This window comes from Elaeis guineensis, chromosome 4, assembly GCF_000442705.2.
Source record: "Elaeis guineensis isolate ETL-2024a chromosome 4, EG11, whole genome shotgun sequence".
Classification (NCBI taxonomy): Eukaryota; Viridiplantae; Streptophyta; class Magnoliopsida; order Arecales; family Arecaceae; genus Elaeis; species Elaeis guineensis.
Genome location: NC_025996.2, coordinates 109,348,008 through 109,420,096, shown reverse-complemented (window position 1 = coordinate 109,420,096; position 72,089 = coordinate 109,348,008).

Sequence of the window (72,089 nt, the reverse complement as noted above, 5' to 3'; positions counted from 1 at the left end):
GATTGGAAGCTGGAGTCTGTGAACCCCACAAGTTTCAGATCTGACTCGCCATAAACCAACCATTGGTCCTTAGTATTTCTCAAATACTTAAGGATGGCTTTAACCACTTTCCAGTGGTTTTCTCCAGGATCAGATTGGTATCTACTCACTACTCCTAGTGAGTATGCCACATCTGGTCTTGTACATGTCATGGCGTACATGATAGATCCCATGGCTGAAGCATATGGGACTCTACTCATACGCTCTCTCTCTTCAGGAGTTGTCGGACAATCCTTCTTAGAGAGAGAAATTCCTTGGCCTATCGATAGATAGCCCTTCTTGAAATTCTCCATGCTGAACCTCTTCAGCACAGTGTCTATGTACATGGACTGGGATAACCCAAGCATCCTTTTAGATCTATCTCTATAGATCTTCATCCCTAGGATGTAGGATGCTTCACCCAAGTCCTTCATGGAGAACTGTGACGACAACCAAACTTTTATTCCCTGTCGTGCGGGGATGTCATTCCCGATTAAGAGAATGTCATCCACGTACAAGATAAGGAATACCACAACTAGACTATTTGCCCATTTATAGATGTAGGGCTCTTCTCCATTCTTAATGAAGCCATACGTTTCATCAAGAACGAGGAGGAACCATGTGTGTTCAAAAAGGTCAGTGGGAGCACGGTTGTCTTCCTCGTATTGTACGTAGATGACGTCCTCCTAATTGAGAATGACATTCCCATGTTGACCTCAGTCAAAGTATGGTTGTTTAAGGAGTTCTCTATGAAAGATCTAGGAGAGGCATCCTTTATACTGGGTATTAAGGTCTATAGAGATTGACCAAATAGGATGCTCGGACTTTCACAGAAGATGTACATAGAAGAGGTGCTAAAAAGGTTTAGCATGAAAAACTCCAAAAGAGATTTAGTACCTTTTAGACATAGCATTCATCTCTCCAAGAAGATGTGCCCTAGAACACCTGAGGAGATTGAACGCATGAGCAAAATCCCTTATGCTTCAGCAATAGGGAGCCTCATGTATGCCATGCTATGTACACGACCTGATATAGCCCATGCTGTGAGTGTCACAAGCAGATATCAGTCGAATCTAGGCGAAGAGCACTGGACTTTTTGTGAAATGTATCCTTAAGTACTTGAGAAGGACTAAGGATATATTTCTAGTCTTTGAGAATGGAGAACTCCAGATTCAGGGATATATAGACTCAACTTTATGTCTGATATAGATGATCAAAAGTCGATATCTGAAAGTCTGTTCATTTGCAATGGTGGTGCAGTCAGCTGGAAGAGTTCTAAGCAGACGATGATTGCTGATTCCATCATGGAGGCAGAGTATATTGCTACATCGGAAGCTGTGAAGGATGTATTCTGGTACAAGAAGTTTGCCGTAGAGCTTGGAGTGATGTCATCGAATGCCATACCTCTTTACTGCGATAATAATGATGCCATATGTTGGGAATAGTATCCCAAAGCCAATCGTCAGCCTGTTGACGGTTGTGCTCTTTTTGTATTAGTATATAAATTATAAATAAATAAAAGTTATTTTAGTATTTTTCATCACAAATTATTTCATCTTCTAATAAACTTCTGTATTGTGGTGAAGTCCTTAGGACTATTTAGACTCGACAAAGGAGGATTTATCGTTTAGTCCTTAAACCTATTCGCGACCAAATGATACGTTGTTACCAAGGACAACAATGTTTATCGAGCATAGGTCGTTGTGTGCCATATAGGTTGGTTGTCCTCTTAACCAAGAAGTATGGAGACACTGGTATGGCATACAGGTGAGATGTAAGGGTACATCTACACTAAACGTGACCAACTCTGGAGCTATCTCTGCTGTCAAGATTTGCTCCGATGGGATATGGGTATAAATGTCCCTCCGACCTGAGACCTCCATGATGACTTGCAAGCAACTCACTGCACTTAGGCACTGGACTACCTGAATTTCTAATTCAATGACGGAAGGCTACTGGTTGTAACCAAGTACTTGACTTCTCGGTGCGTGTGTCAAGATGAGATTGACCACTCCAGTTCAGGAGCTGTGTACAATCGTATTTTAATTTAGCAAAATCTTGGTCAGGGTAGTTCTAGTGAGGAGTCATAGGACTGATTGAGTTGAGCACGATTCGGATGATCTACTCAAGGTTGACAGTTTAACCCTGAGTCATCCTAAACACAGGGGTCAAAAGGGATGAATTATACAGTAACCATATTCACGTAGGTTCTGAGTGTTGAGATTGTGACAATTCAACCTATCTGGATGTCGGGTACCATTGCTAAATGGTCACTTCGATTAGTACAGGAATTGGTTCCGTGCTATCGGCTTGGGTTCGAACCTGCGGGGTCACACACATTAGAGGTTCCTATCTGATCTGATGGCTGATGAAGAGTCCTAATATTTGTACACTATGAGTCCTACGTATCTGAGACTCTGTGATCGAGAATCAGGATTCTCTGATCATGAGTCCCACACATTTTGGGTACCAGGGTCAAGAGTCCCACTGGTTTGGGATTTTTGATCAAAATTTCATATCGATGAATTCTGATATCCGATTGCCCATCGGATTTGGACTCAATATTTATAAGAGATTTAATTAGTAATTTGATCACTAATTAACTCAATTTAATTAAGTAATTATTTTTGGATCAAGTCCAATTGAATTGGATTCAGTTGGGTTTGACCCGATTAGGTTAAGAGTTGACCTAATCGTCGAGATGGTTTGGTCCCTGATTTGATCAGAGGTTGGGCTTAGTCAATTCTTGATATGATTAGGATTTTATTGAGCCTAATTAAGCCTAATTAAGTTGGGTTTAATTTAGTCTAATTATGCTTAACCTATTTTGATTAGGTTGGTTCAATTAAGATTAAACCACCATTTGAATTTGAATCCCTACACCACTTCATATCTCTGCACCCATTTGAATTCACGAGAAGGAACTTCTCATGAATTTTCTCTCATGCAAAGCCCTTCCCATGCCCCATATTTTTGTGCCATATAGGTGGATAAGGATGGTTGGTTGGCCATTCAAATTCAAAAGAAAGTTTGAATTTGAATGAGCAACCAATCCATGCGCCATGTTCTTATCTTCTTTAGCGCCCCATTTCTTACACGAGAAAGAGTTTCTCATGCAACCTTTCCATGCACAAAGCAGCCACACACCTTCTCTTCTCATACCCAAGTGGATAGTGATGAGTTGATTTGCATTTGAATTCAAATTTGACTTGAATTCAAGTGTGCAACCACTTATCTTTATCCTCTCACGCGGATAAGACATGTTTTGAACTATTTTAAAAGAGATAGGGAGGTGGGGCGTGCGTAAAAATTTTTTGAGAGAGAAAGTGGGGCATGAGGAACCCTTGTGCAAGAGTAGGAAGTCTAAAACTTCCAAGAGAAAAAAAAGAAAAGAAAAAAAATTGGGCGCAGGGTTTTCAGTGTGTTCCCTAGGATTTCAGCCTGGGGTTCGGAAAGTGAGAAGGTGAGCTACGAGTGTCGTGAGCCCACCAAATTTTAGGAAGAGATTCATCAATCTCTCAAGCACACTTGCTAATGATCCAGAGAATCTGAGGAGTCGACAGACATCGATCGAAGGAGTTCGATCAGCATCGGCTGTCGAAAGGGCTCTACATCGAGCTAGCACTCGTGAGGAGCTGATCAGATCGGAAGCTTCGTGTGGATGATCCACAGAGGCCAGACATACTGTGTGGCTATATTGTGATGATCAGATCCTTCCGGTGGTGATCAGATTGCGGAGATCGACTACCCGCATAAAGATATTGTGTTCTGAACACAGAACAGTAAATTATTTACTGTTCGAATTCGAATTTCAAATTTAAATACATGCATGCAATATATCATATTTAGATCCTAGTATAGGGTAAATACATGTTAATTAATTAGATTAATTAATAATTTTTACTGTAAAATAGTGATTTTAAAAAATTTTAAAATTACCATTTTACCCCTACACTGAAATTTCGCTTCAAATGGTATCAGAGCAGGTTCTAAGATATGATATATATATTTGCATGCATAGATTAAGTTATAATCTAAAAGTTTAAATTTGAAATTTGAAATTCAAAATTTAAATTTGAATTTTGAAAGTTGTTCAAAATTCAAAATTCAAAAATTTGAAATTCAAATTTTGAAATTTGAATTTTGAAATTTGAAATTCAAAATTCAAAAATTTAAAATTCAAATTTAAAATTTGAAATTTGAAATTTGATTAAAATTTCAAATTTGAAATTCAAAATTTAAATTTTAAAATTTGAAATTCAAAAATTTGAAATTTGAAATTTAAAATTTGAATTTTGTTTGAAATTTGAAATTCAAAATTTGAAATTTGAAATTTAAATTTTGAAATTGGTATATTTAGATATACTTGATCCAAGTAGCAAGTAATCTAATTGGGTTGGTTGCCATGGTCGTCCGATCATAGGAGAAAAGTAGGGTTTAAAGGCCCTCTCCTCCCATTCGATGGGGTCTCCCATGGTGGTAGGGGTGCCGCTATAATTATATCCCATGCAGATGAAGCAGCGAAAGGACTTAATTATAAAGATTCAATTATAAAATTTATCATGAATGTGTTAGATTAGATCTAAAGAAATATTCATGATTTATTTTGATTGAGTTATTTTCTGTTATAAAATTAGCAATAGAATTGCTATTTATGAATTGTGCTGATCTATTTGTGAAATGAGTCACCCTATTTAATGAACAGAAAATAAAACCTTTCAATTTTAAAAATTATTTTCGAAAAACCAAATCCTGACCCATCAGCCCAAACACTTAATTAAAAGAATTAAGTATTGTCAAGTTGGTCTAGAATTGTGAATTGAGACCTAAGACAATTGCATAAACTTGTAGGTCAATGGGTTAGATGGATTAGGTCCATAATTGGGTTAGACCTAAGATTAGCTTAAAGAAATTGACTAAATTAGAGTAATTGGTCAAATCTAATCAAAAATTGAATTAGATTAGGTCAAAGACACCTAGACTCAACTCCAATAGTTGTAGTTGAATGGGTCCATGTCTTTAACTAGACCAAGATGGACTTAATTCATGGCTATACGGTGGAACCCTATTTACTAAGTTGATCAAATTAAAACTAATGAACTGATTGATGTCTAAGGTAAGTTCGGCAGTTTGACCAGTGGTTCTTAAGTGGGAGCTACTCGCATTGATTCGATCTCTGACGAGTTAATGGCACATCCCACCACTGATCTCACTTACCTGGCCAAACTGATGAGTTAGATTTTGATTAGATCACTTGGTGATTAGGGCTCACCCATGTCATTTGGTAAATCAGTGTGACTGATTTAGGTGCTCCTAATGCCGGCTTTAATTAAATCTTTTTTAATATGACTGGATGAAATTAGTGGGAGGATTGAAATTGGTTGGTTAATTTCTTCTCTTCCTTCACTTAATAAAATCCTTAAAATTATTAGATCCCTAAAATGATTAAGTTATAGTGATAACTAAGTCATAGCCTCCCATTAAGTGAGTGATAATGAGTCCATTAGTTTAATAATCATTGGAGGCCCAAAGGTCTGGTGCTTATTGACTAATGAAATTATCATTCATAATATGATAATTTAGTTTGAGTCTTTCTGATGGTGGTCAGGTTGGCCGGCCAAAGTCGGGCCTGATCATTTATTGATCCGATTCACCAAATCAAGTCATGTTAATGGTTGGACCTAACCAGATCTTTTCAGTGGAGGCCAAAGCCTACTGATTAGGTTCTGGGGCAAAATTTATTATTAGAAGTTGTTTAGAGAAATAACTGGTTATAAACCTACCCATAGATGCACATGGGTTGACCAACTAAAGTTGGGCTCATATGTAGTTTGTGTGGATTCTAGTACCTACTAAGGAATTAAAGTAATTCTCGAATTGGAGGTTGAGGCTACCAATTCGTAAAAATATTGAGAAAAACATTAGACTAAAGTCCAAGTCTTTAGTATTAATAATTTATATACTAATAGAGGTTTGATTTTTCTTTATGCAGCTATAGCCACTACCCTGTCACTCCGATCATTATTAGATAATGACAAGCTCATGGGATCGAATTTGATAGCTGTATTAAAAATTAAAAATCATCCTTGAGCATGAGCAGATCCTTTATGTAGTAATGATCCTGTACTCGAGGAGCCAGCCCCGAATGCGAGAGGGACGGTCCGAGATACTTACCAGAAGTGGCTCAATGACCGCACCACCGTTCGATGCATAATGCTGGCGGCAATGAATGATGAGTTCAGCCACAGGTTTGAGAACGTCTAGCTGCAGGAGATGCTTCAAATGTTGAGCGACTCCTTTGGCACGCCTGACGATGTTGAGGATAGGGCCTCAATCACCGATCATGTACTGTACATGATCGAAATGATTGGCATCTAAATAAACTGGGCTTTTTCCTACACGAGCAGCTCGGTAAGGATGTGATCCTTAATTCATTGCCCAACTCCTTCCTCCCCTTTCTTACTCATTTTCAAATGACAAAGCCTGCAGTGAACTACCACAGCTTGTTAGGGTTGCTGCAGAACTTTGAGAAGGATCACCAGCTCCATAAGGAGTCGGTAAATATTGTGGGAGGGTCTTCTTCTGGTCGTCGACCCTTTGAGAAAGGAAAGAAGAACAAGAAGAAGAAGAATAAGAAGGTGCAGCCGCATGCTGGGACGTCTGCACAGGGTCAGACCAAGAAGTGCAAGCCCGACCAGAGCCAGGCGGAGTGCTTCTTTTGCAAGAAGAAGGGGCACTAGAAGAGGAACTGTCCTCTATACATTGCCTCTCTGGACCCGAACAGACCGAAGAAAAAGTAAGATAATTATATGATAATATCTTGCAACTTTTTCATTTGTGATACTATTGCCTGGGTATTGGATACCGAAAGTCCTTATCATATTTGTAATTCGATGCAGGGTCTGCAGGTCAGTAGGAGATTTGATGACGGCGAGAGGTTCCTGAACGTTGGAGATGGAAGCAAAGTTCCAGTTCTAGCTTTAGAAATCATGAATCTTGTAATCAATTCTCGTAATGTAATTCTGAGTGAATGTCACTATTGTCCAAGCTTTTTATTAAATATTATTTTTATAGGCCTTTTGGCCATGTACGGTTATGAATTTTTAATAAAAGGAAACGTTTACAATATCATTTTGAATGGTGTTACAATATTTGTTGGATAAATAAATAATAGAATTTACTTACTATCACAACCTGTTAATGTGGTTCAAACCTCGATAAATGCCCTAGAATAGATAATGTGTCAGAAGTCTACCTTTGGCACTGTAGCTAGGTCATATCAATAAGAACAAGATAAACAGGTTGGCTCAAGAAGGAATTCTTGAAGTTGGTGATTGTGAATCACTTCTAACCTGTGAGTCCTATTTTCTTGGAAAGATGATCAAGTCACCTTTTATTGAAAAAGGTGAGCGAGCCAGTGAACTCTTAGGTCTGGTACATTCTGATGTATGTGGACCCATGAGCTCAAGTGCAAGAGGTGGATATTTCTACTTCATAACCTTCACAGACGACCTAACGAGGTATGGGTATGTCTACTTAATGAAGCATATGTCAGAGTCGTTTGAAATATTCAAACTATTTCGAAATGAGGTAGAAAAATAAACTGAGAAGTATATTAAAACTCTTCGATCTGATCGAGGAGGTGAATACCTTTCCAATGATTTTCTGACATATCTTGGGGAGAATGGGATTCTCTCTCAGTGGACTCCTCCTGGAACACCACAGCATAATGGTGTGTCTGAAAGGAGGAATCGGATCTTGTTGGACATGGTTCGATCCATGATAGGGTTTGCTAGTCTGCCGATCTTCCTCTGGGGATATGCACTTTAATCGGCTTGTTACCTTCTAAATAGGGTTCCGAGTAAGTCTATAACTAAAACACTATATGAGATATGGATAGGATGTAAGCCAGTACTCTCGCACCTTAGGGTTTGGAGGTGTACGGCTTATGTTAAACGTTTAATTACGGACAAGCTTGGACCTAGGTCTGACAAGTGTAATTTCATAGGGTACCCAAAAGAGACCAAAGGGTATTATTTCTACCTAGCTAATGAGCTAAAGGTGTTTGTCAGCCTTAAGGCAATCTTTTTGGAAAAGGAGTTCCTTGGTGAAGGGACTGTTGCCTCTAAGGTCAAACTTGAGGAAGTTCGACAGGTGAAAAAATCGACACAAATAGCTGAACCTGAATCAGATTTGGTTAGATCAGATCCGGAGCCCATTATTCTTGCACCCTTAAGACGGTCTGATAAAGTACCACATCAACCAGACAAATACTATGGTTTCTTGGTCCAGGATGGAGATCCTATCGAACTTGATGAAAACGATGAGGATCCGATCACCTACATGGATGCAATGCAGAGATCTGACTCTGAGAAATGGCTAGAGGCCATGAAATCCGAAATGGAGTCCATGAAGGCCAACGATGTGTGGACATTGGTTGACCTACCCGAAGGAGTAAAATCCATAGGGTGTAAGTGGGTCTTCAAGAGGAAGAGGGACACAGATGGAAAGGTTGAAACCTATAAAGCCCATCTGGTTGTCAAGGGGTATCGTCAACGTTATGGTATAGACTATGACGAGATATTTTCTCCTGTGACAATGCTCAAATCCATTCAGATTATGCTTGCGATAGCTGCCCATCTGGACTATGAAATCTGGCAGATGGATGTGAAGACAGCTTTCCTAAACGGAGAGCTGGATGAAGAGGTGTATATGATACAACCTGAAGGATTCACATCCACAGATAAATCTAAGGTGTGCAGACTACAGAGGTCCATTTATGGACTTAAGCAGGCATCCCGGAGTTGGAACATACGTTTTGATAGGACAATCAAGACGTATGGCTTCGTTAAGAATGGAGAAGAGCCCTACATTTATAAGTGGGCTAATGGTCCAGTAGTAGTATTTCTTGTATTGTATGTGGATGATATTCTCTTAATCGAGAATGATGTCCCTGCATTACAGGGAATAAAGATTTGACTGTCGTCATAATTCTCCATGAAGGATCTGGGAGAAGCTTCCTACATCCTAGGGATGAGGATCTATAGGGATAGATCTAAAAGGCTGCTTGGCTTATCCCAGTCCACGTACATTGATACTATGCTGAAGAGATTCAATATGGAGAATTTCAAGAAAGGCTATCTACCGATAGGCCATGGAATTTTTCTCTCGAAGAGGGATTGTCCGACAACACCTCAAGAGAGACAGCGTATGGATAGAATTCCATATGCTTCGACAGTGGAATCTATCATGTACGCCATGACATGTACACGACCAGATGTGGCATACTCACTAGGGGTAGTGAGTAGATACCAATCTGATCCAGGGGAGAATTATTGGAAGGTTGTTAAAACATCCTAAAGTATTTAAGAAATACTAAGGATCAGTGACTTGTTTATGGAGAATCGGACTTGAGACTTATAGGGTTTACAGACTCTAGTTTTCAGTCTGATCATGATGACAGCAAGAGTGTGTCGGGATTTATTTTTACCCTTAATGGTGGGGCTGTCTGCTGGAAGAGTTCAAAGCAGCACATAGTGCTTGATTCAGTTTGCGAGCAGAGTATGTCGCTGCATCAGATGCTGCCAAAGAAGCGATGTGGCTGAGAAAATTCATCACCGAGCTTGGAGTGGCACCCTCCCTTGTTGGTCCAGTTCTGCTCTACTGTGACAACTCTGGAGCCATTGCTCAGGTGAAGGAACCGAAGGCACACCAACGGATGAAGCATATTCTGTGCCGCTACCATCTCATCCAGAAAATCATGGATCGAGGTGGCGTCGACCTTCAGAAGATCGATGGAAAGGAGAACCTGGCCGACCCATTCACTAAAGCCATTGCGGTGAAGGAGTTCGATGACTTCAAGTCGAAGATGGGTATTAGATACTGCATCGATTGGCTTTAGGCCAAGTGGAAGATTGTTAGGAATACTGTCTCAAAGCCAATCGTCAGCCTGTTGACGGTTGTGCTCCTTTTGTATTAGTATATAAATTATAAATAAATAAAAGTTATTTTGATATTTTTCATCCCAAATTGTTTCATCTTCTAATGAACTCCTGTGTTCTGGTGAAGTCCTTAGGACTATTTAGACTCGACAAAGGAGGATTTATCGTTTAGTCCTTAAACCTGTTCGCGACCAAATGATACGTTGTTACCAAGGACAACAATGTTTATCAGCATAGATCGTTGTGTGCCATATAGGTTGGTTGTCCTCTTAACCAAGGAGTGTGGAGACACTGGTATGGCATACAGGTGAGATGTAAGGGTACATCTGTACTGAACGTGACCAACTCTGGAGCTATCTCTGCTGTCAAGATTTGCTCCAATGGGATATGGGTATAAATATCCCTCCGACCTGAGACCGCCATGGTGACTTGCAAGCAACTCACTGCACTTAGGCACTAGACTACCTGAATTTTTAATTTAATGATGGAAGGCTGCTGGGTGTAGTCAAGTACTTGACTTGTCGGTGCGTGTGTCAAGATGGGATTGACCACTCCAGTTCAGGAGCTGTGTACAGTCATATTTCAATTTAGCAAAATCTTGGCCAGGGTAGTCCTAGTGAGGAGTCATAGGACTGATTGAGTTGAGCACGATTCGGATGATCTACTCAAGGTTGACAGTTTAACCCTGAGTCATCCTAAACACAGGGTCAAAAAGGATGAATTATACAGTAACCATATTCACGTAGGTTCTGAGTGTTGCGATTGTGACTATTCGACCTATTCGAATGTCGGGTACCATTGCTAGATGGTCACTTCGATTAGTACGAAATTGGTTCCTGTGCTACCGGCTTAGGTTCGAACCTGCGGGGTCACACACATTAGAGATTCCTATCTGATCTGATGGTTGATGAAGAGTCCTAATATTCATGGACTATGAGTCCTACGTGTCTGGGACTCTATGATCGAGAATCAAAATTCTCTGATCATGAGTCCCACACATTTTGGGTACCAACGTCAAGAGTCCCACTGGTTTGGGAATTTTCGATCAGAATTTTATATCGATGAATTCTGATGTCCGATTGCCCATCAGATTTGGACTCAATATTTATGAGAGGTTTAATTAGTGATTTGATCGCTAATTAACTCAATTTGATTAAGTAATTATTTTTGGATCAAGTCCAATTGAATTGGATTCAAGATTTGACCCGATTAGGTTAAGAGTTGACCTAATCGTCGAGATGGTTTGGTCCCTGATTTGATCAGGGTTGGGCTTAGTCAATTCCTGATTTGATTAGGATTTTATTGAGCCTAATTAAGCTTAATTAAGTTGGGTTTAATTTAGTCTAATTGTGCTTAACCTATTTTGATTAGGTTGGTTTAATTAAGATTAAACCACCATTTGAATTTGAATCCCTACGCCACTTCATATCTCTGCGCCCATTTGAATTCACGAGAAGGAACTTCTGGTGAATTTTCTCTCACGCAAAGCCCTTCCCACGCCCCACATTTGTGCGCCATATAAGTGGATAAGGATGGTTGGTTGGCCATTCAAATTCAAAAGAAAGTTTGAATTTGAATGAGCAACCAATCCATGCGCCATGTTCTTATCTTCTTTACTGCCCCTTTTCTTACACGAGAAAGAGTTTCTCGTGAAACCTTTCCATGCACAAAGCAGCCACACACCTTGTCTTCTCATGCCCAAGTGGATAGGGATGAGTTGGTTTGCATTTGAATTTAAATTTGTTTTGAATTCAAATGTGCAACCACTTATCTTTATTCTCTCACACGGGTAAGACACGTTTTGAACTATTTCAAAAGAGATAAGGAGGTGGGGCGTGCGTAGTGTAGGAACCAGATCTAGGGTTTCAGGGTTAGATTTTGAAACTTTTTCAAGATCATACAGTGGAAGACTAAAATAAATCAAAATTATTTTCTAAAATCAGAGAATTCCTAGATCTAAGATCCTATTACATGATTATTACATAACATTAAATCAAAAATTAAAATATATAAATATAGCATGAACTACATGTTGATCATATCAACATGTTTCTATACTACATCTAATGTATGTATTAAACAATAGATCAGATCTATTACCTTGCAAGTTAGACATTCTAACCTTGCTGATCCAGGCTTGAGGAAGATGTTGCAAGCCGCACACACATCCGGCCTCTAGGAGTCATCCACACGAGCCCACAAATCTCGATCAGAAGTCCTGCTTCAGAAAATCAGCACAGTATGCTAGTACTGCGCTGATCCTTCATTGATGGTTGATCAGGTGCCTCCTTCTTCTTGATTTGAACTCTTTCAAAGATGAAAAGTAGAAGGAGGAGTTTTAGATCTGAGATGCTCTCAGAAAACTCAAGATGGAGGGAGGAAAGATATGAAAACAAACAACCCTAGAAGAAGATCCTCTTCTTCTTTCGTTTCTCTCTCTAGACACCCTAACTTGTGTCTTTTATATCTCCATGACCGAAAAGTATTTCTCTCTGATTTTTGGATGGCCCAAAGGTCTATCAAATCTATATCTTATTCAAAAATTTTATAAAGAAACTTATTTTATATAGAGAGATATGATAGAGTTCTTGTCTAGGTCAAATACCTAGTCAAGGCTTATCCAAACATGGCAAGTTAAGGGGCGCCCAACTCTTGAGCACCTCCTCCTTATTTTTGTGTATGGATTACTAGTAAAGGGTATATAATGTATACCTTAAAAAAATTTGGATAGATTCGGTGCAAAATTGAAAGAGTTTTGGATTTCTAAAACTCTATCTCATAGAATTTGAAATCCAAACTTATTCCTTTTTGATTTGATCCAAACCACCTTCCATGTAAGAAAGAAGAGAGGAGACCTTTTGTGAATGTGAGAGAGATTGGGAGAGGGCTTTTGTCACAAAAAATAAGAAGAGATTGGCATTGAATGAGAGAGAGGGCATGGGGAAGGCTTATGTGGTGCAAGGTGGAATCCTAGTCTTACTAGGATTCTATCTTATGACTTGTTTTAATTTGGTTTCTCAAACTAAATCAAACCAAAATTAGATCAACCCAATTAAAATAGGTCTTAACCCAATTAAAAACCTAATTTAATCAAATTAAATTAGATTTAAATCTGATTTAATTTTCTAATCAAATTAGAAATTAGATTGACCCAAGTCCTAGTTGAACTAGGACTAGTTTTTCCTTGCACTTGGCTTATCCAATAAACCAATTGGACTTGATCCAATCAAGCTCAAACTAAATCTAATTAAATCATATTTAATTAGACTTAATCTCATCCCATTGGCTTAATCAAATTAAGCCAATTAACAATCAAATTGCTAATCGATCCTCCTGCAACACTTGTACTGGGTTAAATATCAATCGTATTGATCATTTAACCCTAGAATGATTCTTAATCGTTGATCAACCATCCGATCGAATCATGAACTCTAATGTGTGTGACCTCATAGATCCAAACCTAAGCTGGTAGCATAGAAATAAATTTTTGTACCAATCGAAGTGACCATCTAGCAATGGTACTCGACGATCGGATAGGTCGAATGTGTAGAACAACATCCTTAGAACCCATGCGATATAGTTTTCATATAATTCATCCCCTTGACCAAAATGATCATAGGACACCCCAAAGTTCAACTGTCAACTCTGATCAGGTTGTCCACATTGTATTTCAAATATCAAATCCATCTGATGGATTACCCTGGTCAAGGTTTTGCTAAATTGAAATACAGCGACTCATTCTTCTCCAACTCTTGGAGTGGTCAATCCCATCTCGATCACACTCTGACTTCGCAAGTACTTGACTATGCCCAGAAGCCTTCCACCCCTGAATTAGAAATTCAATTAGTCCAGTACCAAAGTACAGTGAGTTGCTTGCAAGTCACTGAGGCGATCTCAATTCTAAGGGACACTTATACCTATATCTCATCAGAGACATTCTCGACAGCAGAATACTCTGGAGTTGGTCACGTTCAATGATGATGTACCAGTACATCTCACCTGTATGCCATACCAGTGTCTCCACACTCTTTGGTTAAGAGGACAACCAACCCATATGGCCTACAGCGACCTATACTCGATAGAAGCTGTCGTCCTTATTAACAGCCTATCATTTGGTCGTGAACTGTTTTAAGGACTAATCGATAAATCCTCTCTTTATCGAACTTAAATAGTCCTAAGGACTTCATCATAACAACGGAGTTCATTAGAAGATGAAATCTTATGATGAAAATGCCAAATATATTTTATTTATTAACAAATCAATGACAATACTTGGTTGCTCAACCGTCAATAGCTTGACGATTGGCTTTTTGGGACACATTTCCCAACAACTCCCACTTATCCTAAAGCCACTTGACACAGTATCTAATACCCATCTTCGACTTGTGGTTGTCGAACTCCTTTATCACCAGGACTTTAGTGAAAGGGTCGGCCAGGTTCTCTTTTCGTTGATCTTTTGAAGGTCGACGTCACCCCGATCCACAATCTCTCGGACCAGGTGGAAGCGGTGCAAGATGTGCTTCATCCGCTGATGTGCTTTGGGTTCCTTCGCCTGAGCTATGGCACTAGTGCTGTCGCAGTAGAGCAGGACTGGACCATCGAGGGAGGGTGCTACTCCGAGCTCGTTGATGAATTTCCTCAGCCACACAGCTTCCTTCACGGCATCCGATGCTGCGATGTACTCCGCTTCACAAACAGAGTCCGCCACAGTATGTTGCTTGGAACTCCTCCAGCAGATGGCTCCACCATTCAGAGTAAAGATATAACCCGACACGCTCCTGCTGTCATCATGGTCAGATTGAAAGCTGGAGTTGTGAACCCCACAAGTTTTAGATCTAACTCGTCATAAACCAACCATTGGTCTTTAGTATTTCTCAAATACTTAAGGATGGCTTTAACCACTTTCCAGTGATTTTCTCCAGGATCAGATTGGTATCTACTCACTACTCCTAGTGAGTATGCCACATCTGATCTTGTACATGTCATGGCATACGTGATAGATCCCACGGTTGAAGCATATGGGACTCTACTCATACGCTCTCTCTCTTCAAGAGTTGTCGGATAATCCTTCTTAGAGAGAGAAATTCCATAGCCTATCGGTAGATAGCCCTTCTTGGAATTCTCCATGCTGAACCTCTTCAGCATAGTGTCTATGTACATGGAGTGGGATAACCCAAGCATCCTTTTAGATCTATCCCTATAGATCTTCATCCCTAGGATGTAGGATGCTTCACCCAGTCCTTCATAGAGAACTGTGATGACAACCAAACTTTTATTTCCTGTAGTGTAGGGATGTCATTCCCGATTAAGAGAATATCATCCACGTACAAGACAAGGAATATCACAACTGGACCATTTGCCCATTTATTGATGCAGGGCTCTTCTCCATTCTTAATGAAGCCATACATTTTGATCACCTTATCAAAATGCATGTTCCAACTCCGAGAAGCTTGCTTCAATCCATAAACGGATCTCTAAAGCTTGCACACCTTGGACTCATCTGTGGATATAAACCCCTCAGGTTGTATCATATACACCTCTTCAGTCAGCTATCCATTCAGGAAAGCTGTCTTTACATCCATCTGCCAGATCTCATAATCCAGATGGGCAGCTATTGCAAGCATTATCCGAATGGATTTGAGCATTGCCACAGGGGAAAACGTCTCGTCATAGTCAATACCATAACGTTGACGATACCCCTCGACGACCAGACGGGCTTTATAGGTCTCTACCTTTCTGTCTGCGCCCCTCTTCCTTTTGAAGATCCATTTACACCCAATGGGTTTAACCCCTTCAAGTAGGTCAACCAATGTCCATACATCGTTGACCTTCATGGACTCTATTTCAGATTTCATGACTTCAAGCTATTTCTTGAAATCAGGTCTCTGCATTACATCCATATAGGTAATCAGATCCTCATTATTCTCATCAAGTTCGATGGGATCACCATCCCGGATCAAGAAACAATAGTATCTGTCCGGCTGACGCGGTACTCTACCGGATCATCTTAATGGTGCAGGTACATTGGGCTCTGGATCTGATCTAATCAAATCCGACTCAGGTTCAGCTATTAGTGTCGGTCCTTCTACCTGTTGAACTTCATCAAGTTCAACCTTAGAGGCAACGGTTCCTTCACCAAGGAACTCTTTTTCTAAAATGATTGTCTTAACGCTGACGAACAACTTTTGTTCATCAGCATGGTAGAAAAAATATCCTTTCGTCTCTGTGGGATACCCTATGAATGTGCATTTGTCAGACCTAGGTCTGAGTTTGTCTGTGACTAATCGTTTGATATAGACCGGGCACCCCCAGACCCTAAGGTGTGAAAGTACTGGCTTACGCCCTGTCCATATCTCATATGGAGTCTTAATTACAGACTTACATGGAATCCTATTTAAAGATAGCAGGCCGATTCGAGTGCATATCCCCAGAAGATATCGACACGCTAGAAAAACCCATCATGGATCGGACCATGTCTAACAGAGTCCGATTCCTCCTTTCAGACACACCATTATGCTGTGGTGTTCCTGGAGGAGTCCATTGGGAGAGAATCCCATTCTCGTCTAGATATGTAAGAAACTCACTAGAAAAGTATTCCCCTCCTCAATCAGATCGAAGAGTTTTAATACTCTTCCCAGTTTATTTTTCTACTTCACTTCGGAATCGTTTGAACATTTCAAATGAATCCAACTTATGTTTCATCAGATAGACATATCCATATCTGGATAGGTCATCCGTGAAAGTTATGAAGTAGAAATATCCACCTCTAGCACTTGTGCTCATGGGCTCGTATACATCAGTATGTACTAGGCCCAAGAGCTCATAGCTCTCTCACCTTTTCCAGTAAAAGGTGACTTGGTCATTTTACCAAGAAGACAGGACTCACAGGTTGGAAGTCATTCACAATCACTGACTTCGAGAATTTTCTCTTGAGTCAACCTGTTTATTCTGTTCTTGTTTATATGACCTAGCCTACAGTGTCATAAGTAGATATCTGACACACTATCAAATCTAGGGTGCTTGCCAGTAGAATAGACTCTTATCGGGCTTGATCTTTCTGGTCTGACCCTGCACAGATGTCCCGGCCTGAACTTGCACCTTCTTCACTTTCTTCTTCTTGTTCTTCTTCTCTTTCTTAAAGGGTCGAGAATCAGAAGATGATCCTCCCACTAAGTTCACCGACTCCTTATGAAGTGGGTGATCCTTCACAAAGTTCTGAAGTAACCCCAGTAATCCGTGGTAGTTTACTTCAGGCTTTGTCATTCTATAATGAGTGAGGAATGGGAGATAAGACTTGGGTAGCGAGTTCAGTATTGCATCTTTCCCAAGTTACTCATGCAAGGGAAAGCTGAGCTTGCTCAATCGTTCTATCAGCTCGATCATGTACAATACATGATCAGTGACAGAGGCACCATCCTGTATTTTGGCATTGAAGATGGCACAACTAGTTTTGTGCCTCTCCACGTCATCGGGTGTGCCAAAGGCATCCTCCAACACTTGAAGCATGTCCTTTGGCTGAGCCGTCTCGAATCTGCGACTGAACTCGTCGCTCATGGCAGCCAGTATGATACAGCGCACCGTGGTCTGATCACTGAGCCACTTCTGGTAAGTATCTCTGACTGTTCCACATGCATTGACAGCTGGCTCCTCAGGTGCAGGATCCGTTATCACATATAGGATCCGTTCATGCTCCAGGACAATCTTCAACTTTCGATACCGGCTATCGAAGTTGGGTCCCACCAACTTATCATTGTCCAACAATGATCGAGCGATAGGGAAGTGGCCATATTTGCATAAAGGAGAACCATAACCTAATTAGTAATTGATTCATTAAACCTAAAGATTTGAACTTTAATCAAAAGGTTTCTCTCACTATTTTATTCGAATTGGTAGCCTCTACCTCCAATTCGAAGAATTATCCTAATTCCTTAGTGGGTACTAGAATCCACTTAGATTGCACACAAGCCCAACTTTGGTTGGCCAACCCATGTACATCTAAGGGTAGGTTCATAACCAATTGTTTCTCTAAATAATTTTTAGTAATTTTAATTTTGCCCCAGAAACCTAATCAGTAGGCTTTGGCCTCCACTGTAAAGATCCGGTTAGGTCCAACCATTAACATGATCATACTTGGTGTATCTAACCAACGAATGATTAAGCCCAACTTTGGTTGGCTCACCTAAGCACCATTAGAGAGACACTTTCAAGTCGTCATATGATGAGTGATAATTCCATTAGTCAACAAGCACCAGGCCTTTGGGTCTGCAATGATTATTGAGTTAATGACTCGTTATCAAACACCTAAATGGGAGGCTATGACTCAGTTATCTCCATAACTTTATCATTTTAAGGACCTAATAATTTTAGAGGATTTAAATAATATAGAGGATGAGGTCAAATGAACCAGCTTATCGTGATCCTCCCACTGGCTTCACCAAGTCAGCTTAAGGGAGACCATTAAAAGGGCTGGTCTAGGAGCACCTAAATCAGTCACACTGATTTACCTAGCTGACATGGGTCAGCTCGAATAGTCAAGTGATCCGATCAAAACATAATTTTACCAAGAGGCCAGATAAGTTCGATCAGTGGGAGGGTCTGCCAAAGCTTGCCTTAGACACCATCAGAAATGGCCAGGTAAGCGGGCTCCCAATTAAAAACCATCGGTCTGGTTTACCTTAGACACCAACTGGTTTAATTAGTTTCGATTAGATCAACCTAACAGTTCGTGCTAGACCGCTTAGCCAAGAATCAAGTCCATTTGGTTCTCATTAAAGACATGGACTTGACCAACTACAACTATTGTAATTGATTTAGAGAATCCTTGACCTAATCTAAGACAATAATTGATTAGATTTAGTCAATTCTCTAATTAAGTCCATCTTTAATCTAACCATAGGTCTAACCCAATTAATGGACCTAATTCCCACTAACCCATTAACCCAATGTGTTATGATTTGTGTCTTAGGTTCTTCAATTCACAATCCTAGAACCTAATCAAACAACTTCTTAATTCTTAATTAAGTTTTGGGCTGAGGGTTGGGTTCGGCTTTTCAAAAAATAATTTTTATATTTGTAAAATAATTTTACAATATGATTCTACCAACCATATTGCATGTTTGATTCATAATCAAGATACAAGTGAAATAAACATGAAACTACTTTAGATCTAATCTAAACAGGTTCATGTAATTGAAATAATTTCAACTTTAAATAATTTTTTTTGCATAAAAATTATTAACAAAGAGATTTTATTTCAGATTTAAACTTATTTTAAATCTAATAAATTATAAATTTAATCTAGATCATATCTAATAAATTTATGATTAAAGATAGATCTACACAAACTAGGACAACCTTTGCACTATAAGGGGTAAACCTTACAGCAGGACAACCTTGCAGTTTGTGATTGATCTAAAATTTTAATTTTAGATTTAATAATTAGATTGTAAATTAGATCTAATCTAAAAAATAATCTAAACATGTATAAATAATCATGTAATAAAGAACCTGGCTCTGATACCAATTGTTGGAACCAGATCTAGGGTTTCAGGGTTAGATCTTGAAACTTTTTCAAGATCATACAGCGGAAGACTAAAATAAATCAAAATTTATTTTCTAAAACTAGAGAATCCTTAGATCTAACATCCTATTACATGATTATTACATAGCATTAAATCAGAAATTAAAATATATAAATATAGCATGAACTACATGTTGATCATATCAACATGTTTTTATACCACATCTAATGTATGTATTAAACAATAGATCAGATATATTACCTTGCAAGTTAGATGCTCTAACCTCGCTGATCCGGGCGTATGGATGATGTTGCAAGCCGCACACGCATCCGGCCTCTAGGAGTCGTCCACACGAGCCCACGAATCTCGATCAGAAGTCCTGCTTCAGGAAATCAGCACAGTATGCTAGTACTGCGCTGATCCTTCTTTGATGGTTGATCAGGTGCCTCCTTCTTCTTGATTTGGACTCTTCCAAAGATGAAAGTAGAAGGAGGAGTTTCACATCTAAGACACTCTCAGGAAACTCAAGATGGAGGGAGGAAAGATATGAAAACTAAAAAATCCTAGAAGAAGACCCTCTTCTTCTTCACATTTTTCTCTTTAGACACCCTAACTTGCATCTTTTATATCTCCATGACCCAAAGGTATTTCTCTCTGATTTTTGGATGAAACAAAGGACTCTCAAATTTCTAACTTTTCCTAAAATTTCACGAAGAAAATCATCTTATATAGAGAGATATGATAGAGTCCTTGTCTAGGTCAAACACCTAGTCAAGGCTTATCCAAACATGGCAAGTTAAGGGACGCCCAACTCTTGAGCACCTCCTTTTGCGAATGTGGGAGAGATCTGGAGAGGGCTTTTGTCTCACAAAATAAGTGGAGATTTATGTTGAATAAGAGAGAGGGCGTGGAGAAGGCTTATGTGGCTTAAGGTGGAATCCTAGTCTTACTAGGATTCTGTCTTATGACTTGTTTTAATTTGATTTTTCAAACCAAATCAAATCAAAATTAGATCAACCCAATTAAAATAAGTCTTAACCAATTAAGATTCTAATTTAATCAAATTAAATTAGATTTAAATCTGATTTAATTTTCTAATCAAATTAGAAATTAGATTGATCCAAGTCCTAGTTGAACTAGGACTAGTTTTTTCATGCATTTGGCTTATCCAATAAACCAATTGGACTTGATCCAATCAAGCCCAAACAAATCTAATTAAATTATATTTAATTAGACTTAATCTCATCCCATTGGCTTAATCAAATTAAGCCAATTAGCAATCAAATTGCTAATCGATCCTCCTGCAACACTTGTACTGGGTTAAATGTCAATCGTATTGATCATTTAACCCTAGAACGATTCTTAATTGTTGATCAACCACCGATCGGATCATGAACTCTAATGTGTGTGACCTCATAGGTCCGAACCTAAGCCGGTAGTATAGGAAAAATTTTTATACCAATCGAAGTGACCATCTAGCAAAGGTACCCGACACCGGATAGGTCAAATGTGTAGAACAACATCCTTAGAACCCATGCGGATATAGTTTTTATATAATTCATCTCCTTGACCAAAATGATCATACGACACCCCAGAGTTCAACTATCAACTCTGATCAGGTTGTCCACATTGTATTTCAAAATATCAAATCCATCTGATGGATTACCCTGGCCAAGGTTTTGCTAAATTGAAATACAGCGACTCATTCTTCTCCAACTCTTGGAGTGGTCAATCCCATCTCGATCACACTCTGACTTCACAAGTACTTGACTATGCCCAGAAGCCTTCCATCCCTGAATTAGAAATTCAATTAGTCCAGTACCAAAGCACAGTGAGTTGCTTGCAAGTCACTGAGGCGATCTCAAGTCTAAGGGACACTTATACCTATATCCCATCAGAGACATTCTCGAGAGTAGAATACTCTGGAGTTGGTCATGTTCAATGATGATGTACCAGTATATCTCACCTGTATGCCATACCAGTGTCTCTACACTCTTTGGTTAAGAGGACAACCAACCCATATGCCTACAGTGACCTATGCTCGATAGAAGCTGTCGTCCTTATTAAGGCCTATCATTTGGTCGTGAACAGTTTTAAGGACTAATCGATAAATCCTCTCTTTATCGAACCTAAATAGTCCTAAGGACTTCATCATAACAATGGAGTTCATTAGAAGATGAAAGCTTATGATGAAAATGCCAAATATATTTTATTTATTAACAAATCAATTACAATACTTGGTTGCTCAACCGTCAACAGCTTGACGATTGACTTTTTGGGACACATTTCCCAACAACTCCCACTTGTCCTAAAGCCACTCGGCACAGTATCTAATACCCATCTTCGACTTGTGGTTGTCAACTCCTTTATTGCCAGGGCTTTAGTGAAGGGGTTGGCTAGGTTCTCCTTTCCATCGATCTTCTGAAGGTCAACGTCACCTCGATCCACGATCTCCCGGATCAGGTGGAAGCGATGCAAGATGTGCTTCGTCCGCTGATGTGCTTTGGGTTCCTTCGCCTGAGCTATGGCACCAGTGCTGTCGCAGTAGAGCAGGACCGGACCATCGAGGGAGGGTGCTACTCCGAGCTCGTTGATGAATTTCCTCAGCCACACAGCTTCCTTCGCGGCATCTGATGCTACGATGTACTCCACTTCACAAACAGAGTCTGCCACAGTATGCTGCTTGGAACTCTTCCAGCAGATGGCTCCACCATTCAGAGTAAAGATATAACCCGACACACTCCTGCTGTCATCATGGTCAGATTGGAAGCTGGAGTCTGTGAAACCCACAAGTTTCAGATCTGACTCGCCATAAACCAACCATTGGTCCTTAGTATTTCTCAAATACTTAAGGATGGCTTTAACCACTTTCCAGTGGTTTTCTCCAGGATCAGATTGGTATCTACTCACTACTCCTAGTGAGTATGCCACATCTGGTCTTGTACATGTCATGGCGTACATGATAGATCCCACGGCTGAAGCATATGGGACTCTACTCATACGCTCTCTCTCTTCAGGAGTTGTTGGACAATCCTTCTTAGAGAGAGAAATTCCTTGGCCTATCGATAGATAACCCTTCTTGAAATTTTCCATGCTGAACCTCTTTAGCACAGTGTCTATGTATATGGACTGGGATAATCCAAGCATCCTTTTAGATCTATCCCTATAGATCTTCATCCCTAGGATGTAGGATGCTTCACTCAAATCCTTCATGGAGAACTGTAATGACAACCAAACTTTTATTCCCTATAGTGCGGGGATGTCATTCTCGATTAAGAGAATGTCATCCACATACAAGACAAAGAATACCACAACTGGACCATTTGCCCATTTATAGATGCATGGCTCTTCTCCATTCTTAATGAAGCCATACGTTTTGATCACCTTATCAAAATGCATGTTCCAACTCCGAGAAGCTTGCTTCAATCCATAAATGGATCTCTGAAGCTTGCACACCTTGGACTCATCTGTGGATGTAAACCCCTCAGGTTGTATCATATACACCTCTTCGGTCAGCTCTCCATTCAGGAAGGCTATCTTTACATCCATCTGCCAGATCTCATAATCCAGATGGGCAGCTATTGCAAGCATTATCCGAATGGATTTGAGTATTGCCACAGGGGAAAACATCTCGTCATAGTCAATACCATAACGTTGACGATACCCCTTGGCGACCAGACGGGCTTTATAGGTCTCCACCTTTCTGTCTGCGCCCCTCTTCCTTTTGAAGACCCATTTACACCCAATGGGTTTAACCCCTTCAGGTGGGTCAACCAATGTCCATACATCGTTGACCTTCATGGACTCCATTTCAGATTTTATGGCTTCAAGCCATTTCTCAAAATCAGATATCTGCATTGCATCCATATAGGTGATCGGATCCTCATTATTCTCATCAAGTTCGATGGGATCACCATCTCGGATCAAGAAACCGTAGTATCTGTCCGGCTGACGCGGTGCTAGTACATTGGGCTCCGGATATGATCTAATCATATTAGACTCAGGTTCAGCTATTGGTGTCGGTCCTTCTACCTGTTGAACTTCATCAAGTTCAACCTTAGAGGCAACGGTTCCTTCACCAAGGAACTTCTTTTCTAAAAAGATTGCCTTAAGGCTGATGAACACCTTTTGTTCATCAGCATGGTAGAAAAAATATCTTTTTGTCCCTTTGGGGTACCCTATGAATGAGCATTTGTCAGACCTAGGTCCAAGTTTGTCTGTGACTAATCGTTTGACATAGGCTGGGCACCCCCAGACCCTAAGATGTGAAAGTGCTGGCTAACGTCCCGTCCATATCTCATATGGAGTCTTAATTACAGACTTACTTGAAACCCTATTTAACAGATAACAGGCCGATTCGAGTGCATCTCCCCAGAAGGATATCGGCAAGCTAGCAAAACCCATCATGGATCGGACCATGTCTAACAGAGTCTGATTCCTCCTTTCAAACATACCATTATGCTGTGGTGTTCCTGGAGGAGTCCATTGAGAGAGAATCTCATTCTCTCTTAGATATGTAAGAAACTCACTAGAAAGGTATTTTCCTCCTCGATCAGATCGAAGAGTTTTAATACTCTTCCCAGTTTATTTTTCTACTTCACTTCGGAATCGTTTGAACATTTCAAATGAATCCGACTTATGTTTCATTAGATAGACATATCCATATCGGGATAGGTCATCCGTGAAAGTTATGAAGTAAAAATATCCACCTCTAGCACTGGTGCTCATGGGCCCGCATACATCAGTATGTACTAGGCCCAAGAGCTCAGTAGCTCTCTCTCACCTTTTTCAGAAAAAGGTGACTTGGTCATTTTACCAAGAAGACAGGACTCACAGGTTGGAAGTGATTCACAATCACTAACTTCGAGGATTCCCTCTTGAGTCAACCTGTTTATTCTATTCTTATTTATATGACCTAGCCTACAGTGCCATAAGTAGATATCTGACACACTATCTAATCTAGGGTGCTTGCCAGTTGAATAGACTACATTAACAGGCTGTGATAACATATACACACCATTATTCAAATGTCCATAAAAAATAGTAACACCATTCTCAATGATATTACAAATTTGTTTCTTTATTGAAATTTTATAATCATTTTTGGCCAGAAGGCCTACAGAAATGATATTTAAAAAGAAACTGGGACAGAAATGACAATCATTAAGAACAACGATATGGGATTCAAATACAAGTTTCAAGATTCCTAATGCTAGAACTGGAACTGGTCTTCCATCTCCAACGTTCAGGAACCTCTCGCCTTGCTCAAATCTCTTACTGACCTGCAACCCCTGCAATGAATTGCAAATATGGTAAGGGCTATCGGTATCCAATACCCAGTCAATTATATCACAAATAGAAAAATTGCAAGGAGTTATCATATAAATACCTTGCCCAGCAACAACTTGCTGCTTTCTCTGCCTGTTCGGGTCTAGGTAGGCAATGTACTGGGGACAGTTCCTCTTTCAGTGCCCTCGCTTCTTGCAAAAGAAGCATTCAGCTTGACTCTTATCGGGTTTGATCTTTTTGGTCTGACACTGCACAGATATCCCAGCCTGAACTTGCACCTTCTTCACTTTTTTCTTCTTGTTCTTCTTCCCTTTCTTAAAGGGTCGAGAACCAGAAGACGAACCTCCCACTAAGTTCACCGACTCCTTATGGAGTTGGTGATCTTTCTCAAAGTTCTGAAGCAACCCCAATAATCCATGGTAGTTTACTTCAGGCTTTGTCATTCTATAATGAGTGAGGAATGGGAGATAAGACTTGGGCAGCGAGTTCAGTATTGCATCTTTCCCAAGCTGCTCATGCAAGGGAAAGCCGAGCTTGCTCAATCATTCCATCAGCTCGATCATGTACAATACATGATCAGTGACAGAGGCACCATCCCGTAATTTGGTGTTGAAGATGGTACAACTAGTCTTGTATCTCTCCACGTCATCGGGTGTGCCAAAGGCATCCTCCAACACTTGATGCATGTCCTTTGGCTGAGCCGTCTCAAATCTGCGACTGAACTCGTCGCTCATAGCAGCCAGCATGATACAGCGCACCGTGATCCGATCATTGAGCCACTTCGGTAAGTGTCTCTGACTGTTCCACATGCATTGACAGCTGGCTCCTCAGGTGCAGTATCCATTATCACATATAGGATCCGTTCATGCTCCAAGACTATCTTCAACTTTCGGTACCAGCTACGAAGTTGGGTCCCACCAACTTATCATTGTCCAATAATGATCGGAGTGATAGGGAAGTGGCCATATTTGCACAAAGGAGAACCATAACCTAATCAGTAATTGATTCATTAAACCTAAAGATTTGGACTTTAATCAAAAGGTTTCTCCCACTATTTTATTCGAATTGGTAGCCTCTACCTCCAATTCGAAGAATTACCCTAATTCCTTAGCGGGTACTAGAATCCACTTAGACTGCACACAAGCCCAACTTTGGTTGGCCAACCCATGTACATCTAAGGGTAGGCTCATAACTAATTATTTCTCTAAACAATTTCTAGTAATTTTAATTTTGTCCCAGAAACCTAATCAGTAGGCTTTGGCCTCCACTGTAAGGATCCGGTTAGGTCCAACCATTAACATGATCATACTTGGTGTATCTAACCAACGAATGATTAAGCCCAACTTTGGTTGGCTCACCTAACCACCATTAGAGAGATACTTTCAAGTCGTCATATGATGAGTGATAATTTTATTAGTCAACAAGCACCAGGCCTTTGGGTTTGCAATGATTATTGAGTTAATGGACTCATTATCAAACACCTTAATGGGAGGCTATGACTCAGTTATCTCCATAACTTTATCATTTTAAGGACCTAATAATTTTAGAGGATTTAAATAATATAGAGGATGAGGTCAGATGAACCAGCTTATCATGATCCTCCCACTGACTTCAACAAGTCAGCTTAAGGGAGACCATTAAAAGGGCTGGTATAGGAGCACCTAAATTAGTCACACTGATTTACCTAGCTGACATGGGTCAGCTCGAATAGTCAAGTGATCCGATCAAAACATAATTTCACCAAGAGGCCAGGTAAGTTCGATCAGTGGGAGGGTCTACCAAAGCTTTCTTAGACACCATCAGAAATGACCAGGTAAGCGGGCTCCCAATTAAAAACCATCGGTCTGGTTTACCTTAGACACCAACTGGTTTAATTAGTTTCGATTAGATTAGCCTAACAGTTCGTGCTAGACCACTTAGCCAAGAATCAAGTCCATTTGGTTCTCGTTAAAGATATGGACTTGACCAACTACAACTATTGTAATTGATCTAGAGAATCCTTGACCTAATCTAAGACAACAATTGATTAGATTTAGTCAATTCTCTAATTAAGTCCATCTTTAATCTAACCATAGGTCTAACCCAATTAATGGATCTAATTCTCACTAACCCATTAACCCAATGTGTTATGGTTTGAGTCTTAGGTTCTTCAATTCACAATCCTAGAACCTAATCAAACAACTTCTTAATTCTTAATTAAGTTTTGGGCTGAGGGTTGGGTTCGGCTTTTCAAAAAATAATTTTTATATTTATAAAATAATTTTATAATATGATTCTACCAACCATATTGCATGTTTGATTCATAATCAAGATACAAGTGAAATAAACATGAAACTACTTTAGATCTAATCTAAACAGGTTCATGTAATTGAAACAATTTCAACTTGAAATAATTTCTTTGCACAAAAAGTATTAACAAAGAGATTTTATTTCAGATTTAAATATATTTTAAATCTAATAAATCATAAATTTAATCTAGATCATATCTAATAAATTTATGATTAAAGATAGATCTACACAAACTAGGACAACCTTTGCACTATAAGGGGTAAACCTTACAACAGGATAACCTTGCAGTTCGTGATTGATCTAAAATTTAAATTTTAGATTTAATAATCAGATTATAAATTAGATCTAATCTAAGAAATAATCTAAGCATGTATAAATAATCATGTAATAAAGAACCTAGCCTCTGATACCAATTGTAGGAACCAGATCTAGGGTTTTAGGATTAGATCTTGAAACTTTTTCAAGATCATACAGCAGAAGACTAAAATAAATCAAAATTATTTTTTAACATCAAAAAATCCCTAGATCTAAGATCCTATTACATGATTATTATATAGTATTAAATTAAAAATTAAAATATATAAATATAGCATGAACTACATGTTGATCATATCAACATGTTTCTATACTACATCTAATGTATGTATTAAATAATAGATCAGATCTATTACCTTGCAAGTTAGACATTCTAACCTCACTGATCCGGGCTTGAGGATGATGTTGCAAGCCGCACACACGTCCGGCCTCTAAGAGTTGTCCACACGAGCCCACAAATCTCGATCAGAAGTCCTGCTTCAGGAAATCAGCACAGTATGCTAGTACTGTGCTGATCCTTCTTTGATGGTTTATCAGGTACCTCCTTCTTCTTGATTTGGACTCTTCTAAAGATGAAAAGTATAAGGAGGAGTTTTAGATCTAAGACGCTCTCAGAAAACTCAAGATGGAGGGAGGAAAGATATGAAAACAAACAACCCTAGAAGAAGATCCTCTTCTTCTTCTCATTTCTCTCTATAGACATCCTAACTTGTGTCTTTTATATCTCCATGAGCCAAAGTTATTTCTCTCTGATTTTTGGATGGCCCAAAGATCTCCCAAATCTCTATCTTCTCCAAAAATTTTGCTATAGCCCAAAACCCAATTCAGCCCACCAAAGCCCAAAATAAATAAAAAAAAAATAGAGGATTCAAATCGGGAAGAAGACTCCCGATAGGAGTCTTCTTCTCCGACGAGATCGGGCAAAATCGGGAATCCTAGGACCCCTCGGAGTCCTAGGGTCCCCTATAAGAAGACCCCCTCTCCCTTGAGACCCAACATCGGCCCTTTTCCCCTCTTTTCCTCTCCGATTTTCTCGAAGTAGAGCCGCGGACACCATTTTGATTCTCATTGTGATTGTCCGCCGACGAGGTCATCGGAGGCCAAGGTGAGTCTCCTTCTTCTTCCCCTCTTTCTCCTCCTTCCTCCTCCTTCCTCCCATACCTTTACGCGTGACGGCCGGCGACGAGCGTCGTCGATTTTCGATCAGGAAAGAGACCCTATTTTTGAGCCTCTTTTTCTTTGATTTTCCAGCGCTGGCGATCGTAATCGACCGTCGGCCATACTCCTCCGTGATCGGGGGAGTGGCCCCCTCTGCCGTCGGCCTCCACCACGGCGGCCGTGGCCCAAACGGTCGGTCAAGGCCGGAGAACCACCGCCATCCTCTGTTCGGCCTGGAAGGAACCAAGAAAAAGAAGAAAAAGAAAAAGAAGAAAAAGAAAAAGAAAAAGAAGAAAAAGAAAAGAGAAAAAAAAGAAAAGAAAAGAAAAAGAAGAAAAAGAGAAAAAGAAAAGAAAAGAAAAGAAAAGAAAATAATAATAATAATAATAATAATAAATATAAATATATATATATATATTTATATATATATAAATAAATAAATAAATAAGAAAATAATAATAAAAAAATGATGAGAGAGAGAGTTTCTCTCTCTTCTCTCTCTTCTTTTCAGTCTGAACCCTGACTTTCTCTCTCTGGAATTGGACATTCTCTCTCTACTTTTCTCTCTCTATAATTTTCTCTCTCTAGCTTGTTTCTCTCTCTTGATGGATTTCTCTCTCTCTAAAGTTATTCCTCTAGGATTAGCGTAGTGGAAGGTTTCATCTGATGATTTTGATCGAGTTTAGGGAAGAGTTTGATTTTAAGTGAGGTTTTGATTTTGGGATTTGTTAAATTTAATTTTGAATTAAAATTAATATAAAAATATAATTTTGGATAATAGGCATAGAAAAATCTCCTAGAAGTTAGTCGATCTGTTCATTCAGTGCTCCGTGAAAGGTAAGTAATGAATCATCTTCTCGAGATATTTTATATTTATTTGAAAATAAATAATTATTCTCTGAAATTATGCATGAATTATGAAATTATATTTTATAAAAAAAAGTACTTTTAAAATATTATGGTACATTGAATTATGCACATGTTCAGTGAATTGTTTATGATATATTATGATACAAAGTGTTTTGATACAGATCGAACTTTTGCTCTCAGCCTAACTATGTTTCAGTGGGCCTCGCCAATGGGGATTATACGTTGGTACTCAGTGGACCCTGCCAGTGGGGGTTGTGCGCTGGTGTTTGTGGACCCTGTCAGTGGGGTTGTGCGCTGGTATTCTGTGGACCCCGCCAATGGGGGTTAAACGTTGGTCATAGTCGAGGCTGTTGAGTTACGAGTGTTTTGAATCGAATCAGATTTATAATTATATTATATGTGAATATTTGAAATTATTGGATTTGTATTAAATCAGTATGAAATATATTTTTATGTTTATTTACAGCATTATTGTTGAAAATTATATAATATCTGAAATATCTGGTAGAGATACTTGTTACTTATTGGGCTGTCTAGCTCATTACTTTTCTTTCTATTTTTCAGATTCAGATGATTAATTTCGAGCGTGGGAAGAAATATTGGGACAGAGCTTTTAGAGGCGAGATTTAGCATTGTCAACTTCATTGAACTTAGATCTATTATTTTATTTTTAGCAAAAAAAATTTTATTGAATGTAAGACATTTGATTTAATTACTTGAATTAAGTTGAATAATAATTATTTGAATTTATTCCGCTGTGATGCATTGATATCGTGATGAGATGCCTTGCATGCTTATAGAGAGAGTTCTTCATAAGTATGCGGTGGTTGCCATGACCCTCGATTCACAATCTCGGATCGGGGGCGTGACAATTAATATGATATCAGAGCATAAGTGGATAAATTATGACACATAGAATTTGACATAGTATGAGTGTAGGTGGGTAACCATTAAGAATATTGGGACGTTAAAGTATGAGCATCATAATAAACCCATCCTAACAAATAGATCAATGAATCTAATAAGGTTTTACTACTACAAGGTTATCATGCCTCTCCGTAGAATGACAAGAACTACTCAAGGAATTGCAAGAGAGACATCACAACCACGGGATGGTAGCACTCCCCATCTGACCAGTGGCACCCCTCAGGAGGAGGGAGTCGTAGATCCTAATGGGAGTGCTTCGAGAGCACGTCAGGAACCAGATATGGCTCAGTTAATGCAGACCCTAATCAGGATGGTACAAGCACAACAACAAATACAGCAGCAAATACTTGAACAACAGCAGATACAACGAGATACACAACAACACAGCATCCACCACCACAACATGGAGAGCAACCAGTACAACAGAACAACATTTCAGAATTTAAAAAGCTTGCTCCTCCAGCTTTCAAGGGGACTACTGAACCTTTGGAGGCTGATAACTGGATAATGGAGATGGAGAAGGCCTTCACTATCCAAGAGTGTCTTGATGAAGAAAAGATTCGATATGCAGCTTATTTACTACAAGGAGAAGCATACAACTGGTGTCAGCGACTACAGCGCAAGCATGAACAAGACGGCGAAATACTTACTTGGGAAAGATTTTGGATTGATTCTATGATCAGTATTTTTCTCGGAGTATAAGGATTCAGAAAGAGCAAGAGTTTATTTATTTGAAGCAAAAGGGTATGAGTGTGACTGAATATGAAGCAAAATTTATAGAGTTAGCAAAATTTGCTCCAAGATTAGTAGATGGTGAGCAAGAACGTGTTCACAAGTTCGAGATGGGACTGAAAACTGAAATTCGAAAACAAGTGGTTCCATATGAATTGACAACTTATGCAGATGTGGTAAACAAAGCACTGATAATTGAAAGAGAAGTCAATGAAGAACGCATGGAAAGGGAAAGGAAGCAAAGAAAGAGAGCAAAATCAAATGATACACAAGGGCAGAATAATAAAAATATCAAAAGATCAGTTAAGGGAGCAGTAGACAATAAGACTCAACAGATTGATGGTGAGCCGTGCTCCAGATGTGGCAAAAATCATGCAGACAAGGATTGCTATTGGAATACAGGTGCTTGTTTCAAATGTGGTCAGAAGGATCATAAAATTGCTAGCTGCCCGCTAAATACTGAAAATCAAGTTGGCCAAAGAACTTATGAAGGACAACATAAGGGTGGTGGATAGATTTTTAAAACCCAGGGAAGAGTTTATGCGCTTACTCAACAGATGCACAGGTTTCCAAAACACTGGTGACAGGTATGAAAAAATTTCGAGGATGAAATTTCTTTTTAGAGGTGAAGAATGTTATAGCCCAAAACCCAATTCAGCCCACCAAAGCCCAAAATAAAAAAAAAATTAAAAAAAATAGAGGATTCAAACCGGGAAGAAGACTCCCGATAGGAGTCTTCTTCTCCGACGAGATCGGACAAAATCGGGAATCCTAGGACCCCTCAGAGTCCTAGGGTCCCCTATAAGAAGACCCCCTCTCCCTTGAGACCCAACATCAGCCCTTTTCCCCTCTTTTCCTCTCCGATTTTCCCGAAGTAGAGCCGCAGACACCGTTTTGATTCTCGTGGTGATTGCCCGCCGATGAGGTCACCGGAGGCCAAGGTGAGTCTCCTTCTTCTTCTCCTCTTTCTCCTCCTTCCTCCCATACCTTTACGCATGACGGTCGGCGACGAGCGTCGCCGATTTTCGATCGGGAAAGAGACCCTGTTTTTAGCTTCTTTTTCTTTGATTTTCCGACGCCGACGATCATAATCGACCGTCGGCCATACTCCTCCGTGATCGGGGGAGTGGCCCCCTCTGCCGCCGGCCTCTGCCGCGATGGTCGTGGCCCGAACGGCCGGTCAAGGCCGGAGAACCACCACCGTCCTCTGTTCGGCCTGGAAGGAACCAAGAAAAAGAAGAAAAAGAAGAAAAAGAAAGAAAGAAGAAGAAAAAGAGAAAAAAAAAAAAGAAAAGAAAAAGAAGAAAAAGAGAAAAAGAAAAGAAAAGAAAAGAAAAGAAAAAATAATAATAATAATAAAAATAAAAATATATATATATTTATTTATTTATATATATATAAATAAATAAATAAATAAGAAAATAATAATAAAAAAAGTGATGAGAGAGAGAGTTTCTCTCTCTTCTTTTCAGTCTGAACCCTGACTTTCTCTCTCTGGAATTGGACTTTCTCTCTCTACTTTTCTCTCTCTAGAATTTTTTCTCTCTAGCTTGTCTCTCTCTCTTGATGGATTTCTCTCTCTCTAAAGTTATTCCTCTAGGATTAGCATAGTGGAAGATTTCATCTGATGATTTTGATCGAGTTTAGGGAAGAGTCTGATTTTAAGTGAGGTTTTGATTTTGAGATTTGTTAGATTTAATTTTGAATTAAAATTAATGTAAAAATATAATTTTGGATAATAGGCACAGAAGAATCTCCTAGAAGTTAGTCGATCTGTTCATTCAGTGCTCCGTGAAAGGTAAGTAATGAATCATCTTCTCGAGATATTCCATATTTATTTTGAAAATAAATAATTATTCTCTAATATTATGCATGAATTATGAAATTATATTTTGTAAAGAAAAGTACTTTTGAAATATTATGGTACATCGAATTATGCACATGTTCAGTGAATTATTTATGATATATTATGATACAAAGTGTTTTGATACAGATCGAATTTTTGCTCTCAGCCTAACTATGTTTCAGTGGGCCCCGCCAATAGGGATTATACGTTGGTACTCAGTGGACCCTGCCAGTGGGGGTTGTGCACTGGTGTTTGTGGACCCTGCCAATGGGGTTGTGCACTGGTATTTGTGGACCCTGCCAGTGGGGGTTGTACGCTGGTATTCTGTGGACCCCGCCAATGGGGGTTAAACGTTGGTCATAGTCGAGGCTGTTGAGTTACGAGTGTTTTGAATCGAATCAGATTTATAATTATATTATATGTGAATATTTGAAATTATTGGATTTGCATTAAATCAGCATGAAATATATTTTTATGTTTATTTGCAGCATTATTCTTGAAAATTATATAATATCTGAAATATCTGGTAGAGATACTTGTTACTTACTGGGCTGTCTAGCTCATTACTTTTCTTTCTATTTTTTAAATTCAGATAATTAATTTCAAGCGTGGGAAGAAATATTGGGACAAAGCTTTTAGAGGCGAGATTTAGCATTGTCAACTTCATTGAACTTAGATCTATTATTTTCTTTTTAGCAAAAAAAAATTTATTGGATGTAAGACATTTGATTTAATTACTTGAATTACAGTTGAATAATAATTATTTGAATTATTCTGCTGTGATGCATTGATATCGTGATGAGATGCCTTGCATGCTTATGGAGAGAGTTCTTCATAAGTATACGGCAGTTGCCATGACTCTCGATTCACAATCTCGGGTCGGGGGCGTGACAAATTTTATGAAGAAAATTATTTTATATAGAGAGATATGATAGAGTCCTTGTCTAGGTCAAATACCTAGTCAAGGCTTATCCAAACATGGCAAGTTAAGGGGCACCCAACTCTTGAGCACCTCCTCCTTATTTTCATGCATGGATCACTAGCAAAGGGTGCATAATGTATACCCTAAAAGCCATAAAAATTCCAAAAAAAAATTGGATAGATTCGGTGCAAAATTGAAAGAGTTTTGGATTTCTAAAACTCTATCTCATAGAATTCGAAATCCAAACTTATTCCTTTTTTATTTGATCCAAACCACCTTCCATGTAAGAAAGAAGAGAGGAGACCTTTTGTGAATGTGGGAGAGATCTGGGAGAGGGCTTTTGTCACATAAAATAAGAGGAGATTGGCGTTGAATGAGAGAGAGGGCATGGGGAAGGCTTATGTGGTGCAAGGTGGAATCCTAGTCTTACTAGGATTCTATCTTATGACTTATTTTAATTTGGTTTCTCCAACCAAATCAAACCAAAATTAGATCAACCCAATTAAAATAGATCTTAACCCAATTAAGAACTTAATTTAATCAGATTAAATTAGATTTAAATCTGATTTAATTTTCTAATCAAATTAGAAATTAGATTGACCCAAGTCCTAGTTGAACTAGGACTAGTTTTTTCTTATACTTGGCTTCTCCAATAAACCAATTGGACTTGATTCAATCAAGCCCAAACTAAATTAAATTAAATCATATTTAATTAGACTTAATCTCAGCCCATTGGCTTAATCAAATTAAGCCAATTAGCAATCGAATTGCTAATCGATCCTCTGCAACACTTGCACTGGGTTAAATGTCAATCGTATTGATCATTTAACCCTAGAATGATTCTCAATCGTTGATCAACCATCCGATCGGATCATGAACTCTAATGTGTGTAACCTCATAGGTCCGAACCTAAGCCGGTAGCACAGGAATAAATTTCTGTACCAATCGAAGTGACCATCTAGCAATGGTATCCGACGATCGGATAGGTCGAATGTGTAGAACAACATCCTTAGAACCCATGCGGATATAGTTTTCATATAATTCATCCCTTGACCAAAATGATCATAGGACACCTCAAAGTTCAACTGTCAACTCTGATCAGGTTGTCCATATTATATCTCAAAATATCAAATCCATCTGATGGATTATCCTGGCCAAGATTTTGCTAAATTGAAATACAGCGACTCATTCTTCTCCAACTCTTGGAGTGGTCAATCCCATCTCGATCACACTCTGACTTCGCAAGTACTTGACTGTGCCCAGAAGCCTTCCATCTCTGAATTAAAATTTTAGTTAGTCCAGTACCAAAGCACAGTGAGTTGCTTGCAAGTCAATGAGGCGATCTCAAGTCTAAGGGACACTTATACCTATATCCCATCAGAGACATTCTTGACAGCAGAATACTGGGAGTTGGTCACGTTCAATGATGATGTACCAGTACATCTCACCTGTATGCCATACCAGTGTCTTCACACTTTTTGGTTAAGAGGACAACCAACCCATATGGCCTACAGCGACCTATACTCGATAGAAGCTGTCGTCCTTATTAACAGCCTATCATTTAGTCGTGAACTGTTTTAAGGACTAATCGATAAATCCTCTCTTTATCGAACTTAAATAGTCCTAAGGACTTCATCATAACAATGGAGTTCATTAGAAGATGAAAGCTTGTTGCTCCTTGGATTAATTTTGATGATTACAAAGCATTTGAAGGGGTACTAATGATTTTCGCTTGAAAAAGACTTATTGCTCTTCAGAGGCAAAATCGTAATTTTACCAAACCCTGATTTGAAAGCATCAAGTGATAGAATAAAAGATTTGTGATCCATGGGTAAAAATTTTATTATTTTTGGACTTATATTTTGAAAGAATGCATGTTTGAAAAATATGAGTCGACCCATGAGTCGACTCATGGCACATGAGATGTTTGGCACGCTGAATTCTTGGCCGGCACAAACTTGGCACACCCTGTGAGTCGACCAATGAGTCGACCCCCAAGGCATGAGTCGACCCATGAGTCGACCTCTGCAGGTTTTAAGCCAATTTTACAGAACCGTGCTTCCCCTCTCATTTTCTGATGTTTTTTCACAGAGGTCGACCCATGAGTCGACCCCCAGGCGTGAGTCGACCCATGAGTCGACCCCTGTGACGGGATTGTTCTGCAACGGCTAATTTTTAATCTATTTTAAGTACTTTTAATACTCATTTAATATGGTCTAACGGCTCTATTTCAGCCCAGAATATTTTTCACTATTTCTTGAAGTTATAAAAGGGACAAATAGGTGGGAATCATCAAGAAGAAAGATTTTGAAAAGAGGAATTCAAGCTAACTTTTCAGCCCTAAGCAAAAGCTCACTCAAAGCATTCAAGAAGCCTTTAATCCAAGCTCACCAACTCCTCAAGTGCACATTCAAGTCTCCAACCACTTTGAGGAAATCAAAAGAGTCTTCTTCTCTTTGAGTAAAGTATATTTAAAGCATCATACGCTCATTAAAGGAGCTTTCTTTGTACTTACTTGTGCTATTCATTGTTATACTTTGTTTGAGTTATTATTTTTGTTTTGGAAGGATTCCAAAACAAGGGAAGGTTGATCCGAATTTTTGAATCGGAGTGTATTGGGTTGGCTTGTATCCGAAAAATAAATGGACTAGCTTGGGATAGCTAGAGTCGGAGTTTCCAACATTTGTATTCGTGTTGAATACAAGTTAGTGGATTGAAATTTCCAAGTAGGAGCTTGGGGAGTGGATGTAGGTGCAAGGTTGACACCGAACCACTATAAATCTTTTGTTTGTGGTGTGCCTAATTGCTCTTCTTTAACTCTTCATTATTTTCTTGCATTCTTGCTTTTAGCCATTAGTCTTGAATTAATTTTACTCTCCCTATTTATTTAGTTATTGTCAAACATTTTTCATAAGTCATAAGTTAAGCTTAAAATTTTTAGAAACCCAATTCACCCCCCCTCTTGGGTTGCATAGCTGGGAAATAAGTGGTATCAGAGCCCGGTGCTCTAACCCTACTTTGATCTAATCAATCAAAGAGCCAAAGATCTATGGCAACTCAAGTCGGCACTTCTCTAGCCGAGGGGCAATCCACTAACCGACCTCCACTTTTCAATGGGTCTAATTACACCTATTGGAAAGCTCGGATGAAAATATTCATTCAAGCACTCGACTATGATATGTAGAGTATCATAGTGAATGGTCCTCACACACCCACTAAAATTATAGATGGTGTGGAATCAGCCAAACCCGAGAAAGAATGGGATGAGGTTGATAAAAAAATAGCCTAATTAAATACTAAAGCTATGAATGTTCTTTATTGTGCTCTTGATGCTAACAAATTTAATCGCATTTCTACTTGCTCGTCTGCTAAAGAAATATGGGATAGGTTAGAAGTAACCCATGAAGGAACCAATTAAGTAAAAGAGTCTAAAATCAACATGCTTGTGCATAAATATGAATTATTTAAAATAGAGCATGATGAGTCCATAACTAAAATATTTACTCGCTTTACTGATATTATAAATGATTTAAAGAGTCTTGGTAAGTCCTATACTAACAGTGAGCTTGTAAGAAAGATTCTCAGATCCTTACCAAGAACTTTGGAAGCCAAAGTGACCGCCATCCAAGAAGCCAAGGACTTGAACATTCTACCCTTGGAAGAGCTTCTTGGATCATTGATGACTCATGAGCTGAGCATGAAGCAACATCAAGAGGAAGAAGTCAAAAAGAAGAGAACAATTGCCCTCAAATCTACAGCTCCACCAGATGAAGAAATTGATGACACCGAAAATGAAGAGCAGGATGAAGAGTTGGCACTCATTACCCGAAGATTTAAAAAATTTTTGAGAAAAAGGAAACAAGGGATGAGGAAGAGGCCATTCATAAAAGGAGAATAGAGCAAAGAAAAGGATAAAGACCAACCCCTTATCTGCTACGAATGCAAGAAACCGGGACACTTCAAGTCCGAATGCCCACAACTGAAGAAGGGTCCCAAGAAGTACAAGAAGAAGGCCATGATGGCCACTTGGAGTGCGAGTGATGACTCAAGCTCAGAAGAGGAAGACTCGACTGAACAAGCCAACCTGTGCCTTATGGCACACGAAAATGAGATAATTTTTGAAACTCCTAGTGACTTTACATTTGAAGAACTACATGAAGCTTTTTATGATTTAGTTGATGAATTAAAGAAACTAAGAATGAAGAACAAAGATCTAAAATTAAAAAATCAATCTTTATTGAAACAAAATGAAAGTATTTTAATTGAAAAATCTACCCTGCTTCAAGAAAATCAAAGTTTAAAGAATGAAATTGCCAAGCTAAAACCAATAGTAGAAAAATTCACCTTGAGTTCAAATAAACTTAATATGATTCTTGATAATCAAAAAGCCGTATATGACAAGGCTGGACTTGGCTATAACCCTTTGAAGAAACAAAAGTATCTGAAAAATATCTATGTAAACTCTTCAAATAACAAGTTCTCTAATAGTACTTGCTTCAAATATGATAGAATAGGACACAAGTCATACACTTGCTTCTCTAACAAATCTGTAAACTCAAATGTAAAGAAAATATGGGTTCCAAAAGGAACCATTATGACTAACCAAAAAGGACCCAAGAAAGCTTGGGTACCTAAAATAAAAACTTGACTTTTACTTGCAGGTGTGTCTAGCATCCCAAGGAGGAAACAGGAAATGGTATCTTGACAGCGGATGCTCGAGACACATGACTGGTGATGAATCCCAATTCATCACTCTTGATGCTAAGAATGGAGGGATGGTCACCTTTGGAGATAATGGCAAAGGAAAGATCATCGGTATAGGTAACATTGGTATCACTCCCTCCAAATACATTGAAAATATTTTGTTAGTAGATGGTTTAAAGCATAATTTACTAAGCATTAGTCAATTTTGTGATAAAGGATATAAAGTTGTTTTTGAATCTTTTGTTTGCATTGTAACTAGTCCTATTAATGATGGCATTAAATTTATTGGACATAGACATGGTAATGTTTATATGGTAGATTTAAATGATCTATCCAAAATAAACATGCAATGCCTAGTATCCTTGAATGCTAAAATTAATGAGACTAGTTGGCTTTGGCATCGTAGGCTTGCACATATTAGCATGCATTCACTTTCAAAATTAATTAAGAAAGAATTAGTTCTTGATTTGCCAAAATTGAATTTTGAAAAGGATAGAATTTGTGATGCATGCCAACTAGGTAAACAAACAAGAGTTTCATTTAAATCCAAAAATATTGTTTCAACCTCTAGACCTTTATAGCTTTTGCATATGGACTTATTTGGACCTACTAGAACTACTAGTCTAGGAGAAAAATGATATGGTTTTGTAATTATAGATGATTACTCTCGTTTTACTTGGATTTTTTTTTTGACACACAAAGATGAAACTTTTTAAGTTTTCACTAAATTTTACCGAAAAGTCACTAATGAGAAAGGATTTTCAATTCAAAATATTCGAAGTGATCATGGAACTGAATTTGAAAATCAAGACTTTAAAAAATTTTATGATGAAAAAGAAATAGGCCATAATTTTTCTACACCCAGGACACCTCAACAAAATGGGGTAGTAGAAAGAAAAAATAGAACCTTAGAAGAAATAGCCCATACCATGCTATGTGAAAGCAACCTTCCAAAATATTTTTGGGCGGAAGCAATTAACACAGCATGTTACATCTTAAATCGTGCTTTGATTAGACAAATTTTAAAGAAAATCCCCTATGAGCTTTGGAAAGAAAGAAAATCTAATATTGCATATTTTCATATTTTTGGTTGCCGATGTTTTGTATTAAATAATGGTAAAGAAAGACTTAGAAATTTTGATGTAAAATCAGATGAAGCAATCTTTCTTGGTTACTCCTCCACTAGTAAAGCTTTTAGAGTTTTTAACAAAAGAACTTTAGTAGTAGAGGAGTCGATACATGTTGTCTTTGATGAATCTAACGATCTTCCTTCAAGGAAGAATGAAGGTGTTGATGATGCAGATCCTCTTATAGAAGGAATGAAGGAGATCACTCTGAAAGATTCAACAATTCAAGATGATGAGGAACATGAAGACAAACAAGATGAGGGAGGTGAAGAACATCAAGAACAACCTCAAGGTACAAATGACCTACCCAAAGAATAGAGGTATGTTCACAATCACCCTAAGGAGCTAATTATTGGTGATCCTATGCATGGGGTAAAAACTCATTCTTCACTTAAAGATGTATTTAATCATTGTGCTTTTGTCCCTCATCTTGAACCAAAAACTATTGAAGAGGCTAAAAATGATTATAATTGGATTAATGCAATGCAAGAGGAACTTAATCAATTTGAAAGAAATAATGTATGGACTTTAGTATCAAGACCTAAAAATTATTCAATAATTGGCACAAAATGGGTCTTTAGGAACAAATTAGATGAACATGGAAATATAATAAGAAATAAAGCAAGATTGATTGCTAAAGATTATAATCAAGAAGAAGGAATTGATTTTGATGAGACCTTTGCACCTGTTGCTAGATTAGAGGCCATTAGACTTCTACTTACATATGCTTGCTTTATGAAATTTAAATTATTTCAAATGGATGTCAAAAGTATATTTTTGAATGGATATATTGCTGAAGAAGTCTATGTAGAACAACCCCCAGGTTTTGAAAATCATGCTTTTTCTAATCATGTTTTTAAATTAAATAAAGCTCTATATGGTTTGAAACAAGCACCTAGGGCTTGGTATGATAGGCTAAGCAAACTTTTACTAAATAATAATTTTTTAAGAGGTAATGTAGACACAACCTTTTCATTAAAAGAAATTAAAATGATATATTAATTATACAAATATATGTTGATGACATTATTTTTGGGTCTACTAATGAATCTCTTTGTCAAGACTTTGCTAAGCTCATGCAGGGGGAGTTCGAGATGAGCATGATGGGAGAACTTACATTCTTCTTCGGACTCCAAATCAAACAAACAAAGGAAGAAATCTCCATCACCCAAAGTAAGTACACCAAAGAATTACTCAAAAGATTTGGAATGGAGAACTCCAAAGCAATTGGCACACCCATGAGCCCTTCATGTAAGCTTGACAAGGATGAAGAAGGTAAATGTGTAGACTTAAAATATTATAGAGGTATGATTGGCTCTCTATTATATTTGACTGCAAGTAGGCCTGATATCATGTTTAGTGTTTGTCTGTGTGCTAGATTTCAATCTAATCCTAAAGAGTCTCACTTGAATGCTGTTAAAAGAATCTTTAGATATTTAAATGGTACTCAAACTCTAGGATTATGGTACTCTAAGGACTCATTAATTGACTTAATAGGATATTCAGATGCTGATTTTGCTGGATGTAGATTAGATAGAAAAAGTACTAGTGAAACTTGCCAATTTTTTGGAGTTAACCTAATCTCCTGGTTTAGCAAGAAATAAAATTCGGTAGCACTGTCTACGGCTGAGGCCGAATACATTGCAGTCGAAAGTTGTTGTGATCAAATCTTGTGGATTAAGCAACAACTCGAAGACTTTGGTATCAAACTTAATGAAACACCCATAAGATGTGATAACACTAGTACCATAAATCTTTCTAAAAATCCAATTCAGCATTCTAGGTCTAAACATATTGAAATCAGACATCATTTTATAAGAGAACATGTTCAAAATAAAGATATAATTTTTGACTATATTTGCACTGAAAATCAATTAGCCGATATCTTTATAAAGGCCCTAAGTGAAGATAGATTCTGTGAAATTAGGAGAGATCTAAGAATTCTTGATCTATTTGCTTAAATATCTCTCTAATTCTAAGGAATCAATGTCAAAATTTTTTTGAGCTCAATTTCCATCATCTCTCTTGGACCTAAAAGCTCAAGATTATTATTCTCACAACTTTTCATAGAGCAAAAATTTTTCTGACAGAATTTTGAATTTTTTTGGAATTTATTCATAATTTTTCTGAAATTTTATGAATCATGAGTCGACCCCCTAGGGTCGACCCAATGGCATACTTGTAATTTTCGGCCAAAACCCCACGAATTCTTTTCTTTTTGGTTAAAACTCCATTCATGAGCTGACCCTCTCCATCTTCGTCTTCCTCCCTCCAAAACCCATAGTCCTCTTCTTCCTTCTCTCCAAATCCAAGGTCTAAGCCCAAGATCCTTCTCCCATCACCTCTCCACCTCAAATCACCCCTTGGGAAAGGCGCTATTCCCATTTTTCTTCCTTGATTGGAGCGGTTGGAGAGTGCCCTAGCTTCCACCATTCTCCTCCAAATCAAGGTTTCTCTCCTCCAAAAATCTCTTTCCATCCCCTAATAACCCTCTATCTCCTCACACACTTGATCTTCCAAGTCTCCTTGCATGTTCTGGTGGTGAGAATGGCTCCAAAAATGAAACTCTCTCAAAGAAGGAAATCGGTCTGTGAGTTGGAAGAAGACGTGCGCAGGAAAAGACAAGCTTCTCAGACCTCTTCTGCTTCCATTCCTGCTTCAGCATCTGCTCCAGGTTTCTCTCAGTCTCCTCTAAGCCCTAGTAAAATTTCTCTATCTGTCAGAAAGGTAGAAATCGGGAAAAATATTGACTTCAGATTTTTTTGAAAATAAGGGATTCTCCATTGGTTCAAAGATCAAAAACCAGGGTTGGGGATTTTACTGTTCACTTAAAGAAGTTACATATGTAGATTTGGTTAGAGAGTTTTATCTGAATCTGCGCTATGGCAATGGAACAGTAACATCTACTGTTAAGGGAATTGATATCTGCTTAGATCCTGTTATTTTGGGAGAGATTCTTCATTTGCCCTGTGAAGGATATTCAAACATGGAACTCCCAGTGAAGGAAGAAGAAATTAATGTGATTTTAGGAGGAACCTACTCGGGAAGCCTAAATAAATTAGAAGCCAAGATCCTGTCCATTGAAATGAGAATTCTACATCAATTGGTAACAAAGCTTTTCTTCCCAAGAAGTGGTAGACATGACCTCCTTTCAGGCCGAGACATATGCATCATGTTTCATGTGATCACCCAAACCCCCTTAAACCTCTCAGCTTTAATGATTGAGGCCATGAGAGAAACACTGAATAGATCCAAGGCACATCTGTCTTTCGGTATGGCTCTCACCCTGGTATTCAGGAGGTTTGGAGTTAGTTTTGAGGGGGAGGCATCTGCTAGGCTTTCTCACTCTGACACCATCAACCAACACACTTTGCACCGCATGGGATTCACTAGGACCGATGTTGGTTGGATTAAGGGTGCAGAAGAGAGAGTTGAAGACAGAGCTGAGGACAAAGCTGAGGAAGAAGGTCCTTCATCACCTCTCCATGACATCAGGGCAGCATCTCCAGACATCCAGTTTGTTTCAGATCTAGAGGCTGGCCCTTCAGAGTCCACCAGGAGGCACACTCCAGTTCAGCAGCCAGACAGCAGAGCACCTCCCTCAGAGATCAGATTGGCTGATGATCATATTGAGATGATTTCTCAGCGTGTGGCTTTCTTGCTTTCTCGACAGTGGAGCACTTCAGCTTTTGCATCGGGATCCACATCATTTGATGCATCTGATCAGATCTTGATCCCCCACATCTCCACTATATTTCAGATGATCTCAGATCAGTCTGTTCGGATTCAGCAGCTCGAGGGTTACATTTTGAGACTGACTGGGAGGGTACTTGACTTGCAGGGGCAAGTGTTAGCTCTGGCACATCCACAGCAATAGGAGTGCACTACTGAGGTCTCAGACCTATCTACGGAGGCAGCCAGACTTAGAGAAGCATTGGAGAGTGGATTTGATTTCCTGAGGAGAGAGATCAGAGGCTCTAGTGAGCATGCATCCACACAGTTCACTGCACTGCTATAGTCTGTTTCGAGAGCTCTGAACCTTCTAGACACTATCAGGCTCTCTCTTGCAGTTCAGTCTATTACTTCTCAGCCTTCAGGATCATCTCGCCCACCTACTCGTGCCAGCACCTCCACTCGTGGCAAAGGCAGACGGGGTAGAGGATGAGTCCTTAGTCGTGATCCTTCATCTCTCCACCCCATCTCTGATACATCTGACTCTGATCCATCCAGTCATGAGCTCTACTAGATCCTTGTTGTTAGTCTTGACTTTTGTTTCTTTCTAGGATCTATCTTCTGGGCCATGTAATGATATTAACTGGTTGACTTTTATATTATAGAATATGTATTGGAACAACTATGGTATCAATCACTTTTTGATTATATATCTACTCTTTGACTTTTAAAGTATGTCCTTTAAATTGAGTTCCTTTCAATTATGTGCGTGCCTAAAATACTATGAATTGCTATTTCATATCTATAATGCTCAATGGTATATTTTTTTATGATTGCTGTATTCAGGGGGAGTAAACATTTATGTTAGTAAAATTAATGATTAGTACAAGAAGCTCAAGAAACAAAAAGAGAAAATGTATTCAAAAGAAAAGGAGGAGTAAACAATGTTTGATGTGTCAAAAAGGGGGAAAAATTAAAGAATCAAAATCAAGATTAATAAAAGACTTAAAAACAAATGAGCAAACTTTAAAATTAATTCTTAGACATGCTCTGATACACTTTAAAATTAATTCTTAGACATGCTCTGATACGAGTAAATTGTTAAGCAAAAGCAAATGAGCAAAATGTTAAGCATATGAGCAAATTTTCAAATTCTTAGGCATGCTCTGATATCAAATTTAAATAATCAAATGAGCAAATTTTCAGGACATGCTTTGATACCAAATTTAAATAATGAGCAAATTTTTAAAATGTTAAGCAATTGAGAAACAAGCAAATGAGCAAATAAGATATTTTTAAATGAGCAAAGAGCAAATTTTTAAAATTTTTAGACAAATTCTGCTTTACTCTGATAACAAAAAATTTTGCTCTGATACCAAATTTAAATAATCAAATGAGCAAATTTTCAAATTATTAAGTAACAGGCAAATTATTAGGCAAATGAGCAACACAAGCAAATGGGCACATGTATCACGTGCCAAAGAATCAATCTTCTTTTCAAGCAAATGCACTTATAAGTAATTTTTAATTTGGTAGCAAATTTCCTATTTATCTTCAAACTACCTATAATGTATTTCATTCCTTTGAAATTCATGCTCATTGATTCATATATATGCTTTTGTTCAAGTATTTTGTCATCATCAAAAAGGGGAGATTGTTGCTTCTTGGATTGATTTTGATGATTACAAAGCATTTGAAGGGGTACTAATAATTTTTGCTTGAAAAAGACTTATTGCTCTTCAGGGGTAAAATCATAATTTTATCAAATCCTGATTTGAAAGCATCAAGTGATAGAATAAAAGATTTGTGATCCATGGGTAAAAATTTTATTATTTTTGGACTTGTATTTTGAAAGATATGCATGTTTGAAAAACATGAGTCGATCCATGAGTCGACTCATGGCACATGAGATGTTTGGCACGCTGAATTCTTGGCCGGCACAAACTTGGCACACCCTGTGAGTCGACCCATGAGTCGACCCCCAAGGCATGAGTCGACCCATGAGTCGACCTCTGCGGGTTTTAAGCCAATTTTACAGAACCGTGCTTTCCTTCTCATTTTTTGATATTTTTCCACAGAGGTCGACCCATGAGTCGACCCCTAGGCATGAGTCGACCCATGAGTCGACCCCTGTGACGGGATTGTTCCACAATGATTAGTTTTTAACCCATTTTAAGTACTTTTAATGCTCATTTAATGTGGTCTAACAGCTCTATTTCAGCCCAAAATATTTTTCACTATTTTTTGAAGTTATAAAAGGGACAAATAGGTGGGAATCATCGAGAAGAAAGATTTTGAAAAGAGGAATTCAAGCTAACTTTTCAGTCCTAAGCAAAAGCTCACTCAAAGCATTCAAGAAGCCTTTAATCCAAGCTCACCAACTCCTTAAGTGCACATTCAAGTCTCCAACCACCTTAAGAAAATCAAAAGAGTCTTCTTCTCTTTGAGTAAAGTATATTTAAAGCATCATACGCTCATTAAAGGAGCTTTCTTTGTACTTACTTGTGCTATTCATTGTTATACTTTGTTTGAGTTATTATTTTTGTTTTGGAAGGGTTTCAAAATAAGGGAAGATTGATCCGAACCTTGAATCGGAGTGTATTGGGTTGGCTTGTACCTGGAAAAAAAGTAGACTAGCTTGGGATAGCTAGAGTCGGAGTTTCCAACATTTGTATTCATGTTGAATACAAGTTAGTGGATTGAAATTCCCAAGTAGGAGCTTGGGGAGTGGATGTAGGTGCAAGTTTGGCACTGAACCACTATAAATCTTTTTGTTTGTGGTGTGCCTAATTGCTCTTCTTTAACTCTTCATTATTTTCTTACATTCTTGCTTTTAGCCATTAGTCTTGAATTAATTTTACTCTCCCTATTTATTTAGCTATTATCAAATATTTTTCATAAGTCATAAGTTAAGCTTAAAATTTTTAGAAACTCAATTTACCCCCCCTCTTGGGTTGCATAGCTGGGCAACAAAGCTTATGATGAAAATACCAAATATATTTTATTTATTAACAAATCAATGACAATACTTGGTTGCTCAACCGTCAATAGCTTGACGATTGACTTTTTGGGACACATTTCCCAACATGTAGAAATTTTTTGAGAGAGAAAGTGGGGCGTGAGGAACTCTTGTGTGAGAGTAGGAAGTCTAAAACTTCTGAGAGAAAAAGAAAGAAAAGAAAAAAAATTAGGCGCAGGGTTTTCAGTGTGTTCCCTAGGATTTCAGCCTGGGGTTCGGGAAGTGAGAAGGTGAGCTACGAGTGTCGTGAGCCCATCAAATTTCAGGGAGAGATTCATCAACCTCTCAAGCATACTTTTTAATGATCCAGAGTATCTGAGGAGTCGGCAGATATCGATCAAAGGAGTTCGATCAGCATTAGCCGTCGAAAGGGCTCTACAATGAGCTAGCACTCGTGAGGAGCTGATCAGACCGGGAGCTTCATGTGGATGATCCGTAGAGGTCAGACACACTGTGTGGTTGTATTGTGATGATCAGATCCTTCCGACAGTGATCAGATTACGGAGATCGACTACCCGCATAAAGGTATTGTGTTCAGAACACAGAACAGTAAATTATTTACTATTTGAATTTGAATTTCAAATTTAAATGCATGCATGCTATATATCATATTTAGATCCTAGTGTAAGATAAACACATGTTAATTAATTAGATTAATTAATAATTTCTACTATAAAATAGTAATTTTGAAAAAGTTTTAAATTACCATTTTACCCCTGCACTCAAATTTCGCTTCACCATAGCCCTAGCTAAGGAGCCAAGATCTCACCAGAAGTCCAAACACATCGAGCGGTGATTCCATCTGATCTATAATTACTTCAAAAAAAATTATGTCCAGGTCAAGAGAGTCGACTCCATAGACAATGTGGCAGACCCACTGACTAAGCCATGGGCCAACAGAAAATCGAAGCCCACCTTGAGAAGATGGGACTTAGATATGTAGCCAATTGGTATTAGGTCAAGTGGGAGTTTGTTAGATGTGTGCCCTAGATGCCAAATCGGCTGACACATTCCTGTACAGATCTAAGGGTAAATTTGTAATTTTGACTATAAATGAATAAAAGAGTTATTCTTCTATCACATTGAGTACATTATGTCTGTGATACATCCTTTGAGTTAGTAGGAATGTAAATTCATATTTTCAAGAGTTAAAAATTTAAGGCATGAATTTACATAACTAACTCATAAACAGCTCCTAACCATAGGATCATCACGAGGATGGTGATCGATCTGGAAGGTTGGTGTACGATCACTTAGGGTAGATGTGTCTTGAGTCTACGGTGTGGAGATATTGGAACGAGAGTATAGGTATTTGTTGAGAATGAGAGTACTGAGCGTGATCATATCGAGCAGTCATAAGGAAGTCTACCTTCTCATCGACGACTAGCTCGATGCTGCAGTTGTATGTCTAGTTCTTTGACCTGAGGTACATCGACAGTTCACTTTGAGTGTGTTATAGTTTGACTACACCATAACTCGGTCTCCTAGCCATTCGGAATCCTGAGGTGTATGTTGGCTGTAGCATATTCATTGTAGGAACTAGGTCGCACCAAGATGGGATCTATCAACCTCGGTAGGTGAGAGGAGTAGTCCTATGGTGATCGAAAGATTGAGTCCTTAAGCCCATGGCCATGGCAGAGTGAAATAATGGAAAAAAAAATTTTATTAGGGTTTCACATCGGACTCGGATCGATAGATTAATTCATATGACTGATGTTGGGTTTGACGAGTTCACCTTAACCCTAATTCAGTCGGGACTCATGATAGAGGAACTCAATCACACAGATAGCTGCACCAAGAGGTTCATCTTCATTCTGATGGATTGTCACCATATACTGCTAGATGTCACTGGTAGATTTTGGAAGCAATTAGAATGATATTGATGATCGATCATTCTAATTGTCTGAATCAGAAGAGTTTTTGTCCATCGAAAAGAGTTTCGATGATGTCGATGATAAGATCATGACATGTCTCATTACCATACGAAATTGAACCTAACTAGGTCACACAAATAAGGGTTAGGGTCTGGATGTCATCAATTGGGCTAACTCAATTGATTTGGATAAGATCCAATTAGGTTCAAGGAAATCGTGCTCGCACACGATTGAGCCTATCTTTCTCCTCGTGTAATCTTTTCTGTCTCTACTGAGCCAAATATGATTTGACTCACCCAGAGAACCTTGGGAAGGTTTCTCTCAGTCTAAATGAAGCTTGTCCAGCTCAGAAAAGGCTTGTCTTAATTCATGAGATGAATTTAAGACAACACCTGCTAATTTCTAGCACTTGCCAATTTTATTTTAGGACATCTGTCAAAAGTTGACATATGCATCTTAAACTGAAGAGGACTCATTGGAAGATTTTTGTGGAGTGTCCACATACCAAAACCCAATTGAATTGGGTGCCATAATCAGATTATGGCGTGAGCCCAATTGAATTTAAGTGGGCGCCCCAAATGGATAAGAACCAAAGAGTCCTGATAAACATGGACTCTTTGGCGCCACCTTGATTGAGCTTATCCAATATTGGTGCCAACTTAGGAGAGAGGGTGGGAGTTCTTATTTGATGTGATCAAATGACATCACTCTACCAATAAAATTTTTTTCAGAATTTATTAAAATTTTTTGATTGGTTGAATGATGTGGCATTGCGCAGCATACAGGGTCTATATAAACCCTGCTGCGCCTAGGGTTTCAGGGATGAAATTATTTTATGCACAAAACACAATAGCTGCTGCCCCCTCCCCTCTTCTCCATGTCCTCCCTGCTCTCCTTCCTCCCCTCTTCATGTCCAAAGAGTTGGACGTCCATCTGGCAAAGATCCAAGGCGTGGTGACGCCTGGAATAGAAGGCTGCAGGACAACTTCGACAGGCTGCTGCTCCAACTTCAGAAGGAGTTCTGAAGTACTTTTAAATTAGATAAAGATCTGATTTTTGGAGCATAGATTTGCAAGGAGAAGACATTCTAGATCCTATCTGAGTGGATACCAATAGAGATCAGACGCTTGCGTGGCTACATCAGAACCTCGGGCTGTGCAGAGATCATCTACAGGGTAATCAGATTACCCTTGAGGTACTTCTTCTTTCATCATAGTTTTAGATTTAATTTTAGATTTTAAATATCAGATAATAAAATTAGATCTAGAGAATTAAATCTGAAATATGTAAAATAAATTTTTTTTTAAATTATTTCATCCCAGATTTGATGAAATCTGGAAGATCCTACACGGAGAAAATATTTCTCCTTCCTTCAAGAACTCCATCTAATTGTGGTGTTTTCATTGTCTTTTATTATGAAAAAAGTTATTTCGAAAAGACAGTCAGTATCTTATTCTTTTACAGCTTACCTACATGTGTGTAAACTTAGGAAACAAGACATGATTATATAGACAAGTTGCTTATGAATAAATGTGCATGTGTAGAACCGGTTAGGATAGTAAGGCTATGTATATACTGTTGGGAAATGTGTCCCAAAAAGCCAATCGTCAAGCTGTTGACGGTTGAGCAACCAAGTATTATAATTGATTTGTTAATAAATAAAATATATTAGACATTTTCATCATAAGCTCTCATCTTCAAATGAACTCCATTGTGATGATGAAGTCCTTAGGACTATTTAGATTTGATAAAGAGAAGATTTATCGATTAGTCTTTAAAACAGTTCACGACCAAATGATAGGCTGTTAATAAGGACGACAGCTTCTATCGAGCATAGGTCGCTGTAGGCCATATGGGTTGGTTGTCTTCTTAACCAAAGAGTGTGAAGACACTGGTATAGCATACAGGTGAGATGTACTGGTACATCATCATTGAACGTGACCAACTTCAGAGTATTCTGCTGTCGAGAATGTCTCTGATGGGATATAGGTATAAGTATCTCTTAGACCTGAGATCGCCTCAGTGACTTGCAAGCAACTCACTGTGCTTTGGTACTGGACTAACTGAATTTCTAATTCAGAGATGGAAGGCTTCTGGGCACAGTCAAGTACTTATGAAGTCAGAGTGTGATCGAGATGGGATTGACCACTCCAAGAGTTGGAGAAAAATGAGTCGCTGTATTTCAATTTAGCAAAACCTTGGCTAGGATAATCCATCAGATGGATTTGATATTTTAAAATATAATGTGGACAACCTGATCAGAGTTGACAGTTGAACTCTGGGGTGTCCTATGATCATTTTGGTCAAAGAAATAAATTATATGAAAATTATATCCGCATGGGTTCTAAGGATATTGTTCTACACATTCGACCTATCCGATCGTCAGGTACCATTGCTAGATGGTCACTTCGATTGGTATAGAAATTTATTCCTATGCTACCAGCTTAGGTTCGGACCTATGAGGTCAAACACATTAGAGTTCATGATCCGATCGGATGGTTGATCAACGATTAAGAATCGTTCTAGGGTCAAATGATCAATACGATTGACATTTAACCCAGTGCAAGTGTTGTAGGAGGATCGATTAGCAATTCGATTGCTAATTGACTTAATTTGATTAAGCCAATGGACTGAAATTAAGTTTAATTAAATATAATTTAATTAAATTTATTTGAACTTGATTGGATCAAGTCTAATTGATTTATTGGATAAGCCAAGTGCAAGAAAAGACTAGTCCTAGTTCAACTAGGACTTGGGTCAATCTAATTTCTAATTTGATTAAAAAATTAAATCATATTTAAATCTAATTTAATCTGATTAAATTAGATTCTTAATTGGGTTGATCTAATTTTGATTTGATTTGGTTTGAGAAACCAAATTAAAACAAGTCATAAGATAGAATTCTAGTAAGACTAGGATTCCACCTTGCGCCACATAAGCCTTCCCCACGCCCTCTCTCTCATTCAATGCCAATCTCCTCTTATTTTGTGCAACAAAAGCCTTCTCCCAGGTCTCTCCCACGTTCACAAAAGGTTTCCTCTCTTCTTTCTTACATGAAAGGTGGTTTGGATCAAATCAAAGAGGAATAAGTTTGGATTTCGAATTCTATGAGATAGAGTTTTAGAAATCCAAAACTCTTTCAATTTTGCACCGAATTTATCCAAATTTTTTTTAAAATTTTTGTGGCTTTTAGGGTACATATTGTGCACCCTTTGATAATGATCCATATATGAAAATAAGGAGGAGGTGCTCAAGAGTTGGGCGCCCCTTATCTTGCCATGTTTGGATAAGCCTTGACTAGGTATTTGACCTAGACAAGGACTCTATCATATCTCTTTGTATAAAATGAGTTTCTTCATAAAACTTTTGATAAAGATATAGATTTGATAATCCTTTAGTCCATCCAAAAATTAGAGAGAAAGACCTTTGGGTCATGGAGATATAATAGACACAAGATAGGGTGTCTAGAGAGAGAAACGAGAAGAAGAAGAGGGTCTTCTTCTAGGGTTGTTTGTTTTCATCTCTTTCCTTCCTCCATCTTGAGTTTTCTGAGAGTGTCTCAGATCTGAAACTCCTCCTCCTACTTTTCATCTTTGAAAGTGTCCAAATCAAGAAGAAGGAGGCACCTGATCAACCATCAAAGAAGGATCAGCGCAGTACTAGCATACTGTACTGATTTCCTGAAGCAGGACTTCTGATCGAGATTTGTGGGCCCGTGTGGATGATTCCTAGAGGTTGGACACATGTGTGGCTTGTAACATCATCCTCAATTCTGGATCAGTGAGGTTAGATATCTAACTTGCAAGGTAATAGATCTGATCTATTGTTTAATACATACATTAGATGTAGTATAGAAACATGTTGATATGATCAACATGTAGTTCATGCTCTATATATTTTAATTTTGATTTAATGCTATATAATAATCATGTAATAAGATCTTATATCTAGAGATTTTCTAATTTTAAAAAATAAATTTTAATTTATTTTAGTCTTCCGCTGTATGATCTTGAAAAAGTTTCAAGATCTAACCCTGAAATCCTAGATCTGGTTCCTTCAATTGGTATCAGAGCCAGGTTCTTTATTACATGATTATTTATAAATACTTAAATTATTTCTTAGATTAGATCTAATTTATAATCTAATTATTAAATCTAAAATTAAAATTTTAGATCAATCACGAACTATAAGGTTGTCTTGCTGTAAGGTTTACCCCTTACAGTGCAAAGGTTGTCCTAGTTTGTGTAGATCTATCTTTAATCATAAATTTGTTGGATATGATCTAGATTAAATTTATAATTTATTAGATTTAAAAGATATTTAAATCTAAAATAAAATATCTTTGTTAATAATTTTTGTGCAAAGAAATTGTTTAAAGTTGAAATTGTTTCAATTACATGAACCTGTTTAGATTAGATCTAAAGTAGTTTCATGTTTATTTCACTTGTATCTTGATTTTGAATCAAACATGCAATATGGTTGGTAGAATCATATTGTAAAATTATTTTACTAATATAAAAATTATTTTTTGAAAAGTCGAACCCAACCCTCAGCCCAAAACTTAATTAAGAATTAAGAAGTTATTTGATTAGGTTCTAGGATTGTGAATTGAAGAACCTAAGACACAAACCATAACACATTGGGTTAATGGGTTAGTGGAAATTAGGTCCATTAATTGGGTTAGACCTATGGTTAGATTAAAGATGGACTTAATTAGAGAATTGACTAAATCTAATCAATTGTTGTCTTAGATTAGGTCAAGAATTCTCTAGATCAATTACAATAGTTGTAGTTGGTCAAGTCCATGTCTTTAATGAGAACCAAATAGACTTGATTCTTAGCTAAGCGGTCTAGCACGAACTCTTAGGTTGATCTAATCGAAACTAATTAAACCAGTTGGTGTCTAAGATAAACCAGACCGATGGTTTTTAATTGGGAGCCCGCTTACCTAGCCATTTCTGATGGTGTCTAAGGCAAGCTTTGGCAGACCCTCCCACTGATCGAACTTACCTGGCCTCTTGGTGAAATTATATTTTGATCGGATTACTTGACTATTCGAGCTGACCCATGTCAGCTAGGTAAATCAGTGTGACTGATTTAGGTGCTCCTAGACCAGCCCTTTTAATGGTCTCCCTTAAGCTGACTTGATGAGCCAGTGGGAGGATCATGATAAGCTGATTTATCTGACCTCATCCTCTAAATTATTTAAATTCTCTAAAATTATTAGGTCCTTAAAATGATAAAGTTATGGAAATAACTGAGTCATAGCCTTCCATTAAGGTGTTTGATAATGAGTCCATTAACTCAATAATCATTGCAGACTCAAAGGCTGGTGCTTGTTGACTAATGGAATTATCACTCATCATATGACGACTTGAAAGTGTCTCTCTAATGGTGGTTAGGTGAGCCAACCAAAGTTGGGCTTAATCATTTGTTGGTTAGATACACCAAGTATGATCATGTTAATGGTTGGACCTAACCGGATCCTTACAGTGGAGGCCAAAGCCTACTGATTAGGTTTCTGGGGCAAAATTAAAATTACTAAAAATTATTTAGAGAAATAATTGGTTATGAACCTACCCTTAGATGTACATGGGTTGGCCAACCAAAGTTGGGCTTGTATGCAGTCTAAGTGGATTCTAGTACCCACTAAGAAATTAGGATAATTCCTCGAATTGGAGGTAGAGGCTACCAATTCGAATAAAATAATGGGAGAAACTTTTTGATTAAAGTCCAAATCTTTAGGTTTAATGAATCAATTACTAATTAGGTTATGGTTCTCCTTTGTGCAAATATGGCCACTTCCCTATCGCTCCGATCATTGTTGGACAATGATAAGTTGGTGGGACCCAACTTCGGTAGCTGGTACCGAAAGTTGAAGATAGTCTTGGTGCATGAATGGATCCTATATGTGATAATGGATCCTGCACCTGAGGAGCCAGCTGCCAATGCACGTGGAACAGTCAGAGACACTTACCAAAAGTGGCTCAATGACCGGACCACGGTGCGCTGTATCATGCTGGCTGCCATGAGCGACGAGTTCAGTCGCAGATTCGAGACGGCTCAGCCAAAGGACATGCTTCAAGTGTTGGAGGATGCCTTTGGCACACCCAATGATGTAGAGAGGCACAAGACTAGTTGTGCCATCTTCAACGCCAAAATACGGGATGGTGCCTCTGTCACTGATCATGTATTGTACATGATCGAGCTGATGGAACGATTGAGCAAGCTCGGCTTTCCTTGCATGAGCAGCTTGGGAAAGATGTAATACTGAACTCGCTGCCCAAGTCTTATCTTCCATTCCTCACTCATTATAGAATGACAAAGCCTGAAGAGAACTACCACGGGTTACTAGGGTTGCTTCAAAACTTTGAGAAGGATCACCAACTTCACAAGGAGTCGGTGAACTTAGTGGGAGGTTTGTCTTTTGGTTCTCGACCTTTTAAGAAAGGGAAGAAGAACAAGAAGAAGAAAGTGAAGAAGGTGCATGTTCAGGCTGGGACATCAGTGCAGGGCCAGACCAGAAAGATCAAGCCCGATAAGAGTCTATTCTACTGGCAAGCACCCTAGATTAGATAGTGTGTCAGATATCTACTTATGGCACTATAGGCTAAGTCATATAAATAAGAACAGAATAAACAGGTTGACTCAAGAGGGAATCCTCAAAGTCAGTGATTGTGAATCACTTCCAACTTGTGAGTTCTGTCTTCTTGGTAAAATGACCAAGTCGCCTTTTACTGAAAAAGGTGAGAGAGCTACTGAGCTCTTGGGCCTAATACATACTGATGTATGCGGGCCCATGAGCACAAGTGCTAGAGGTAGATATTTCTACTTCATAACTTTCACGGATGACCTATCCCGATATGGATATGTCTATCTGATGAAACATAAGTCGGATTCATTTGAAATATTCAAACGATTCCAAAGTGAAGTAGAAAAACAAACTGAGAAGAGTATTAAAACTTTTCGATCTGATTGAGGAGGAGAATACCTTTTTAGTGAGTTTCTCACATATCTAGGAGAGAATGGGATTCTCTCCCAATGGACTCCTCCAGGAACACCACAGCATAATGGTGTGTCTGAAAGGAGGAATCGGACTCTGTTAGACATGGTCCGATCCATGATGGGTTTTGCTATCTTGCCATTATCCTTCTGGGGATATGCACTCAATCGACCTGTTATCTGTTAAATAGGATTCCAAGTAAGTCTGTAATTAAGACTCCATATGAGATATGGACAGGACGTAAGCCAGCACTTTCACACGTTAGGGTCTGGGGGTGCCCGGCCTATGTCAAACGATTAGTCACAGACAAACTTGGACCTAGGTCTGACAAATGCTCATTCATAGGGTACCCCAAAGTGACAAAAGGATATTTTTTCTACCATGCTGATGAACAAAAGGTGTTCGTCAGCCTTAAGATAATTTTTTTAGAAAAAGAGTTTCTTGGTGAAGGAACCGTTGCCTCTAAGGTTGAACTTGATGAAGTTCAACAGGTAGAAGGACCGACACCAATAGTTGAACCTGAGTCGAATATGATTAGATCAGATTCCGGAGCCCAATGTACCTGCACCATTAAGGCGATCCGGTAGAGTACCACATCAGTCGAACAGATACTACGATTTCTTGATCTGGGATAGTGATCCCATCAAACTTGATGAGAATAATGAGGATCCGATCACCTATATGGATGCAATGTAGAGATCTGATTCCGAGAAATGGCTTGAAGCCATGAAATCCGAAATGGAGTCCATGAAGGTCAACGATGTATGGACATTGGTTGACCCACCTAAAGGGGTTAAATCCATTGGGTGTAAATGGGTCTTCAAAAAGAAGAGGGGCGCAGACGGAAAGGTGGAGACCTATAAAGCCCGTCTGGTCGCCAAGGGGTATCATCAACGTTATGGTATTGACTATGACGAGATATTTTTTTCTGTGACAATGCTCAAATCCATTCGGATAATGCTTGCTATAGCTGCCCATCTGGATTATGAGATCTGGCAGATGGATGTAAAGATAACTTTCCTGAATGGAGAGCTGACCGAAGAGGTGTATATGATACAACCTGAGGGGTTTACATTCACAGATGAGTCCAAGGTATGCAAGCTTCAGAGATCCATTTATGGATTGAAACAAGCTTCTCAGAGTTGGAACATGCATTTTGATAAGGTGATCAAAACGTATAGCTTCATTAAGAATGGAGAAGAGCCCTGCATCTATAAATGGGCAAATGGTCCAGTTGTGGTATTTCTTGTCTTGTACATGGATGACATTCTCTTAATCAGGAATGACATCCCCGTACTACAGGGAATAAAAGTTTGGTTATCATCACAGTTCTCCATGAAAGACTTGGGTGAAGCATCCTACATCCTAGGGATGAAGATCTATAAGGATAGATCTAAAAGGATGCTTAGGTTATCCCAGTCCATGTACATAGACACTGTGCTGAAGAGGTTCAACATGGAGAATTCCAAGAAGGGCTATCTACCGATAGGCTATGGAATTTCTCTCTCTAAGAAGGATTGTCCAACAACTCCTGAAGAGAGAGAGCGTATGAGTAGAGTCCCATATGCTTCAGTCGTGGGATCTATCATGTATGCCATGACATGTACAAGACCAGATGTGGCATACTCACTAGGAGTAGTGAGTAGATACCAATCTGATCCTGGAGAAAATCACTGAAAAGTGGTTAAAGTCATCCTTAAGTATTTGAGAAATACTAAGAACCAATGGTTGGTTTATGGCGAGTCAGATCTGAAACTTGTGGGGTTCACAGACTCTAGCTTTCAATCTGACCATGATGACAGCAGGAGCATGTCGGGTTATATCTTTACTCTGAATGGTGGAGCCATCTCTTGAAAGAGTTCCAAGCAGCATACTGTGGCGGACTCTGTTTGTGAAGCGGAGTACATCGCAGCATCGGATGCCGCGAAGAAAGCTGTGTGACTGAAGAAATTCATCAACGAGCTCGGAGTAGCACCCTCCCTCGATGGTCCGGTCCTGCTCTACTGCGACAGCACTGGTGCCATAGCTCAGGTGAAGGAACCCAAAGCACATCAGCGGACAAAGCACATCTTGCGCCGCTTCCACCTGATCCGAGAGATCATGGATCGAGGTGACGTCGACCTTCAGAAGATCGACAGAAAGGAGAACTTGGTCGACCCCTTCACTAAAGCCTGGTGATAAAGGAGTTCGACAACCACAAGTCGAAGATGGGTATTAGATACTGTGCCGAGTGGCTTTAGGACAAGTGGAAGTTGTTGGGAAATGTATCCCAAAAAGTCAATCATCAAGCTGTTGACGGTTGAGCAACCAAGTATTGTAATTGATTTGTTAATAAATAAAATATATTTGGTATTTTCATTATAAGCTCTCATCTTCAAATAAACTCCATTGTTATGATGAAGTCCTTAGGACTATTTAGATTCATAAAGAGAGGATTTATCGATTAGTCCTTAAAACAGTTCACAACCAAATGATAGGCTGTTAATAAGGACGACAGCTTCTATCGAGCATAGATCGCTGTAGGCCATATGGGTTGGTTGTCCTCTTAACCAAAGAGCGTGGAGACACTGGTATGGCATACAGGTGAGATGTACTGGTAAATCATCATTGAACGTGACCAACTTCAAAGTATTCTACTATCGAGAATGTCTCTGATGGGATATAGGTATAAGTGTCCCTTAGACCTGAGATCGCCTCAGTGACTTGCAAGCAACTCACTGTGCTTTGGTACTGGACTAACTGAATTTTTAATTCAGAGATGGAAGGCTTCTAGGCACAGTCAAGTACTTGCGAAGTCAGAGTGTGATCGAGATGGGATTGACCACTTCAAGAGTTGGAGAAGAATGAGTCGCTATATTTCAATTTAGCAAAACCTTGACCAGGATAATCCATCAGATAGATTTAATATTTTGAAATACAATGTGGACAACCTGATCAGAGTTGACAGTTGAACTCTAGGGTGTCCTATGATTATTTTGGTCAAGGGGATGAATTATATGAAAACTATATCCGCATGGGTTCTAAGGATGTTGTTTTACACATTCGACCTATCCGGTCATCGGGTACCATTACTAGATGGTCACTTCGATTGGTACAGAAATTTATTTCTGTGCTACTGACTTAGGTTCAGACCTATGTGGTCACACACATTAGAGTTCATGATCCGATCGGATGGTTGATCAATGATTAAAAATCGTTCTAGGGTTAAATGATCAATACGATTGACATTTAACCCAGTGCAAGTGTTGCAGGAGGATCGATTAGCAATTTGATTGCTAATTGGCTTAATTTGATTAAGCCAATGGGTTGAGATTAAGTCTAATTTAATATAATTTAATTAGATTTAGTTTGGGCTTGATTGGATCAAGTCTAATTGGTTTATTGGATAAGCTAAGTGCAAGGAAAAACTAGTCCTAGTTCAACTAGGACTTGGGTCAATCTAATTTTTAATTTGATTAGAAAATTAAATTAGATTTAAATCTAATTTAATCTGATTGAATTAAGTTTTTAATTGGTTAAAATCTATTTGAATTGGGTTGATCTAATTTTGGTTTGATTTGGTTTGAGAAACTAAATTAAAACAAGTCAAAAGATAGAATCCTAGTAAGACTAGGATTCCACCTTGCGCCACATAAGCCTTCCCCACGCCCTCTCTCTCATTCAATGCCAATATCCTCTTATTTTGTGCAACAAAAGCCTTCTCCCAGGTCTCTCCCACATTCACAAAAGGTTTCCTCTCTTCTTTCTTACATGGAAGGTGGTTTGGATCAAATCAAAGAGGAATAAGTTTGGATTTCAAATTCTATGAGATAGAGTTTTAGAAATCCAAAACTCTTTCAATTTTGCATCGAAATCTAATTTTTTTTAAATTTTTTATAGCTTTTAGGGTACATATTGTGCATCTTTTTTTGGTGATCCATGCACAAAAATAAGGAGGAGGTGCTCAAGAGTTGGGCGCCCCTTATCTTGCCATGTTTGGATAAGCCTTGACTAGGTATTTGACCTAGACAAGGACTCTATCATATCTCTCTGTATAAAATGAGTTTCTTTATAAAAGTTTTGGTGAAGATAGAGATTTGAGAAATCTTTGGGTCATCCAAAAATCAGAGAGAAAAACCTTTGGGTCGTGGAGATATAATAGACACAAGATAGGGTGTCTAGAGAGAGAAATGAGAAGAAGAAGAGGGTCTTCTTCTAGGGTTGTTTGTTTTCATCTCTTTTCTTCCTTCATCTTGAGTTTTCTGAGAGTGTCTTAGATCTGAAACTCCTCCTCCTACTTTTCATCTTTGAAAGAGTCCAAATCAAGAAGAAGGAGGTATCTGATCAACCATCAAAGAAGGATCAGCGCAGTACTAGCATACTATGCTGATTTCTTGAAGCAAAACTTATGATCGAGATTCGTGGGCTCGTGTGGACGATTTCTAGAGGTCAGATACGTGTGCGGCTTGCAACATCATCCTCAAGTCCAGATCAGCGAGATTAGAACATCTAACTTGCAAGGTAATAGATCTGATCTATTGTTTAATACATACATTAGATGTAGTATAGAAACATGTTGATATGATTAACATTTAGTTCATGCTCTATATATTTTAATTTCTGATTTAATGCTATGTAATAATCATGTAATAGGATCTTAGATCTAGAAATTCTCTGGTTTTAGAAAATAAATTTTGATTTATTTTAGCCTTCCGCTGTATGATCTTGAAAAAGTTTCAAGATCTAACCATGAAACCCTAGATCTGGTTCCTTCATATACCTGTGGCGATATGCCTATGGCACAATTAGAGGCCTATGGCGAACCTATGGTGAAACTATATGCCTAAGCCTGTGGTGAACTTATATGCCTATGGTGAAATAATAAGCCTGTGGTGGAAAAGTATGTTTGTGGCGAAATAATGTGCCTGTGGTGATAGGGTATGCCCGTGGTGAAATAATTTGCCCATGGGGGCTTAATGGTGAAACATGTTCATGGGGCTTAGTGGTGTGCTATGGTGTAGTCAATGGTAATTATATGCTTGTGCATGCTATGATCTTTTACATAGATTCATCTTTATTCAGTATTTAGAATGTCTTTTACATGTCTTTATTCTTGGTTGTATAAAAGTGTTAGAGGTATAGTAGTTTATTCCAGCAGTGCTTAATATATGATATTATGTGTATTATGCTATACTTTCCTGGTATCTTCACTATTAGATGGACTACTCACTCACTGAGACTTAGGTCCCATTATGTGTTTCCTTTCTTTTTTCTTCTAGACAGGTTGGAAGTACCATAGCTCAGCATGGAGAGCATCCTTATCAACTTTAGTTCAATAGAAGATTGGCCAGGATGGTTAATGTATTAGCATCTTAAGTTGTTTGTGCTAGCTTGTGAGAGGGTATTTTGAGATGTATTATAAGTATTTCAGCTATGAAAAAAATCAGTAAATATTAAATGTATATTATGTTCAACAGTTTGTACAGAGCATAGTTTGATAAATGAAATTGTGGCTTTGATTTCAAGAGATGATTGGTTAATTGAAATGCTTGAGTTAGTAGTTTGAGATATTGAGTGAGTAAATATGATGAGGTTATTGGCTCAGCTATAATTAGTAATTTTCTTCGCCCTTATTTAATGATGGGGTGTAGCATGCTTGTCCAATTTTAAGGATGAGTTGTTATATACTGACTGCTAACTTACTCTCATGAACTAAAGCCTGCCTTAGACATGCTACTAACAGTCAGTATCTTTTGTCTTTAGAATAAAAGAAATCAAAGAATATTTCATTTTGAGGATCTTTCACACCTAAAATTATAATACAAGCAACTTTATCGCTAAAAATTTGGACATCAGAAAAATCAAATTGCTCGCTCGGCAAACTTTTGGAGATCTTAAGAAAAAGATAACCAATCTCTATAATTAATGTCACGCCCCCGACCCGAGATTGTGAATCGAGGGTCGCGGCAACCGCCGCATACTCATGAAGAACTCTCTCCATAAGCATGCAAGGCATCTCATCACGATATCAATGCATCGCAGCGGAATAAATTCAAGTAATTATTATTCAACTGTAATTCAAGTAATTAAATCAAATGTCTTACATCCAATAAATTCTTGCTAAAAATAAATCTAAATTCAATGAAGTTGACAACGCTAAATCTCGCCTCTAAAAGCTTTGTCCCAAAATTTCTTTCCACGCTCGAAATTAATTATCTGAATCTGAAAAATAGAAAGAAAGGTAATGAGCTAGACAGCCCAGTAAGTAACAAGTATCTCTACCAGATATTTCAGATATTATATAATTTTCAAGAATAATACTGCAATAAACATAAAAATATATTTCATGCTGATTTAATTTCAAATCCAATAATTTCAAATATTCACATATAATATATTCATAAATCCGATTCGATTCAAAAACACTCATAACTCAACAGCCTTGACTATGACCAACGTTTAACCCCCATTGGCGGGGTCCACAGAATACCAGCGCACAACCCCCACTGGCAGGGTCCAGAAATACCAGCGCACAACCCCCACTGGCAGGGTCCACAAATACCAGCGCACAACCCCCACTGGCAGGGTCCACAAAGCACCAACGTATAATCCCCATTGGCGGGGCCCACTGAAACATAGTTAGGCTGAGAGCATAAATCCGATCCATATCAAAACACTTAGTACCACAATATATATCATAATCTTTCACTAAACATGTGCATGAATCGATATACCATAACATTTCAAAAGTATTTTCCTTTCAAAACATAATTTCATAAATCATGCATAATTTCAGAGAATAATTATTTATTTTCAGAATAAATATGGAATATCTCGAGAAGATGATTCATTACTTACCTTTCACGGAGCACTGAATGAACGGATCGACTAACTTCTAGAGATTCTTCCATGCCTATTATCCAAAATTATATTTTTATATTAATTTTAATTCAAAATTCAATCTAAACAAATCCCAAAATCAAAATCTCGCTTAAAATCAGACTCGTCTCTAAACTTGATCAGAATCATCAGATGAAGCCTTCCACTACGCTAATCCTTAGAGGAATAACTTTAGAGAGAGAGAAATCCATCAAGAGAGAGAAACAAGCTAGAGAGAGAAAATTCTAGAGAGAGAAAGTAGAGAGAGAAAGTCCAATTCTAGAGAGAGAAAGTTAGGGTTCAGACTGAGAGAAGAGAGAGAAGAGAGAAAAACTCTCTCTCTCATCAATTTCAAATTTTTATTTATTTATTTATTTATTTACTTACTTACTTTTATATATATATATATATTATTTATTTATTTATTTATTATTATTATTTTTTCTTTTCTCTTCTTTTCTTTTCTTTTCTTTTTCTTTTTCTTCTTTTTCTTCTTTTTCTTTCCTTTTCTTTTTCTCTTTTTTTCCTTCTTTCTCTTTTCTTTTTCTTCTTTTTTTCTTTTTCTTCCTTTTCTTCTTTTCTTGGTTCTTCCCGTGCCGGAACAGGGGACGGTGGTCCTCTCTTTTTGCCGGGCCGTTCAGGCCACGGCCACCGCGGTGGAGGTCGGCGGCCGACGGGGGCCACTCCCCCGGTCACGGAGGAGCGTGGCCGGCGATCAATTCTGATCGCCGGCGTCGGAAATTTCAAAGAAAATAGATCAAAAACAGAGTCTTTTTCCCCGACCAGAAATCGGCGACTCTCATCGCCGGCAGCCGCGCACAGGAGCACGGAAAGAAGGGAAGGAAGAGAAGAAAAGGAGGGAAGCTTACCTTGACCTCCGGTGACCTCGTCGGCGGCAGTCACGGCGAGAAATCAAAATGGTGACCGCATTTTTATTTCGGGAAAATCGGAGGGAAGGAGAGGGGAAAAGAGTCGATGGATCGATTCTAAAGAGAGGGGGTCTTCTTATAGGAAATCCTAGGACTCCGAGGGGTCTTAGGAGTCCGATTTTGCCTGGGTTTCGCCGGAGAAGAAGACTCCTACCGGGAGTCTTCTTCCCGGTTTGATCCCTATTTTTTTTTTTTTTTTTTTTTGGGCTTTGATCTGCTGGCTGGGCTGGGCTTGGTTGGGCTGATTTTGGGCTATAACATTCTTCACCCCTAAAAAAAATTTCGTCCTCGAAATTTTTCATACCTGTCATCATTGTATTGGAAGCCTGTGGATTCTGTTGAGTAAGCGCATAAACTCTTCCCTGGGTTTTTGAAATATGTCCGCCACCCTTATATTATCCTTCATGAGTTCTTTTGCCAGCTTGATTTTCAGTATTTAGCGGGCAGCTAGCAATTTTATGATCCATCTGACCACATTTGAAACAAGCACCGGTATTCCAATAGCAATCCTTGTCTGCATGATTTTTGCCACATCTGGAGCATGGCTCACCATCAATCTGTTGAGTCTTATTGTCTACTCTTCCCTTAGCTGATCTTTTGATGTTTTTATTATTCTGTCCTTGTGTATCATTTGATTTTGCTCTCTTTCTTTGCCTTCTTTCCCTTTCCATGCATTCTTCATTAACTTCCCTTTCAATTATCAGTGCTTTGTTTACCACATCTGCATAAGTTGTCAATTCATATGGAACCACTTATTTTCGAATCTCAGTTCTTAGTCCCATCTCAAACTTGTGAATACGTTCTTGCTCACCATCCACTAATCTCGGAGCAAATTTTGCTAACTCTGTAAATTTTGCTTCATATTCAGTCACACTCATATCCTTTTGCTTCAAATAAATAAACTCTTGCTCTTTCTGGATCCTTATACTCCGAGAAAAATACTGATCATAGAATGCAATCCGAAATCTTTCCCAGGTAAGTATTTCGCCGTCTTGTTCATGCTTGCGCTGTAGTCGCTGACACCAGTTGTATGCTTCTCCTTGTAGTAAATAAGCTGCATATCGAATCTTTTCTTCATCAAGACACTCTTGGACAGCGAAAGCCTTCTCCATCTCCATTATCCAGTTGTCAGCCTCCAAAGGTTCAGTAGTCCCCTTGAAAGCTGGAGGAGCAAGCTTTTTAAATTCTGAAATATTATTCCGTTGTACTGGTTGCTCTCCATATTGTGGTGGTTGATGCTGATGTTGTTGTGTATCTCGTTGTATCTGTTGTTGTTCAAACATTTGCTGCTGCATTTGTTGTTGCGTTTGTACCATCCTGATTAGGGTCTGCATTAACTGAGCCATATCTGGTTCTTGACGTGCTCTCGAAGTACTCCCATTAGGATCTACGACTCCCTCCTCCTGAGGGGTGCCACTGGTCAGATGGGGAGTGCTACCATGTTGTGGTTGTGATATCCCTCTTGCAATTCCTTGAGTAGTTTTTGTCATTCTACGGGGAGGCATGGTAACCTTGTGGTAGTAAAACCTTATTAGATTCATTTATCTATTTGTTAAGGTGGGTTTATTATGTTGCTCATACTTTAACATCCCAATATTCCTAATGTTTACCCACCTACACTCATACTATGTCAAATTCTATGTGTCATAATTTATCCACTTATGCTCTGATACCATATTAATTGTCACGCCCCCGATCCGAGATTGTGAATCGAGGGTCACGGCAACCGCCGCATACTCATGAAGAACTCTCTCCATAAGCATGCAAGGCATCTCATCACGATATCAATGCATCGCAGCGGAATAAATTCAAGTAATTATTATTCAACTGTAATTCAAGTAATTAAATCAAATGTCTTACATCCAATAAATTCTTGCTAAAAATAGATCTAAATTCAATGAAGTTGACAACGCTAAATCTCGCCTCTAAAAGCTCTGTCCCAAAATTTCTTTCCATGCTCGAAATTAATTATCTGAATCTGAAAAATAGAAAGAAAGGTAATGAGCTAGACAGCCCAGTAAGTAACAAGTATCTCTACCAGATATTTCAGATATTATATAATTTTCAAGAATAATACTGCAATAAACATAAAAATATATTTCATGCTGATTTAATTTCAAATCCAATAATTTCAAATATTCACATATAATATATTCATAAATCCGATTCGATTCAAAAATACTCATAACTCAACAGCCTTGACTATGACCAACGTTTAACCCCCATTGGCGGGGTCCACAGAATACCAGCGCACAACCCCCACTGGCAGGGTCCACAAATACCAGCGCACAACCCCCACTGGCAGGGTCCACAAAGCACCAACGTATAATCCCCATTGGCGGGGCCCACTGAAACATAGGTAGGCTGAGAGCATAAATCCGATCCATATCAAAACACTTAGTACCACAATATATATCATAATCTTTCACTAAACATGTGCATGAATCGATATACCATAACATTTCAAAAGTATTTTCCTTTCAAAACATAATTTCATAAATCATGCATAATTTCAGAGAATAATTATTTATTTTCAGAATAAATATGGAATATCTCGAGAAGATGATTCATTACTTACCTTTCACGGAGCACTGAATGAACGGATCGACTAACTTCTAGGAGATTCTTCCATGCCTATTATCCAAAATTATATTTTATATTAATTTTAATTCAAAATTCAATCTAAACAAATCCCAAAATCAAAATCTCGCTTAAAATCAGACTCGTCTCTAAACTTGATCAGAATCATCAGATGAAGCCTTCCACTATGCTAATCCTTAGAGGAATAACTTTAGAGAGAGAAAAATCCATCAAGAGAGAGAAACAAGCTAGAGAGAGAAAATTCTAGAGAGAGAAAGTCCAATTCCAGAGAGAGAAAGTCAGGGTTCAGACTGAGAGAAGAGAGAGAAGAGAGAAAAACTCTCTCTCTCATCAATTTTAAATTTTTATTTATTTATTTATTTATTTACTTACTTACTTATATATATATATATATTTATTTATTTATTTATTTATTTATTCATTTATTTATTTATTATTATTATTTTTTCTTTTCTCTTCTTTTCTTTTCTTTTCTTTTTTCTTTTTCTTCTTTTTCTTCTTTTTCTTTCCTTTTCTTTTTCTCTTTTTTTCCTTCTTTCTCTTTTCTTTTTCTTCTTTTTTTCTTTTTCTTCCTTTTCTTCTTTTCTTGGTTCTTCCCGTGCCGGAACAGGGGACGGTGGTCCTCTCTTTTTGCCGGGCCGTTCAGGCCACGGCCACCGCGGCGGAGGCCGGCGGCCGACGAGGGCCACTCCCCCGGTCACGGAGGAGCGTGGCCAGCGATCAATTCCGATCGCCGGCGTCGGAAATTTCAAAGAAAATAGATCAAAAACAGAGTCTTTTTCCCCGACCAGAAATCGGTGACTCTCGTCGCCGGCAGCCGCGCACAGGAGCACGGAAAGAAGGGAAGGAAGAGAAGAAAAGGAGGGAAGCTTACTTTGACCTCCGGTGACCTCGTCGGCGGCAGTCACGGCGAGAAATCAAAATGGTGACCGCATTTTTATTTCGGGAAAATCGGAGGGAAGGAGAGGGGAAAAGAGTCGATGGATCGATTCTAAAGAGAGGGGGGTCTTCTTATAGGAAATCCTAGGACTCCGAGGGGTCTTAGGAGTCCGATTTCGCCTGGATTTCGCCGGAGAAGAAGACTCCTACCGGGAGTCTTCTTCCCGGTTTGATCTCCTATTTTTTTTTTTTTTTTTTTTTGGGCTTTGATCTGCTGGCTGGGCTGGACTTGGTTGGGCTGATTTTGGACTATAACAATTAATCTCTACCGCCATGTCTTTCTTAGATCTTGCAGCCCCTTTCTTTTCTTTTTCCTTATGCTTTATATAAAACAATTAATTTTTTATATAATTAATATGCATATTTTGACGGTGAGCTTTCTCACCTCCCCATAAATTTCAAAAAAATTTAACGCTCCTATGATGGTATTCCTTGTGATGTAGTGGTTGTCAAAAGAAAATTCCATTTAGATTATCTATTTGTCAAGGTTTCAAGCCTCTTTGGATTTTGGGAAATCTTCTCGGGGAGTTCGCCTCTTTAAAATACAGTTAAGCAAGAATTGAAAATGAAGGAATTTTAAGGTTTAAGGGCTACTGGCGACAGCTAACATATATACTAAAGCTAATCTGTACAAGGGACCTTACGGAAAAGATTAACTACTCCAAATAACATGAACAAGCTAGTTTTGTTGGCAGCCTCTGATATCTCCCTTCATTTTTATTTTTTTTTTCACTTTGGCACTAAGTCTCGACCTTCTTGAATCGCTTCTCTTCTCCCCTTCCACTATATTTTGGAGATACCTGACAAGGTGAGACATGTTCAATAACTTCAATATCAGCAAATAAATGGTTCCCAAGATACTATTATTTAAACAAGATTTAATTATGTAAAAAATTATAAATTTTTTGAAAATTTTTAATTATATTTTAAATTTTTATTTAGTACAATCAGATGATCAAATTTTTAAATTCTTTCAATTTAGTTCTTAGCTCTAATTTCTATTTATTTGTCGTAATTGGATTGTCACGTTATATACGTCATCTACTTATGTAGTCTTTTTTTACTGATTTAAAAAATATTCTAGATATCCTCTCTATTTTTTCCTTTTTTTTTTTCATCTAGAATTCTCTCAATGGAAAGATAAAAAAAAAATCCTCTCCTTCAAGATCTCTATCCTCTCTCCTTTCTGCCTCTTTGAAGTAGAGAGAGAAAATTTTATTTTTAGATTGATAGAGTTCAGAACTAATACAACTGTAACTCTTCTAATCTCTTTTCATTCCAACTTCAATTCACTCACCTCTCATCAATAGTTTGGATCACTTTCTATGCAAAATCACACTAATGTTTGATGTTAAAGTAATCTTTATATCATTTTTAAATTAACTGAGGGATCCATGATGTAAGGATTAAAAATTATAGAAAAAAAATATCTAAAATCATAATAATTTATTTATTCAATCTAATACAAACTGAAAATATTATCTCCATTATCGAAATAGAGGATTAATCACGGATGCTCATCGTCGAAAGTAAACATCACCTCTTTTAAGACGGTCGTCAGTATTCAAGCACCAAAAAGATAAGAAAGGTTTAGATCAGAATGAATTAAAATCCTAACTGAGATAATTTTACATTGTCATCATTTTTTATTATATAGATAAATTTTTATCATACGATAAACACTGTTGGGGAATACCGACCGACCCCATTCATGCCGACTTATAGTCGGGCATACACGACCGACCGACTGACCGATCGATCGTCGGGTGCCGTTATCGATTGATCGACGGCTGTCTACCGACCGAGGGTATGTCGGTCGGACAGATCTTTTCCGCCCTCCTGACCGACTGCACCAGGGGGTCCGATGCCCGACTCCCGCGACGTGCCCGACTGACCGTCGGAGGGGTCCGAATCTCCACCCGACGCCCCTTAACTAACCACCGATCTAAGGTCGGTCGACTCCTCCAATCGCCGTACTACTGCCAGAGACTGTCAGTCCTGACAACAGCATGCGGCACTGCCGCCTAGGGGCATTCTCCCGCCTATGGCATTGTCAACCCTAGTGATTTGACGGCCCCATGGCGATTTGACACATTTACGGTGACTCTGACAGTCTACAGTAATTGACAATTCTTCAATTGTCCGCGTCATTAATAACGGTGCCATACCACGCTCCACTATATATATCGGGGAAGGCGACAGTGCCAGAGGTCCCTTCGAAACTCTTGGGCTTGCTCCCTCTCTCTCTCTTTTCCTCTCTCGTTGAGCTCCTTGTTTTCTTTTCACTGTTGCCTAGTCTCCTCTCTGACTTGACCGTCGGAGGGTCCCCGCCGGAGCCACCTCCGATCAGTGTGGACTTTCTTTTGCAGGCGCTCTTTCCCGGCGACCAGGCGATGAGGGGATTGGCCGCAACAGATTGGCGCGCCAGGAAGGGGGGACGGAGCAGCAACGCTCATAGTGACAAGTTAGTGCTTCGTTGACAGCACCAGGGGCTATAACCCCCATGAAATTCGAGATGACAAAGACAAGAGCTCAGCGATCGAGGGTCACTGGATCAGCGAGGCGCTCTTCCTGCCGGGAAGAGGCCTCTCCTCCACCCTCCACGGCGAAACCCAGCTCTCCACACCCTGCGGTGACCACGGAGGCGCAAATCACAGCAATCGTGCGGCAGATGACCGTGCTGACGGACGCGGTCAAAAGCCTTCAACAACAGCCGGTCCACCTGCCACCATCACCGGTCGGACAGCCGGCGGCACGTCCGATGCCCTCCAGGAGCAGCCACCGACGCCCGTATCGATCTCCGTCGCCTCCACAGGAGCACCTGCCACAGCGCTCCTACAGAGAGGAGGAGGGGCGGCCGCGGCACATGCCCCCCGATCCCGACGGCATTCTCCCTCCCAGCTAGAACGAGCAAGGAAGGAGAAACACCCACGAACGCCATCCGCCTCTCTCTCGGACTCTTCCGGAGACTCCACTCCTGGGGTCTCCCAGCACCGACGGATAGACGACTACGAACGCAGGTTCGAGGAAATCGACCGTCGGCTCGCACAGCTGCAGGTGGATGGGCAGAAGTCTTCAAACGACGTTGGCTTCCAGACCACCCAACCTCTCTCCCGACTCATCCTTGATGAACCGATCCCTAGTCGGTTCAATATGCCATATGTGGAGCCTTACGACGGCTCCACCGATCCAATTGATCACCTGGAGAGCTACAAAGCTCTCATGATGATTCAAGGGGCAACTGATACTCTCCTTTGCATCGGCTTCTCCGCCACGCTCCGCAAAGCCGCCAGGGCATGGTACTCGATCTCCGATCGGGAAGTATCCACTCCTTCGGACAGCTCGAGCACTCTTTCATGGCTCACTTCAGCACCAGTCGAAAGCTGCCACAAACATCGGACAGCCTTTTCTCCTCAAACAGGGAGAAAATGAGATGCTCCGATACTTCGTGACGCGATTCAACGCGGCCACGCTTGAGGTCCGAGACCTCAACGAAGACATGGCTATCTCGGCCATGAAACGGGGCTGAGGGTATCCCGGTTTACTTGCTCCCTGTACAAGACCCTCCCCCGGACGTATGCCGAACTATTAGAGCACGCATACAAGTACATGCATGCGGACGAAGGAGCCTCCGATCGACGCTCGACCGAATTCAGGGGCCCGAAGGAGAAGCGAAGAAAGGGTCGGGACCCCACCGAATCTAGCAGGCCGCCGACCGACGGTCGGGTCTCCCCCCACGATGAAACCAGAAGTCATCCCGATGGCAGACTCCTAAGCCGATACACCCCAGGTATGACTCCTACACCCCTCTCTCCGCTCCCCATGCGCAGATTTTGATGGAGATCGAGGGGGAAGAGTATCTGCGATGGCCTCCACCTCTGAAGGCAAAAGGCCTCAACCGACGGAAGTACTGCCGATTCCACCGGGCCACGGCCACAATACCGAGCAATGCATCCAGCTTAAGGATGAGATCGAAGCTCTCATCCACCGAGGGTATCTCGATAAATTCTGGAGGAACCCGCCGACTCAACCAATCGTCGATTGACGACCCCAGCCGACTGAAGAAGCGACGACTAATCAGCCAACGGTCGGGGTCATCAATATGATTTCCAAATGATTGGCCCGAGGACGTCTGCTGGAGGGGAGCCGACGAAGAGGCTACGCCTGGACGATGTAATTACCTTTACGGAAGAAGATGTTCGGGGCATCCAAACTCTCCACGATGACGCTGTTGTTGTCTCGGCAACAATAGTGAACTATGATGTAAAAAGAATTTTTGTAGATAATGGAAGTTCAACGAACGTTTTGTTTTACTCGACCTTCTTCCGAATGCGACTATCAACTGACCGACTCAAGAGGATCCCTACGCCTTTGATAGGCTTCATCGGGGACGCCGTCGCAACAGAAGGAGAAGTTACCCTGCCCGTGATGGTCGGCACCGAACCATGACAAAGCACGGTCCATTTGACTTTTGCGGTCGTCCAAGTGCCTTCGGCCTACAATGCCATACTTGGAAGACCCGGACTAAACACCCTCAAGGCAATTGTCTCGACGTACCATCTCTTGATTCGGTTCCCGACCAAAAATGGAGTCGGGGAGATGCGCGGAGACCAACAGCTCGCTCGCTGATGCTTCCAGATCTCCGCTCAAAGCGACGAGTTGAAGGGTTCCCTGATGATCGACAAACTAGACCAATGGGAGGAGGAAGAACGGGGCTCACCGGCCGAACAGCTCGTGTCAATCCCGATAGCGGAGAGCCCCGACCGAAAGGTATGGGTCGGGTCCCAACTGCCCAACCCAGAACGATGACGGTTGGTGGAGCTGCTGAAGGCCAACGCCGACGTATTTGCTTGGTCAGCAGCAGATATGTTGGGCATCCCCCCAGAGACAATAACGCACCGACTCAACATCGACCCGATGGTGAGGCCGGTGAGACAGAAGAAAAGGTCTTTTGCTCCTGAAAGACAGAAGGCCATTGACGAAAAAGTAGACAAGCTACTCGAGGTGGGCTTCATCAGAGAAACTACGTATCCCGATTGGCTCGTCAATGTTGTCATGGTCAAGAAAGCCAACGGGAAGTGGAGAATTTGTATCGACTACACTGACTTGAATCGGGCCTACTCGAAGGACAGCTTTCTACTTCCAAAGATCGACCAGCTGGTGGATGCGACGTTTGGATTTCGACTGCTCAGCTTCATGGACGTCTTCGTTGGGTACAATCAGATTTGGATGGCACCGAAGATGAGGAGCACATGCCTTCGTGACCCCCAAGGGCCTCTACTGCTATCGAGTAATGCCCTTCGGGCTGAAGAATGCCGGCGCCACCTACCAACGACTTGTCAACAGGGTCTTTAAAGACCAGATCGGGCGCAACATGGAAGTATATGTCGACGATATACTGGTAAAAAGTGCACAGATTCTGGATCATGTCCAGGATCTCGAAGAAACCTTCCGCACTCTACGATGACACCGGATGAAGCTGAACCCGACTAAGTGCGCCTTCGGGGTAATCTCGGGGAAGTTCCTCATCTCGCA